Below are 72,089 nucleotides of genomic sequence, written 5' to 3'. Positions count from 1 at the left end.
TACGCTTGTGAAATCGCAATTTTGCACTCCATTTCTAATCTGGCCCTGTATCAGACCTATATTATGCAACAAAGTTTCACAGTTCAATCAATAGGATTTCAGAGAGAGAGAGAGATGATAAGTAAAATTTAAAATGTCATTTTATTGAATTCGTTAAAACAGACCTGGCACAGCACACAGAAATCCCCACTGCTGACGCGTTTCCTGCCTCACGCGCAGGAAACACGTCAGCAGTGGGGATTTCTGTGTGCTGTGCCAGGTCTGTTTTAACGAATTCAATAAAATGACATTTTAAATTTTACTTATCATCTCTCTCTCTCTCTGAAATCCTATTGATTGAACTGTGAAACTTTGTTGCATATTTGTTGATATTTAATACGAGTTCAGGAGAGCTCCAACAGTTCTAACATAGGACAGCGTACGTCACAGGTACTCACCTGTTGAAATTAACAGTGAAGTATATACAGCGTTCATGCCGGAGGGCAGGCGGTTTACTAACAAGTACTTCTGAGTCATTTGTATCCGCTACCAAGCTGAACTGTCTGAAATATACAGTTATCGATTGACACCGGAGTGGTAAGCACGCTGTTTATGCATATCATAAGTCTGAAGTGTATATTATAGGAACGGTTTTTTTTTTACCTGTAAACTCTGTGATTCCCGCACTTGTTGGGGCCTCTAATGAGGGGTTGTTCACAAGAGTCATATGGACACTATTATTGCACTGTACTAGTCGAACACAACACCTTGAAATATTGTTGCAAATCAGACCTATATTACACTGATGTCTTTCTCACAATGGTTAAAGGGTGATGATAAATTACTTTGTGTAAAATGTAAATTTAGATCTGCAGATAACTTTCATTACTTTTGGCATCGCCCAATAATTCAGAGGTTCTTGGGGAAACTCTCTTTTTGGGAAACTAAAATTGAGAAAAGATATATATACTTTTCTAAGCAAAGTGTTGTTTTTTTAACAACTTATAAGGAACGTGGAAATGTTACAGCTATTCTCCTCAGTAGGAAATTGATTCTAAAGAATTGGCAACCCTTCAGAGAACCTGAATTCTCTGAATTTAAACATCGTATATACTATATAAAATCACTAGATATTAATTCACAAAAGTCATTCATACTCCCTTTTAAAAACTCAGCCTTCATAATGGAAGCAAATTTAATTGGAGAATGGCTGTATACCAGGCCTGACCGTGAGCTATATAAATATTCTTTTTTTTCCCTGACTCTTCTACTTTAATTTTTAGTTTTTTTTATAAAAAAAACCATTGAAAGGTAAAAATAAGAAAAGTGAGAGACATAAGAAAAATATAATTATATAATATAATATGTATCTGATTGTTTGTGATAAATGATCTTGTCAATTAATGACTGCTAAACATGTTTGGAATTGATGTGTCTGTTATACTTGGATCTCTCTAATAAAAAATATATATTAAACACATAAACACATAATAATGCATGATACACTCAAGTAATAACCATACTAGTATTAGATCTGTAGTGCAAGAAACAGGTACAATGTTCTATTCAGCCCTCCAACAGTCAAAGGACTAAATTAGAAAAAAATTATAACCTGGCTTTGCTTACGATGATCTCTCAAATAAATCATTTTGTATTAGCTCCCAGGGCATGTCAGATAATAAAAAGCCTGTTTATCAGATTTCAGTATAATCCTAATTATGTCATTGAATATCTTTCTACACTAGATCTCAGTGTCATTGTCATTGTGACTGTCTGTCCAGTGGCACATTTATCCCCCACACAGACTGATCAATGATATCAGATTACTAGATATTTAGGTTAATATTATCCACACCTGTCACACACTTTGCACATTCATGTGTAAAGAGGTACCTCCTACCTTTAAACCACATGTTAGCCCTGTATTGAATATCCTACTGAGACACTGCATATGTTATATAACCCAGTCTCCAAACTCTAGAACTGGCAGCTGCCACTGTATGGGACTCTTTTGATCACCCTCACTCCTCTTGTGAGTATTTTACTTCATAGCAGATGCCTGCTAAATCTCTCTAAGCAGGAATGCCCAACACTCATTATAACTCACCACCAATGTGCCACCAAAAGCTCAATTAACCATATTAAATTGTCTCAGGGGGTTTGCCAACCATCTTCTCAGTTTTTGAGTCAGATGGCATCATACATAAGCCCCTTGATGTGTCCTTTATTCCTCCCTACCCACAGCAGAGGCATACGTCACATATTCAGCACTAAAGTTACAGCAGACCTAATACAGTGTACCCCTAAATAGCACCCATGCATTTACTGCTGCTAAATACTGTAATGTGTGTTGCTGCATATAAAAAAATAGTTTCCATAAGGCAGATAAGCACATCAGGGATAACAGCATACATTTAAAAATAAAAAATACATTTTTTGATACGTTATAAATCACTTAATTTTGCATATTAAATTATCTGATGAGACATTTACTTTGAACAACCACTAGCCTTCAACTGAGTGTGTCCTTTTATCTGAACATTGGCACTGAGTGAGGGCCTCTAATGCCAAAGTGTAACTCTTTATGATTATGTGTACCTCATATATTATCACCTGATGAGTGAAAGTCTTGTCACAGTATTACACTGTATATTTGTGTCCATCATGTCAAGGGGCAGATTTATCATGGCCCGAATGGGGCCAAATACATCTGTTTCCGCGCGAGCCTTAACTCGTCCGCCCCTCAACAATCGGGTTAATTGACACCCCCTTCTAGCGGCAGATTGGCTGCGAATCTGCAGGGGGTAGCATTACACAAGCAGTTCACCAGAACTGCTTATGCAATGATAAATGCCAACAGCGTATGCTGATCATGTCCGCCAGACTCATGATAAATCGGTCCCATAGTATCACCCTGCATTGGTTTGAGCCACCATGAAATAATATTACTCACTGGGTGACGTACCTCTCATGTTCACAATGTCAAATACAAATCAGCCTACTTTAATTCCGGGGATCAGTCCTGCTCTGATGTCTCCTTTTCAGCAGGCCATAGAAAACAGTGCAGCTTCACTTATCCTCTACAGGGCAGCGGAGTAGACAACCACCAATGCTGCTTCTTGCTCATCCGCCCTCTTGTCTGTCTCAGTAAAAGCCCAGGAGCAATATAGCTCTATAGACTGCATGCAGGTTTTTTTAATAAATAAAAAAAAAACCCCAGCATATAAATAAAAATGTTACCCCTGGGCAAGGCCCCCCAAACTGCAAGGCCAGATGTGATGCCTGGAGCCGATCCTGGCTCATACTATCAGCAGCACTAGTCGTACGATTCAGATGTGGAGCTAGCACTGCTTATTGGATCATTAGCGTTTTCTGCTTGGGAACAGCCTTCCAAAATGGATCATAATGAATGGTGCATTATTAATATTTGCTTTAGACTAAGAATGCGCCATAAGTTTTATTGTACTTTTGTTGATCAGAGTAAAATGTATGTGTAGTTCTGATTTATATTTTTTTTCTATGTCAATAAAATGCTGTTGTGGTAGTTCAATATATATATAATCTCCTACAATTATATTACAACCCCATAAAATAATATGAGTTTGCTCTTTCATTTTTAAAAAAAATTATATATGTTATACCTTTCACGTGCACACGTGCCCTTGTTATTAATTAATAATCTTCCTAGATACATTCATTTGCAGTTCAGCCAGATGGCACCATTGCACAACAATCAAAATAAATCTAATCATTCATTTATGGTGAACTCAGTGCTGACTGAGTTCTTGAAGCTATTATTTCTATTTTCACATGATTCATATGATCTTTTTATAGTTATTTTAAGCATTACACATTATTATTTGTTTATTTTCCTTTTATCTTGCGCATACTTTTACATCAGGGGTTATTAGGCTTTTTTTTCTTTTGCTTTATGTATATTTAATGCCATAAAAAAATATCAAATATTGTAACTGAGTATAATGTAGCCATTATTACACAATGGGCTAGATTACAAGTAGAGCATATAAATATTAGTGTTATTGTTTGTTAACAACAGCTTTATTTGTTAATAAAAGCTGTATTTTTGTGCTTGAGCGTTAGTCCAGGGAGTGCTAACATCCGAATGTTGGATTCAGTAACATCATCCGTATAATAGAATTCTATGCACTGAAAAAATAACGGGCGTGATTACAAGTGGTGTGCTGGATTGTTCTCCCCATTGACTTCTAAAGGGCGCGCTACAAAAAAATGTCAGTTATCGCTCACTCACTAACCCGACACTGCGCTAGATTAACGTTGCTAAGGTGTTAAGAATAAAGAAACATTCCTATGTTCTTCACATAGAAGAAAATTTTCTTTTATTTTAAAATAGATATTTCTATAAATACGATTATTTTTGTAAACTATCGGCTAGATTACGAGTCTTGCGTTAGCCTTAAAAAGCAGTGTTGAGAGGTCCCAACGCTGCTTTTGACCTAACGCTGGTATTACGATTCTGGCTGGTACAGGTGTACCGCTCACTTTTTTCTGCGACTCGAGCTTACCGCAAATCCCCTTACGTAAATTACGTATCCTATCTTTTCAATGGGATTTTCCTAATGCCGGTATTACGAGTCTTGGAGAAAGTGAGCGGTAGACCCTCTCCTGTCAAGACTCCTACCGCATTTAAAAGTCAGTAGTTAAGAGTTTTATGGGCTAACGCCGTAACATAAAACTCTTAACAAAAGCGATAATAAACTACCTATTAACCTCTAAACCGAGCCCCCCCCACATCGCAAACACTTAAATAAAAATTTTAACCCCTAATCTGCCGACCGGACATCGCCACAACTTGAATAAATATATTAACCCTTAAACCGCCGCACTCCCGCCTCACAAACACTAGTTAAATTTTATTAACCCCTAATCTGCCGTCCCTAACATCGCCGACACCTACCTACATTTATTAACCCCTAATCTGCCGCCCCCAACGTCGCCGCTACTATATTAAATTTATTAACTCCTAAACCTAAGTCTAACCCTAAGTCTAACCCCCCCAACTTAAATATAATTTAAATAAAACAAAATAAAATTACTACAATTAAATAAATGAATCCTATTTAAAACTAAATACTTACCTATAAAATAAACTATAAGCTATCTACAATATAACTAATAGTTACATTGTAGCTAGCTTAGGGTTTATTTTTATTTTACAGGCAACTTTGTATTTATTTTAACTAGGTACAATAGTTACTAAATAGTTATTAACTATTTAATAACTACCTAGCTAAAATAAATACAAAAGTACCTGTAAAATAAATCCTAACCTAAATTACAATTACACCTAACACTACACTATCATTAAATTAATTTACTAAATTACCTACAATTAACTACAATTAAATAAAATAAACTAAAGTACGAAACCCCCCCCACTAAATTACAGAGAAAAATAAAATAATTACAAGAATTTTAAACTAATTACACCTAATCTAATCCCCCCTAATAAAATAAAAAAGCCCCCCAAAATAATAAAAATCCCTACCCTATACTAAATTACAAATAGCCCTTAAAAGGGCCTTTTGCAGGGCTTTGCCCCAAAGTAATCAGCTCTTTTACCTGTAAAAAAAAATACAATGCCCCCCCAACATTAAAACCCACTACCCACACACCCAACCCTACTCTAAAACCCATGCAATCCCCCCTTAATAAAACCTAACACTAACCCCTTGAAGATCACCCTACCTATATATATATATAACTCCAATAGAACAAGGAGCAAGACCGGAGACAAAAACTTGAATATGAAGAGTTTATTCAGCAATGTTGCTTAAACATCTAGTAAACAGTCAAATAAACTCCTGACACGTTCATTGGAGGCTCCCACTAACAACGAACAAGCGTTTGCACACTGAGAACATTACCTGTATACGTGACCTGAGGACTTTCTCGCTCGATTGGAACAGACTGCAGAGGTTGTCTGTAATATATTCAACGTGGTACCAAGAACATAGAGGGAATAACGGCTTTCTTATCAGTGACTAGAGCTAAGCACCACGCTAAAGGGATAAAATAAGTACTCACGCTACCTGAATTGGAATTTTGCCTCAGCTTGTCTGATTTACATTTTCAGGCTATTATATAACTTTTTGCTAGACACTTATCGGATTGAGCCTGTCTAATAAGGACCTTGTTTCTCATTGGGAACTGTAAACAATAACTTTTGTACACCGTATTTATACTTTTTCTTGGTCCTACAGAGGCATAGGCACACGTGTGCATTTAACTTTCTTACCTTTGTCTTATCTTGGTCCAATTGCTAACCATAGATTATTATCATATATATATATATATATATATATATATATATATATATATATATATATATATATATATATATATATATATATTATTTTTAAAAATAAATAAAAATAAAAACATTTTCTAAGTGAAGAACAGAGGAATTTTAAGTATTTCTATTCAAAACACATTAAAATTAATACATATTTTATTGCATGTTTCAAGGTATTTGACCAGGGGGGGCTCAAAAGTGTGTGTGTATATATATATATATATATATATATATATATACAACAAGAGAACAAGAAGGAAGTGCTAAAACCCTAATTGGAGACACCTATACTATAAGATGTAGCTGTATTAGACAAACACCAGGGACAGAACTACCCACAGTGTAAAAGTAGAAAAGTGCAACAAGGAAAGAAGTCAAGCACAAAAAACGGTATAGTTGGAGCACCAATCACAATCACAATTCATTAAATAAAGAGCACTATAAATCAATACATAAATGGATCAGAAAGAAAATATATAAGAATGTCAAACAAATGGATTATTACCCAAGAGTTAAAACCTATGTAGAATTGATAAGTGGCAAATATAATGGAGGAAAAAAAGGAGTTCAAATGAGCATCAAATACATCAATGTGTCATCACAAGGACAGAGTTCAATAGATTCACAGTCCCAAAGAGTAGAACGGGTAATTCTGGAGGATAGTGTAGAAACACAAACCCTGTGATCCTCCCCCCGGTCAGTGGTAGATCTTACTTACAAACACGACCCTAAATCATATGAGGTAAGGTAAGGCCCATGGGAGAGGAACGATATCCACGTCTGCAAAGAATCCCAGTCAATCAGAAAGTACTCGATTCAGGCTGGTCCTCTGTAAATCTTACTTGACTTCCTGCCCACCAGTCAATACGGTTTGCAGATCCAGATGTTTGGATATAAAATCAATACAAGAATACACTAATAGTGCATTAACATTTTATAAACAGACCACACACAATAAAAGACATGTCCTTAACCGAAATAGCCCTGAATCTCCTATGTGGTAATGGTATCACTCGAATGTACAAATCACGCCTGAGGATCGCAAGATAGAACCAGGATGCCCACCACAAACCTTGTGCATTTCAACGTTCTAAAGATTACTTCCTCTGAGGTAATTGGTGATTAGATGGCATCCCGTTGTGCTTTAAATCTAGATTTTTATGGTTTTGGGGCTGCCCGGTTCGCCTCGCGATTGGTGAACGTCACTGATGACGTAAGCAGTTCTGGCTTAATGCCGTATCCCTATTTGGCATACCTCTTATGGGTGTAACCAATCCCCATGGTTAACATGTAAATGATGTCAGTGTAAACATGCTGCAGCATATATAATCAGGTGTTCTTATGAGTAATACACTTTGCATCTCATATAGCCCTACACAAATAAATATACTGAATATATAAACTTTTGAGGTACTGATGCTTATAAAGAAATATAACATAAAAACAAATCTACAAATATACAAATATAATGGTGATTCAAAATAGTGGCACTGAGACAAAGACAATATAGTCTTGATAGAAAAAAAGTCCTCATGAGTTCATATTCTGATCATCACATTATTAAAACATTAAGAGTTGTATAATACAGAAAGGTCACAAAATCAGTAGTAGTGGTAGTAATAGTAATGTCACCGTTTGTATATACATTTTAATTGTAGGTTATTTTAAAGAATAATAATAAATAAATAAATAAATTATATTGTAACCCTGGTATATACTGACATATTCTCTGGAGGCACTGCAGTAGATTTTATTATCTTTATCACATTGATATAATATATTTGTAGTAAATAGAGATTATTAAAAAAGAAAGAATTTTTTTATTTTATTAATATTTGAAGATTATTTTTTTTTTCTCGTTGGTCAAAACTGTTTTTGCGTTTTATTTGAACCAAATACTAAGCCAAAATAATAATGTCTATTACTAGAAGTGAATCAAATGAATATATACTCTTACCCCTTACTAAAGCTGATTCCCTTAAAATAGGCGCTATCACTCAGTCACATTAAAAATAGGTGTAATATTGCGGGAGATTTAAATGATTATATGGATATGCTTGCAATTAAGGCCAAAAATATTGCTATTGATAATGGAAGGTGGAACTAAAAAAGTTAATTGTTTCAAGAATTATTAAAAATTAATCAATGTAAAAATTTGAGAAAACGGGTTGAACTAATACTAAAATCCTGGCCCCTTGTAACATGCATTATGGACGAAATGTCCATCCACCTTATAGAAAAGGAATTGCAATTACAGGAGTTAGATGATAATATTCGCTCATCCTGCAAATGCGAAGAGAATTTAGAAATAGTAAAAAATTAAATTGTTACATTTAAAGAAGACATGGCCACCTTTCAAAAGTATAACCAAAATTTAGTAGCTAAAATAGAATATTTGAATAAACAACTCACAGAAAGCCAGAAAGAACTTAGTGAACTGAAAAGGCAGTATCGTAATAATAGCCCCCTTCTATTAATAATGAAAATAATGAGGATAATGCAGGTATTTTAAAAACCCTAAAAGAATTCATGAGAAATGAACTGCAGAACATTAGGGAATAGTTTAAACAAAGGACCCCTATCAGGTCAGAGGTAAACTTCCCACATAGACAGTCACCTCATGTTATAAATTCAGGGAACTGCTATACTTCACAGGGATGGGGCAGCTCTTGAAATGAGTCAGAGGGAGGAGCCAGCTGCCCACATAGCCCGTATAATACTAATGTGCATAAGGGGTCTCCCCATAGTAAATATAGGGCAGATAGCCCAGCCCAAAAACTAAGGTCCCTAGGAAGGTCCAAGATACATCTAACAAGGTATATGACACCCCTAAAATAATTAAATTCTTAAGTGGTGCAGTACCTAAGTTTTCTAACAAGGGAACCTATTCTATAATTGACTACTTGGCTTTTGAAAATGCTTTATTCATAATGAATGTTACTAGTGAGCAGTCAAAAATTTAATTTCTGCCCTGGGTATTTGAGGGTAAACATTACAAGTTCTTTCCTTCACTAAAGGATATGAATATTAATTCCTGGAGTGAAACAAACGGGCAAAATGGAATTCGGGCAATATAAAACAGCTGCGAAAATAGCTGTGTATGGTTTTAAATGTAGTGCCAATCAAAGCCCTATAGAATTCCTTTCTGTACTAAAAAGTGCGTACAGTATGGCCAAAGATTACCCCATATTTAAAAGCTCAGAATTTGTGAATTTATTTTACGAAGCATTGCCCGCACACATCAAACTAAATTTGGCTAGAGATTTTGATGAGAACTGCTCATTGGACTGGCTGATCAAAGAGAGTACAAAGTTATGCTCTTCAGCAGTCCGGTGAACAGGGGGTTAAAAGGGAACCAAGGCCCAGCCCCAAAATTGTGGCAGAATCTAGGGTGTCACCTAGCCCCCTTAATTTGGAGTCTAAAAAGGAAACCTATGCGGAGGTGGCCACGGAAAACAGGCCTTCCCCACAAAGTTTTAACTCTGCCCCTCCCCCATTATGGGCCGAGGCACAGAGAGAATATACTCAAAATGAGGGGGCATACCCAGACAAATAGTTATCCCTGTAAAAATAAATACCAAAAATGGCGGAAATACTCTCAAGGTAACCAGACACCCCAAGTAAATAGTGCTCCCCAAGATATTAACGCTGAACAAGTTGAACCCCAAAGACAACCACGTCAAAATAGAAACAATAGCTATGAATCTGACGGATCCCAAGGATCCAGGAATCAGTACCCTGGGATATCAAAAAATTGGTTCATGGGTAAAAAGAGCTTGTATAGTCAAGTGGGCCAACATAGTACACAGTTAGGTCAATTATGTACACTATTTACTAATATGAGTCAAGCTCTGATGGCTCAGAACCCTAATAATACTTTTTTAGGGGTACAGCCAGTGGCTAGCAGTGGGCCACAGGCACAGTCATAAATACTCCGGTATTACCTGAGAGAGAGGGGAGAGATATAACAAACAAAATGATAAATGTCAATAATGGTACTAATCATGTTCTCTCCCTACAGACCAGGAACGAACGATTTAGCTGTGATGACGAGCAACCTCAGCCTAGAAGCTCTAACAATCCTCTTCTTTTGCAGGTGTCCCCTAACCTTATTCCCACAGATGCAGTACACAGGAACCCTGTCAGTCCTATTATAGAGGAAAAGACTGGTAAGAATGAAAATTCTTCTGCATCAGGTAATGTGGCGGATTCAGGTAACTCGTGGAGAAGCCCACGATTGTGTAAGCATGCAAATTTTATGTGTGAAAAGGTAGAAACTGCAGGGAGATATTCACCTAGATTTAGAGTTTTGCGTTAGAAGGGGTGCGTTAGCTACGCGTGTCTTTTTTCCCCTGCACCTTTTAAATAACGCTGGTATTTAGAGTTCACAGAAGGGCTGCGTTAGGCTCTAAAAAGGGAGCGTAGAGCATAATTTACCGCCACTGCAACTCTAAATACCAGCGTTGCTTACGGACGCGGCCAGCTTAAAAAACGTGCTCGTGCACGATATCCCCATAGGAAACAATGGAGCAGTTTGAGCTGAAAAAAAACCTAACACCTGCAAAAAAGCCGCGTTCAGCTCCTAACGCAGCCCCATTGTTTCCTATGGGGAAACACTTCCTAAGTCTGCACCTAACACCCTAACATGTACCCCGACTCTAAACACCCCTAACCTTACACTTATTAACCCCTAATCTGCCGCCCCCACTATCGCTGACCCCTGCATATTATTATTAACCCCTAATCTGCCGCTCCGTACACCGCCGCAACCTACATTATAGCTATGTACCCCTAATCTGCTGCCCCTAACATCGCTGACCCCTATATTATATATATATTAACCCCTAATCTGCCCCCCCAACGTCGCCGCTACCTAACTACACTTATTAACCCCTAATCTGCCGACCGGACCACACCGCCACTATAATAAATGTATTAACCCCTAAAGCTAAGTCTAACCCTAACACTAACACCCCCCTAAGTTAAATATAATTTTTATCTAACTAAATAAATTAACTCTTATTAAATAAATTAATCCTATTTAAAGCTAAATACTTACCTGTAAAATAAACCCTAATATAGCTACAATATAACGAATAATTATATTGTAGCTATTTTAGGATTTATATTTATTTTACAGGCAACTTTGTATTTATTTTAACTAGGTACAATAGCTATTAAATAGTTAATAACTATTTAATAGCTACCTAGTTAAAATAATAACAAAATTACCTGTAAAATAAATCCTAACCTAAGTTACAATTAAACCTAACACTACACTATCAATAAATTAATTAACTAAACTATCTACAATTATCTACAATTAAATCAACTAAACTAAATTACAAAAAATAAAAAAAGATTGCAAGAATTTTAAACTAATTACACCTACTCTAAGCCTCCTAAAAAAATAACAAAGCCCCCCAAAATAAAAAAATGCCCTACCCTATTCTAAAATAAAAATTTAACAGCTCTTTAACCTTACCAGCCCTTAAAAGGGCCTTTTGCGGGGTATGCCCCAAAGAAAACAGCTCTTTTGCATTTAAATAAACATACAATACCCCCCCCAACATTACAACCCACCACCCACATACCCCTAATCTAACCCAAACACCCCTTAAAAAACCTAACACTAAGCCCCTGAAGATCTCCCTACCTTATCTTCACCACGCCGGGTATCACCGATACGTTCAGAAGAGGGTCCGAAGTCTTCATCCTATCCTGCAAGAAGAGGTCCAGAAGAGGGTCCAAAGTCTTCATCCTACCCGGAAAAAGAGGACATCCGGACCGGTAGACATGTTCATCCAGGCGGCGTCTTCTATCTTCTTCCATCCGGTGCGGAGCGGGACCATCTTGAAGCAACCAACCCGGATCCATCCTCTTCTTCCGGCGACTCCCGATGCATGAAGGTTCCTTTAAGTGACGTCATCCAAGATGGCATTTCTCGAATTCCGATTGACTGATAGGATTCTATCAGCCAATCGGAATTAAGGTAAGAAAAATCTGATTGGCTGATTGAATCAGCCAATCTGATTCAAGTTCAATCCAATTGGCTGATCCAATCAGCCAATCAGATTGAGATTGCATTCTATTGGCGGTTCCAATCAGCCAATAGAATGCGAGCTCAATCTGATTGGCTGATTAGATCAGCCAATTGGATTGAACTTGAATCTGATTGGCTGATTCAATCAGCCAATCAGATTTTTCCTACCTTAATTCCGATTGGCTGATAGAATCCTATCAGCCAATCGGAATTCGAAGGACGCCATCTTGGATGACGTCACTTAAAGGAACCTTCATTCGTTTGGAGTCGCCGGAAGAAGAGGTTGGATCCGCGTCAGCTGCTTCAAGATGGTCCCGCTCCACGCCGGATGGAAGAAGATAGAAGACGCCGCCTGGATGAACATGTCTACCGGTCTGGATGTCCTCTTCTTGCCGGATAGGATGAAGACTTTGGACCCTCTTCTGGACCGATTGGTGATACCCTGCGTGGTGAAGATAAGGTAGGGAGATCTTCAGGGGCTTAGTGTTAGGTTTTTTAAGGGGTGTTTGGGTTAGATTAGGGGTATGTGGGTGGTGGGTTGTAATGTTGGGGGGGTATTGTATGTTTATTTAAATGCAAAAGAGCTGTTTTCTTTGGGGCATGCCCCGCAAAAGGCCCTTTTAAGGGCTGGTAAGGTTAAAGAGCTGTTAAATTTTTATTTTAGAATAGGGTAGGGGATTTTTTTATTTTGGGGGGCTTTGTTATTTTTTTAGGGGGCTTAGAGTAGGTGTAATTAGTTTAAAATTCTTGTAATCTTTTTTTATTTTTTGTAATTTAGTGGGGTTTTTTTTGTAATTTAGTTTAGTTGATTTAATTGTAGATAATTGTAGATAGTTTAGTTAATTAATTTATTGATAGTGTAGTGTTAGGTTTAATTGTAACTTAGGTTAGGATTTATTTTACAGGTAATTTTGTAATTATTTTAACTAGGTAGCTATTAAATAGTTATTAACTATTTAATAGCTATTGTACCTAGTTAAAATAAATACAAAGTTGCCTGTAAAATAAATATAAATCCTAAAATAGCTACAATATAATTATTCGTTATATTGTAGCTATATTAGGGTTTATTTTACAGGTAAGTATTTAGCTTTAAATAGGATTAATTTATTTAATAAGAGTTAATTTATTTCGTTAGATAAAAATTATATTTAACTTAGGGGGGTGTTAGTGTTAGGGTTAGACTTAGCTTTAGGGGTTAATACATTTATTATAGTGGCGGCGAGGTCCGGTCAGCAGATTAGGGGTTAATACTTGAAGTTAGGTGTCGGCGATGTTAGGGAGGGCAGATTAGGGGTTAATAATATTTATTATAGGGTTTTTGAGGCGGGAGTGAGGCGGTTTAGGGGTTAATACATTTATTATAGTGGCGGCGAGGTCCGGTCGGCAGATTAGGGGTTAAGAAGTGTAGGTAGGTAGCGGCGATGTTGGGGGGGCAGATTAGGGGTTAATAAATATAATATAGGGGTCGGCGATGTTAGGGGCAGCATATTAGGGGTACATAGGGATAATGTAGGTTGCGGCGGTGTGCGTTCGGCAGATTAGGGGTTACATTTTTTTATTATAGTGGTGGCGATGTGGGGGGACCTCGGTTTCGGGGTACATAGGTAGTTTATGGGTCTTAGTGTACTTTAGAGCACAGTAGTTAAGAGCTTTATGAACCGGCGTTAGCCCATAAAGCTCTTAACTCCTGACTTTTTTCTGCGGCTGGAGTCTTGTCGTTAGAGTTCTAACGCTCACTTCAGCCAAGACTCTAAATACCAGCATTAGAAAGATCCCATTGAAAAGATAGGATACGCAATTAACATAAGGGGATCTGCAGTATGGAAAAGTCGCAGCTGGAAAGTGAGCGTTAGACCTTTACCTACACGATTCTAAATACCAGAGGGCGGCCAAAACCAGCGTTAGGACCCCCTAACGCTGGTTTGGACGGCTAACGCAGAACTCTAAATCTAGGTAATTATGTTTTAGCTGAGCTCCAGGATTCAGTCTCCAACCCTATCATGGGATTAATTGATACTGAGTCTTAGGCAACTATTTTATCCCACAGGTACTACACACAGCTAAATGAGCTGACACCCCACAAACCAAAACTAAAGTAATTTGATTGTTCACTAATAGGTGTTGGGGGCAATTCTCTCAAAGTTTGGGGTACGGCATGGTTAAAGCTAAAACTGGGGAACAGGGTAATAAAACACCCTGTCATTATAGTGGATCTGCCAACTGATCATTTAATAATTGGTAGTGATAATTGATTGCATAAGTAATGTAATTTGGTCACAAGTAAAAAGGCCTATTAATTATGAGCGGTCCGTCATATCTCACACCACATAACTGTCACATGGTGGAAGAGAAGCCAGATGCTGTGGAGATTCATTTCAGGAATGACTCTGTACCTGAAATCATTATTCTACAAATAGATGATCAGACTCCCTTAAGCGGCTCTGATGGTAATACTTTTAAAATTTTGCCTGGAAAGAAAGCCAATATTTCCTTAGATGGCGATGTATTAACCATATCTCTCCACAAGGGGGACCCTAAGTCCCATAAAGGGGGAGATCACTCTCAATTCCTCGCAGAAATTGAGAAAGTTAAAGATAATCAATTTATCCCTATGCAAGTGCATGACCTTGGGAAAACCAAGTATGCTAAATTAAACTTAAAACAGGATGCTAGCTACATAAGCAAATGTATATTAGCGCAGATCGCTGAACCTAAGGTGATTAAATATTTTTCTCCCCAAGACCACTGTGTCAATGGCCTGGATGACAGGTCTGAAAGCTATAATGTCACAGCTAAATGTTTATTATCTATCTCTATAGGTAATGAATCAGCAAAACACCTGTTTTTAGTTTTAAATAATCCCCATAATCAAATATACATTGGCAACGATCTCTTACATAGATATGCCATACAAATTGACTTGATTAACCTTTGCCTCTGGAGCAGGTTAAAAGGGGACCCATATGCTTTGAATCTGCAGGTGTCTACCGATGTTGTAATCCCTGCTGGGGCTGATAAATTCCTCTTATCCTTACAGTTAAAAAGGGGTCAGAAATTAAAAACTTCTAAAACACTAATTTGCATCTTTCATAGAATGCAAGGTCTGGATGTAACGATGACCCATACCCTATGGTAAATATTGGAACTGTTCCAATATATGTTATTGCGCATAACATGACCCCACAGGATATCACCTTGTCCAAGGGAACTACCATAGGATATGCTCTAGAATCCAGTTACTACACTTTTGGATTCCAGAATAATATAATTGGGCTAATACCTGAAGGATACTTAACTGAAGAACAGTTAATAGAACAATCTTTGCATCTATGCCAGAGGGATTGCTTACAATTCATTTTATTTATCCCTTCAGCTCAGAGGAAGGCATCTGTAAAATTGAAGAAGCCTCCCTAGTATCTGATCAGCCAATCAAAGAGCAAGAATACCCCAATACCCAGAACCATGGGGGCAATGTAAATTATAATCAAGGGCATCTCACCTCTAGGTTGGAAGAAGCCTATGAGATAGGACAGTCTGAAATCTTTCCAGGATTTCAGCAAATAATTTAAGAGCAAATCTCTTTAGCTAATGGCTGTTCCAGCGATGATAAACGACGACAGCTACAAGAACTCCTGATGAAGTACAAGGATATTTTTGCTAGGGATTCTTATGACTGTGGGACTACAGACTTGCACATTGCAAGAATCTTAATGCACCACCTGTCTTTGTTAAACAATACAGACTTCCTTTAGCCTCATATGATCATCTTGCAGAAATCATAAGGAACCTGGAAGAACGGGGTATCATCAGACAGATGCACAGCTCTTATAACAATCCTATTCTAGGTGTTATTAAGCCCAATGGACAATGTCATTTGTGTGCTGACTTAAGACAGATAAACAAACGAGTATACATGTCTGGCTTTCCTGTACCATACATTGACCAGTGCCTAGCGCAGATGCAGGGATCCAAAATATTCACTGCCATTGATTGTGCACAGGGATATTGGACCATAAAGGTACATGAGGAGGACCAGCTTGCCTTCTCATTCCAAAAGGTCCAGTATGCATTCCAAAGCCTCCCGTTTGGATACATAAATTCAGGACATGAATTTGCTGTATTCATGCATAAGGCTATGCCTGATGCACTGGAAAGGGGGACCTTACCTTATGTGGATGATGTTTTGATCAAAAGCACAGACTTTGAAAAACACATCACAGAACTTAAACACATCCTCAGCCAACTTCAAAGGGCAGGTGTCAAATTATCCCTACAAAAAGTTTAATGGTGCCGCACTTGTGTAAACTTCTTGGGACATGAAGTTACCTCTGAAGGGTTAAATCCTCAGAAGAAAAAGGTAAAAGCTATAATAAATTCTAAAAACCCAACTAACTTAAAGGAATTAAGATCATTCCTGAGAATGACAAATTATTCTCGCAAATTTATTGATAATTATGCAGAATTAGCTAAACCACTGCTACTTCTTCTAAAGAAGGATGTGAAATGACACTGGAGTGAGACTCAAGAGACAGCCATTAGAGAGCTGAAGAGAAAATTTACTCAAGCACCTTGCTTAACATACCCTGAAGGGGGTAAACATTTCTACTTAGAGACAGGTTATGTGGAATAGGGGCCGGGTCTGAATAAACGGTACACAACACTCTCTTATAAGAGGCAAACGAACTGTGTGTACAAAAGCTTATATGCAAATAGAAGATTCTGAATAAAGATTCAACACATATTAAATAGTACATTACGGACAAACCGAAAGTAGTTCCGGTTCACGATTTGACGATCGGCAGGAAGATTTATAGAATGCCAATACAATACGTATATAAGGAATATAGGTTACATATATGGAGTATGCTACATTCACATATATGGAATATGCACCATATTAGTTGAAAGTATTAAACAAAGAGATAGATACAATTTTTTTAAAAACCGGAAGTATCATACAAATACTTCCGGTTCAGATATGTTTAGACCGGTAAAGAGTCCAGTATAAAAGGCCACTATACACTATTGAAACCAGTCTTGATAAAGGTCTAGAAAAGACCGAAACGCGTCGACTGATAAGCCTAATTCCTACAATTATTTATTTTTTAAAACTCTCTGCACTATTGTATGTTTCTTTATTACGATAGGAGCACCCTGGGAATGTCTGTTATTTGAGAAGAGCACACCACTCCCTTGGTTTGGATGCTGACACCTCTAACCTTTGGCTAAGGAATTTTTACACCTTAGGAAGCAGCATCCACTGTTATTTTGACTTTCAGCAAACTGACCAATTTTAACACAGTGTTCATGGATTTATTGATTATATTGATTATATTGTTTGGATTATCACTTTATTTGGAAACTTTTGATTTATTTGGATCACTATTTTTTTATTTTGAATTATTAATTGTTATCACCTTACACATTGCCACTCACATGAATTGTCACCCTAATTGAATTGTTACTGATTTTATATTTGTATTTATTAATTGTTTCTTATCACCTCACACATTGCCAAACACACGAATTGTCATTTTAAATGGATTGTTAGTACACTACCCCACCCAATTATTGCAAATTCACCGGACTAGTTATTAATTACTTCTTCTTAAACACATAGTTGCAGCATCACACCTAGTTGCAGTTATTACATCGGAATTTTTCTTAACACCTAGGATCACCCACTATACTGGTCATCTGCCAAAGAGACCTCTATTGGTTTTTAACTGTATTGTTTTAATCCTTTGTAACGTTAAATATATTGTATTTTTTAACTGTTTTATGGTTTATGTTTGTATTTCACATTGATCCATGTCTATCTGTATGTATTAATACATTTTAATTGTAATTTATATATTGAGTAGTTCTAATTTATTCAGACCCAGCCTCTTTTGGCGCTCTGGTATCTATTCCACATTTCCATATTATCAGTTTTTGACTACTAGGAGTCAATTTTCCAGAGCCAAAGGTCCTTTCTTAGGCAGGCGCTCGGTGTACTTCCCTTTAGAGACAGGTTACACAGATATAAGCATGAGTGCTGTTTTATACCAAAAGCATGATAATTTAAGTGAAGTCATTGCTTATGCGAATAAAACTTTATCCCCAGTAGAAATAAAATTTAGTGATTGCGAAAAAGCCCTCTTATCTACTGTATAGGCTCTACAAAATTTCCGCAGCTATATACAGGGCAAGAAAATTATTGAAGAAACGGCCCACCAGTCTTTGCTATATCTGCAAAGTGAGAGAATAAGAGATGGGAACCTGTCTAATAGCTGCATAACAGCTTGAATTTTTTCCTTACAAGGCAGGCCTTTAGAAATTTGCTACAAGCAAAATAAAAATAATCCAGTCACACAAGGACTTACTGAGCTTCATGACTGTACTGCTAAGGATCATGGGGAAGAGTTATAAGAGTATGATTTCCTGGAGGAACAATTGTGTTATGGTATAACACTGATATCGAGGGTTAATACCAGATGAAAGATGCCCTGAATACGGGATCAGCAACACACGAACCCAGTTAATTCCCCCCAAACACGAGACCAAGCTCCATCTTGAGGGTAAAACAGAATGTGTTTTATTGAGGGCTATATGCCCAGTATTTATGCAGGTCTCCCACCTGGTTGACACTCCCTAGGAGACCAGATGGGGGATTGGAAGAGTATAGTACATTAGATAGAGGGAAGACACCCTTTTACAGGATATAATAGAATTACATTACTTAACCAAATAAACAATTAAACACAAGAAAACAATGGAGTCCTTCTTGGCACCTGGCAGTCTGATCTCTGGTGGTGATTAAACAAGGTAAACGCTTATCACCTAAACTTAATTACAGTAAACAATAGCTGATGCCAGGAAACCTGTCTTCAGAAAATAGTTTCTCAAAACTGAACAAAGTTAACCCTTCCAGTACTGACAGAGGGGTCTGTCACACGGCTCCCTCCTGGTGGGACACTCCGGCAGACCCTGCTTGACCCTTTGGCGGGTCAACTTGGGGATGACCGGACTAGGAGGTGGTAGGAATGTCAGTTTGCCGGGACAATTCATCTGCATTCCCGTTATGAGAAAGAATTCCTGTCCGTATAAATAAGGGTTCAACTTCTTCAGTGCCCAGACCAGGGCTAAACAGTCCTTCAAGTTTTTGTTTTCAGAGACGCTTCTTTCCAGTTGGAGACAAATCTCATCGGCTTCTTTACAAGTTTTTTGTACCTGCTCTTTATAGGTATCCACAAACCCTTCATACTGACATAGGGTGCCCTTGAGTTGCTGCACCTCACTATGAGCCAGCGTCAGCTTTTCCTCCAGTGTCACTAAGTTTGTCTTTACTGTTTCATGTTCCACTCTGAAGCTGGTGTTTTCTGCGGTCTGTCGGTGCAGCTTGTCTAGCAGAGATTCCCGTTCTAAACGCGCTTTTTCCTCTGCGCTCCTCTTCTCTCCCGCTAGCACTGTTACGTGATTGTTTAACGTGACCATTTCATCCTCTACTTGACTCTTCTCCTTCATCAGCGCGTTGTAATGGGACTTCCACGTATCAATAGCGGATAGAGATTTACTGAGCTCAGCGTCCTGGAGCTTAGCAGCTGGTGGGTCGGTCTCGGCGGCACGAATCTGGGCACGGGTAGTCACAGGGTTAACATCGGCGGGACCCATGGGAGCGTAGGCAGAAACAAGGGGGGCCAAGTCATTTCCAAGGAGAACATCAGCTGGTAAGTCCGTCATGACCCCCACATTCACATGTCTAGAGCCCACTCCCCAATCCAAATGTACCCGGGCAACAGGTAGGCAGAACACAGCGCCCCCTGCTACCCTCACAGCCACAGTGTCTCTGGTGTGCTGGTTCTCAGACACCAAGTTCTTTTGGAGCAAGATCATGGTAGCACCAGTATCCTGTAGACCACTGACCTCCTTCCCATTCACTTTAACCAGTTGCCGGTGCTGTTGCCGGTTATCCTGGTGGGTAGCTTGCGTGGGGTCTGCTTCATGTAGGATGCCCCAGCATTCTTCCTCCTCTACGCAGTGGGCAGCAGGCTGAGGGTTACGTGGGTTTCCGCCGGCGGGTCTCCTCCAGGACTGTGCTTGGTTTGCTGTGTTTAGGGGACACTCTGGTCTTTTGTGCCCTAATTGCTTACATCCAAAGCACCGAATAGGCTGTGAGTAGTCCCGTGAGTTGAACCGGCCTGTCTGAGGATAGTTCGTGACTGGAGGCGGTGTGGTAGAGCGGTGCGCCAGGGGTTGGTAACTGGTAGCTGCTGGGGTGACTGTGGGTCGGTACTCCACTCTGGCAGGGATCTTAGTGGTAGCAGTGTCCAGTTTGTGGGCCTCCGTATACTCATCTGCCAGGCGAGCAGCTTCATGCAGGGTGGAGGGTTTACGGTCCCGAACCCACTCTCTAACTCCTGCGGATAACTTGTCGAAGCAATGTTCCAACAGGAATAGTTGCAGCACCTCTTCCCCAGATACGGCTTGGCACCCCGCCATCCAGTGAGCTGCTGTGCGGTGCACCTTACATGCCCACTCAACGTAGGAATCTCCAGCTAGTTTAACAGTGTCTCTGAACCGTTTCCTGTATGCCTCCGGTGTAATCGCATACCTAGAGAGCAGAGCCTCTTTTACAGCATTATAATCCCCGACTTCCTCATCTGGAATGGCCCGAAAAGCCTTTCTGGCCCGGCCGGATAATTTTCCGGATAATATCATGACCCAGTCCTCCATGGGTACCTTGTGCAGGGCACATTGCCTCTCAAAATACGCAAGGTACCCATCAATCTCTCCTTCTGTTTCCAGGAAGTTTTTAAAAGCTGCAAAATGTACTTTTCTCTTTTCCACTGGGGTTGCTGTGGGCAGCTGCAGCTCCGCTTTGGCGAAGTAGGTTGGCCTCCACGGCTGCTATGACCCGGTCGATAATTTCGGCAGACTGGTTGGGGCCATAATGTGCCAGTCTTATTTTAACCGCCCGGTCAAAGCTTGCTTCTTTGGGGGTTCTGTCTGATATGCTGGGCTCATTGGTTCCTTCAGGCCCTGGTACTCCGTCCATCTCAGTCAGTATTGTAATAATCTCCCTCTTCCTGAGGTTACTGGCCTGTCGGCTCCGTTGTTCTAGCAGGTCTTTAAGGGTGGCTCTTTTCAGCCTTTCATACGGTATTCCCATTAGGTCCGGATGTGTAGTTGCTCTTCTGGGTGATGAGGACCATCCCGTCGCTTGCCACCAATTGTTATGGTATAACCCTGATATCGAGGGTTAATACCAGATGAAAGATGCCCTGAATACGGGATCAGCAACACACGAACCCAGTTAATTCCCCCCAAACACGAGACCAAGCTCCAACTTGAGGGTTAAACAGAATGTGTTTTATTGAGGGCTATATGCCCAGTATTTATGCAGGTCTCCCACCTGGTTGACACTCCCTAGGAGACCAGATGGGGAATTGGAAGAGTATAGTACATTAGATAGAGGGAAGACACCCTTTTACAGGATACAATAGAATTACATTACTTAACCAAATAAACAATTAAACACAAGAAAACAATGGAGTCCTTCTTGGCACCTGGCAGTCTGATCTCTGGAGGTGATTAAACAAGTGAATGCTTATCACCTAAACTTAATTACAGTAAACAATAGCTGATGCCAGGAAACCTGTCTTCAGAAAATAGTTTCTGAAAACTGAACAAACTTAACCCTTCCAGTACTGACAGAGGGGTCTGTCACAAATTGCTTTCCCCATATAAAATATACAATGAGGACCATTGTCAAACATTACCTTGGGTATATGTTGATGGTTTTTCTTACCATGCCACTATTGAAAATGAGTGCAGATTAGTTGCTGGCATTGGTATAACTTGGGCAAATGGATTCCCAAATAATTCTGTAGGTTTCAACATTGGACCAAGGTCCGGTCAAGTAGCAGATCTAACTGCTGTTCTAAAAACCATTGAAATGGCTATTGAACAAGGTTTTCACGAATGATCATTACTGACTCAAATAATGTGCGTGACAGTTTTGTTGACTACCTACCAACTTGGAAAAGAAGTGGCATGCAGAAAACTAAAAACAAACCAGTCAAAAATGGCAAGTTGTTCTGCGAGATTGATGATCTAGTGGTGTCCAATGGTTTAACCATACACTGGAAAAAGACCAAGGATCATTCCAGGATTCTAGGTTCTAATAAGAAAAGCAATGATCTTGTGGATTCATTAGCCAAACAAGGAGCCATAACTGGAGAACTCCTTAATATCAACCATTTAATGGGTGCAATTCAGGTAGAAGCCATTACCAGAAACCAGGCTAAATAACAAAATGAGCCTAACCTGGTAAAATGGAGTCAGGATTATCTTAGTGAGGACCTGATCACTAGTCAAAAGGATGAACCCATTATAGGTATCTTCTTTAAACAAATATAAGATCCTGAAAGCAACCCCACCTCAAAAGAGGACGGTATTGGTAAGGAAGATCTTAGAATCTTAATGAAATCCAAATCACAATTCAAGTCACAGGATGGTTTGTTAATTAGAACCTCCAAAACTGGCATCCAGCAATGGGTGGTACCTACCCAGTTCAGAGGTCTCATGCTTCAACATACCCATCATGCTTCGACATCTGGTCATCGCTGCGCCAAATCAACATATGAAATATTGCATGATTACGCCTTTTGGCTGCATATGTTGAAGGATGTTCAAACCTACTGTCAAGGTTGTTTAATCTGTCCACAGTTCCAACCCACTGCGCCAATGCATAGAGCGCCATTGCAGAAAAGGGGGATAGTAATGCCATGGTCAGATATACAAATTGATTTTATTGGTCCAGTAACTAAGTCATCTAGAGGTAACAGAAAAATGGTAACAGTGACATGCCTGTTCACTAAATGGGTAGAGCGCATCAGCGCACCTAATAATAGTGCTGAAACATGCTCAGCATTGCTCATCAACCACGTATTTTCCAGATTTGGTTTACCCCAGTGAATTGAATCCGATCGGGGAACCCACTTCACTAGTGAAGTGATGACCAAGATGTGGAAAATACTAGGGGTCAAAAGAAAGCTCCATATTGCATATAGAGCGGCCTCAAGTGGTGGTGTAGAGCATTACAACCAGTCCATTGTGAAAATCCTCAAAATGTTTGTGAGTGAAATAGGCAAAGACTGGGATGTAAAATTACCTCTAGTCCTAATGGCATTAAGAGCAACTTCAAGTAGTGCTACTAAGATAAGCTACTAACTACCTCAACATCTATTGTACCATACATCAAACCAGAACTTGATAAATGCTGCCAATATGCATCAATATGTGGAGAACCTAAGAAAGCATCTGCAATATGCCTTTACATTTGCTCAAAGGAACATAGAAAAGTCTGCAACTGCCGCTAAAACCTATTATGATCTCAAAACGTCCAAAAAAGAATATGAAATAAATGATAAGGTTTATCTTTATAACTTTGGAAGAGATCAGGTTAAGGAGAAGGAATTTCTTCCATCAGGGTCCATTTGTCATTACTGACAAAATATCTCCAGTTGCTTATCAAATTAGGATACCTAAAAATGATACTTTTATGGATAAATGGGTCCATATTAACCAGCTGCGAGCGTGCCATCCTAGATCCCAACTACAAGCCATAGATGGAGAATGAAGTGTCATATTCCCCAAATACACTAAAGAAATATTGTAGTTTAAAGATGCCTAGCCAATGAGCATGAGGACTAAAAAAAATAACGGAATCTCTTCATAATAAGATTGTCTATGATGCATACTGTTAGTACACTCACCAAGTACCACTGACTTTAAGACAATTCAAATAAATGTGTCCTACATATATTGAAATTGGAAGTGGGAATTATGTCAGGGTACCTGTGAAATAACATTAAATAAACTACAGATGTATCACATAATTTAATATTTTATTTTAGCTAATATCTAATTTGATATAAATTGGTCTCACTACAGCCCCTGCCCCCTCACTGTTTAAGACAAGTTGAAAACAAAAGGGATGATACAATTGTACAATTAGTGAAGACAGATCACTAATTAAACCTTTGAAGCCAAGGGAACATTTGTCCCAACAGTGAAGGCTGAGAGATTTTTATCACATGGCTTTCTCAAGTTTGAACGCCCATATATGGAATTTCCTGCCCAAGATCTATAATAAAATTACAGAAAACCCCTAGGATGACATAGACCCACCTGTGAACAACAGACATCCAGTCTGAACTGATATTTGAATATACAGAAGTTTTCAGGGAATGTGACTCTTGTCATCTAAGTGTAAATTGCCCCATGCTGAGCTCCCAGACAAGCTGGCATTTTAAGTCTCTGTATGACATGGGAAACTAGATCTGAGATAAAGGAATACTTGGATCATATTAACAACACGCACACACACACATATATATATATATATATATATATATTTTGATCTGAAACTTATACTGTATTGGATAAATGTCCTATATTAAATGAAAGGTTGTATTGTTGTATTGATTAATTCAAAATGTTTTGCAAACCTTCAGGATAAAAATAAATAATGCTTTTCTTTGTTTTTCAGAACTTGGTCTGACCGGGAAATTCCAAATAAGACTGATACATAATAAATATGGGCCTAGATTACGAGTTGTGTGTTGGGGTTAAAAAGCAGTGTTAAGAGGTCCTAACGCTGCTTTTTAACACCCGCTGGTATTACGAGTCTTGAAAGTACAGGTGTATCGCTCACTTTTTTGGCCAGACTCGGAAATACCGCAAATCCACTTACGTCAATTGCATATCCTATATTTTCAATGGGACTTGCATAGCGCCGGTATTACAAGTCTGACAGAAAGTGAGTGGTAGACCCTCTCCTGTCAAGCCTGGCACCGCTTGTTAAGAGTTTTACACTAGAACGCCGTAGCATAAAACTCTTAACTAAAGTGCTAAAAAGTACACTAACACCCATAAACTACCTATTAACCCCTAAACCAAAGCCCACCCACATTGCAAACACTAAAATAAATATTTTAACCCATAATCTGCTGAACCAGACATCGCCGCCACTATAATAAATATATTAACCACTAAACCGCCACACTCCCGCATCGCAAACACTATTTAAATATTATTAACCCCTAATCTGCCGGCCCTAACATCACCGACACCTACCTACATTTATTAACCCCTAATCCACCGCCCCCAACGTCGCCGCCACTATAATAAAGTTATTAACCCCTAAACCTAAGTCTAACCATAACCCTAACACCCTCTAACTTAAATATAATTTAAATAAATCTAAATAAAATTACTACAATTCACTAAGGCCTAGATTTGGAGTTCGGCGGTAAAAGGGCTGTTAACGCTCCGCGGGCTTTTTTCTGGCCGCACCATAAAATTAACTCTGGTATCGAGAGTTCAAACAAATGCTGCGTTAGGCTCCAAAAAAGGAGCGTAGAGCATTTTTACCGCAAAAGCAACTCTCGATACCAGAGTTGCTTACGGACGCGGCCGGCCTCAAAAACGTGCTCGTGCACGATTCCCCCATAGGAAACAATGGGGCTGTTTGAGCTGAAAAAAACCTAACACCTGCAAAAAAGCAGCGTTCAGCTCCTAACGCAGCCCCATTGTTTGCTATGGGGAAACACTTCCTACGTCTGCACCTAACACTCTAACATGTACCCCGAGTCTAAACACCCCTAGCCTTACACTTATTAACCCCTAATCTGCCGCCCCCGCTATCGCTGACCCCTGCATATTTTTTTAAACCCCTAATCTGCCGCTCCGTAAACCGCCGCCACCTACGTTATCCCTATGTACCCCTAATCTGCTACCCCTAACACCGCCGACCCCTATATTATATTTATTAACCCCTAACCTGCCCCCCACAACGTCGCCGACACCTGCCTACACTTATTAACCCCTAATCTGCCGAGCGGACCTGAGCGCTACTATAATAAAGTTATTAACCCCTAATCCGCCTCACTAACCCTATCATAAATAGTATTAACCCCTAATCTGCCCTCCCTAACATCGCCGACACCTAACTTCAATTATTAACCCCTAATCTTCCGATCGGAGCTCACCGCTATTCTAATAAATGGATTAACCCCTAAAGCTAAGTCTAACCCTAACACTAACACCCCCCTAAGTTAAATATAATATTTATCTAACGAAATAAATTAACTCTTATTAAATAACTTATTCCTATTTAAAGCTAAATACTTACCTGTAAAATAAACCCTAATATAGCTACAATATAAATTATAATTATATTATAGCTATTTTAGGATTAATATTTATTTTACAGGCAACTTTGTAATTATTTTAACCAGGTACAATAGCTATTAAATAGTTAAGAACTATTTAATAGTTACCTAGTTAAAATAATAACAAATTTACCTGTAAAATAAATCCTAACCTAAGTTATAATTAAACCTAACACTACCCTATCAATAAAATAATTAAATAAACTACCTACAATTACCTACAATTAACCTAACACTACACTATCAATAAATAAATTAAATACAATTCCTACAAATAAATACAATTAAATAAACTAGCTAAAGTACAAAAAATAAAAAAGAACTAAGTTACAGAAAATAAAAAAATATTTACAAACATAAGAAAAATATTACAACAATTTTAAACTAATTACACCTACTCTAAGCCCCCTAATAAAATAACAAAGCCCCCCAAAATAAAAAATTCCCTACCCTATTCTAAATTAAAAAAGTTACAAGCTCTTTTACCTTACCAGCCCTGAACAGGGCCCTTTGCGGGGCATGCCCCAAGAATTTCAGCTCTTTTGCCTGTAAAAAAAAAAAATACAATACCCCCCCCCCAACATTACAACCCACCACCCACATACCCCTAATCTAACCCAAACCCCCCTTAAATAAACCTAACACTAAGCCCCTGAAGATCTTCCTACCTTGTCTTCACCATCCAGGTATCACCGATCCATCCTGGCTCCAAGATCTTCATCCAACCCAAGCGGGGGTTGGCGATCCATAATCCGGTCCAGAAGAGGCTCCAAAGTCTGCCTCCTATCCGGCAAGAAGAGGACATCCGGACCGGCAAACATCTTCTCCAAGCGGCATCTTCGATCTTCTTCCATCCGGAGCGAAGCGGCAGGATCCTGAAGACCTCCAGCGCGGAACATCCATCCGGACCGACGACTGAACGACGAATGACTGTTCCTTTAAGGGACGTCATCCAAGATGGCGTCCCTCGAATTCTGATTGGCTGATAGGATTCTATCAGCCAATCGGAATTAAGGTAGGAATTTTCTGATTGGCTGATGGAATCAGCCAATCAGAATCAAGTTCAATCCGATTGGCTGATCCAATCAGCCAATCAGATTGAGCTCGCATTCTATTGGCTGTTCCGATCAGCCAATAGAATGCGAGCTCAATCTGATTGGCTGATTGGATCGGCCAATCGGATTGAACTAGATTCTGATTGGCTGATTCCATCAGCCAATCAGAAAATTCCTACCTTAATTCCGATTGGCTGATAGAATCCTATCAGCCAATCGGAATTCGAGGGACGCCATCTTGGATGACGTCCCTTAAAGGAACAGTCATTCGTCGTTCAGTCGTCGGTCCGGATGGATGTTCCGCGCTGGAGGTCTTCAGGATCCTGCCGCTTCGCTCCGGATGGAAGAAGATCGAAGATGCCGCTTGGAGAAGATGTTTGCCGGTCCGGATGTCCTCTTCTTGCCGGATAGGAGGAAGACTTTGGAGCCTCTTCTGGACCGGATTATGGATCGCCAACCCCCGCTTGGGTTGGATGAAGATCTTGGAGCCAGGACGGATCGGTGATACCTGGATGGTGAAGACAAGGTAGGAAGATCTTCAGGGGCTTAGTGTTAGGTTTATTTAAGGGGGGTTTGGGTTAGATTAGGGGTATGTGGGTGGTGGGTTGTAATGTTGGGGGGGGGTATTGTATGTTTTTTTTTACAGGCAAAAGAGATGAAATTCTTGGGGCATGCCCCGCAAAGGGCCCTGTTCAGGGCTGGTAAGGTAAAAGAGCTTGTAACTTTTTTAATTTAGAATAGGGTAGGGAATTTTTTATTTTGGGGGGCTTTGTTATTTTATTAGGGGGCTTAGAGTAGGTGTAATTAGTTTAAAATTGTTGTAATATTTTTCTTATGTTTGTAAATATTTTTTTATTTTCTGTAACTTAGTTCTTTTTTATTTTTTGTACTTTAGCTAGTTTATTTAATTGTATTTATTTGTAGGAATTGTGTTTAATTAATTTATTGATAGTGTAGTGTTAGGTTAATTGTAGGTAATTGTAGGTAGTTTATTTAATTATTTTATTGATAGGGTAGTGTTAGGTTTAATTATAACTTAGGTTAGGATTTATTTTACAGGTAAATTTGTTATTATTTTAACTAGGTAACTATTAAATAGTTCTTAACTATTTAATAGCTATTGTACCTGGTTAAAATAATTACAAAGTTGCCTGTAAAATAAATATTAATCCTAAAATAGCTATAATATAATTATAATTTATATTGTAGCTATATTAGGATTTATTTTACAGGTAAGTATTTAGCTTTAAATAGGAATAATTTATTTAATAAGAGTTAATTTATTTCGTTAGATAAAAATTATATTTAACTTAGGGGGGTGTTAGTGTTAGGGTTAGACTTAGCTTTAGGGGTTAATACATTTATTAGAATAGCGGTGAGCTCCGGTCGGCAGATTAGGGGTTAATAATTGAAGTTAGGTGTCGGCGATGTTAGGGAGGGCAGATTAGGGGTTAATACTATTTATGATAGGGTTAGTGAGGCGGATTAGGGGTTAATACATTTATTATAGTAGCGCTCAGGTCCGCTCGGCAGATTAGGGGTTAATAAGTGTAGGCAGGTGTCGGCGACGTTGAGGGGGGCAGATTAGGGGTTAATAAATATAATATAGGGGTCGGCGATGTTAGGGCAGCAGATTAGGGGTACATAGGGATAACGTAGGTGGCGGCGATTTGTGGTCGGAAGATTAGGGGTTAATTATTTTAAGTAGCTGGCGGCGACGTTGTGGGGGGCAAGTTAGGGGTTAATAAATGTAATACAGGGGTCGGCGGGGTTAGGGGCAGCAGATTAGGGGTACATAAGTATAATGTAGGTGGCGGTCGGCAGATTAGGGGTTAAAAATTTTAATCGAGTGGCGGCGGTGTGGGGGGACCTCGGTTTAGGGGTACATAGGTAGTTTATGGGTGTTAGTGTACTTTAGGGTACAGTAGTTAAGAGCTTTATAAACCGGCGTTAGCCAGAAAGCTCTTAACTCCTGCTATTTTCAGGCGGCTGGAATCTTGTCGTTAGAGCTCTAACGCTCACTTCAGAAACGACTCTAAATACCAGCGTTAGAAAGATCCCATTGAAAATATAGGCTACGCAAATGGCGTAGGGGGATCTGCGGTATGGAAAAGTCGCGGCTGAAAAGTGAGCGTTAGACCCTTTAATCACTGACTCCAAATACCAGCGGGCGGCCAAAACCAGCGTTAGGAGCCTCTAACGCTGGTTTTGACGGCTACCGCCGAACTCCAAATCTGGGCCTAAATTATTCCTATTTAAAACTAAATACTTACCTATAAAATAAACCCTAATCTAGCTACAATATAACTAATAGTTACATTGTATCTAGCTTAGGGTTTATTTTTATTTTACAGGCAACTTTGTATTTATTTTAACTAGGTAGAATAGTTATTAAATAGTTATTAACTATTTAATAACTACCTAGTTAAAATAAAGACAAATTTACCTGTAAAATAAAACCTAACCTAAGTTACAATTACATCTAACACTACACTACAATTAAATTAATTACCTATATTAAATACAATTAATTACAATTACAAAAAATTATCTAAAGTACAAAAAAACAAACATTAAATTACAGAAAATAATAAAGAAATTACAAGATTTTTAAACTAATTACACCTAATCTAATCTCCCTAACAAAATAAAAAAGCCTCCCCAAAATAAAAAAAGCTCTACCCTACACTAAATTACAAATAGCCCTTAAAAGGGCCTTTTGCGGGGCATTGCCCCAAAGTAATAAGCTCTCTTACAAACAAAGGAAGTAGGTTGGCGCTTACCAAATCCAGGGATCCGTGCTGTCAGGTAGCCTTTTTCTTCAGCGTAGGCACTTGTCCTCCGTCCGGTCGTAACTCCTGGAGCCCAGATCAACGCGCCTCCGCTTCTGGCGCACTCTGCAAACAGTGAGAATCCAATGTAGATCCGGGCTAACAGGAGAAAAAACTCCAAATCAAATAGCTACCTCCAAACCGATAAACATCCAAAGGTGCAAGAAAACCGGCAAATATGATAAAAAGCAGAGCCTTTATTTGGGTACAGATAAAATCAAATATAGAGTCAAACCTCCATTAGCAGAAGGTAAGGGCTACAGCTTATGCAGTCTGATAAGCTGTAGCCCTTACCTTCTGCTAATGGAGCTTTGGCTCCATATTTGATTTTATCTGTACCCAAATAAAGATTCTGCTTTTTATCATATTTGCCGATTTTCTTGCACCTTACCCTTTGGATGTTTATCGGTTTGGAGGTAGCTATTCGATTTGTTTTTTTTTCTCCTGTTAGCCCGGATCTACATTGGATTCTCACTAATCAGCTCTCTTACCTGTAAAAAAAAAGTACAATTCCCCCCAGCATTAAAACCCACCACCCACACAACCAACCCTACTCTAAAACCCACCCAATCCCCCCGTAAAAAAACTTAACACTAACCCCCTGAAGATCACCCTACCGGGAGACGTCTTCACCCAACCAGGCAGAAGTGGACCTCCAATCAGCCAATAGGATTGAGCTGGCATTCTATTGGCTGTTCCAATCACCCAATAGAATGCCAGTTCAATCCTATTGGCTGATTGCATCAGCCAATAAGATTTTTTCTACCTTAATTACGATTGGCTGATAGAATTCTATCAGCCAATCGGAATTAAAGGGACGCCATCTTGGATGACGTAATTTAAAGGAACCTTCATTCAGTCGTCGGCCGTGGAAAGAAGAGGATGCTCCGTGTCGGATGTCTTGAAGATGGACTCGCTCCGCACCGGATGGATGAAGATAGAAGATGCCATCTGGATGAAGACTTCTGCCGTCTGGAGGACCACTTCTGCCCAATTGGATGAAGACTTCTGCCCGTCTGGAGGACCTCTTCTGCCCGGTTGGGTGAAGACGTCTCCTGGTAAGGTGATTTTCAAGGGGTTAGTTTTAGGTTTTTTAAGGGGGTATTGGGTGGGTTTTAGAGTAGCGTTGGTTGTGTGGGTGGTGGGTTTTAATGTTGGGGGGGAATTGTAATTTTTTTCAGGTTAAACAGTTGGGGCAATGCCCAGCAAAAGGTCCTTTTAAGGGCTATTTGTAATTTAGTGTAGGGTAGGGTTTTTTTTATTTTGGGGGAGCTTTTTATTTTGTTAGGGAGATTAGATTAGGTGTAATTTGCTTAAAAATCTTGTAATTTCTTTATTATTTTCTGTAATTTAGTGTTTGTTTTTTTTGTACTTTAGATAATTTTATTTAATTGAAATTAATTGTATTTAATTTAGGTAATTAATTTAATTGTAGTGTAGTGTTATGTGTAATTGTAAATTAGGTTAGGTTTTATTTTACAGGTATATTTGTCTTTATTTTAACTAGGTAGCTATTAAATAGTTAATTTAGTGGGGGGGGGGTTTTGTACTTTAGATAATTGTATTTAATTGTAATTAATTATATTTAATTTAGGTAATTAATTTAATTGTAGTGTAGTGTTAGGTGTAATTGTAACTTAGGTTAGGTTTTATTTTATAGGTATACTTGTCTTTATTTTAACTAGGTAAATATTAAATAGTTAATAACTATTTAATAACTATTCTACCTAGTTAAAATAAATATAAACTTGCCTGTAAAATAAAAATAAACCCTAAGCTAGCTACAATGTAACTATTAGTTATATTGTAGCTAGCTTAGGTTTTATTTTATAGGTAAGTATTATAGGAATAATTTAGTGAATTGTAGTAAGTTTATTTAGATTTATTTTAATTATATTTAAGTTAGGGGGTGTTAGGGTTAGGGTTAGACTTAAGTTTAGGGGTTAATAACTTTATTATAGTGGCGGCGACATTGTGGACGGAAAATTAGGGGTTACTAAATGTAGGTAGGTGGCAGCGACATTGGGGGCGGCAGTGTAGGGGTTAATAAATAAAATGTAGGTGTCGGCGATGTTGGGGGCAGCAGATTAGGGGTTCATAAGTATAATATAGGTGGCGGCGGTGTCCGGAGCAGCAGATTAGGGGTTAATAATATAATGCAGGTGTCGGCGATGTCGGGGGCAGCAGATTAGGGGTTAATAAGTGTAAGATTAGGGGTGTTTAGACTCGGGGTTCATGTTAGGGTGTTAGGTGTAGACATAAATTTTATTTCCCCATTGGAATCAATGGGCTGCGTTAGGAGCTTTGCACTGCTTTTTTGCAGGTGTTAGTTTTTTTTTCAGCCGGCTCTCAACCATTGATTCCTATGGGGAAATTGTGCATAAGCACGTTTTACCAGCTCACCGCTAACGTAAGCAGCGCTGGTTTTGAGGTGAGATGTGGAGCTAAATTTTGCTCTATGCTCACTTTTTTGCGGCTGACGCCGGGTTTGTAAAATCCCGTAATACCAGCATTGTCTGTAAGTGAGCGGTGAGCAACCAGCATTGTCTGTAAGTGAGCGGTGAGCATAAACTGCTCGTTAGCACCGCACAGCCTCTAACGCAAAACTCATAATCTAGGCGATGCTGTCCTATGAATATTTGTCCTAAACATAAGTCCAGACACTGGATATTAAAATGATATCCACAAGCATACTGTATTTATATTAATATAGGATAACAATAGAAAAGTAACTTTTAAACACATCTTTTAAAATATCTTAAATAGTATATTGGTATGAAAATGCTCAGGGTAAATAGTGTAAATATATATATTGGACACATTCAGCGAGATTTTTTTGCGTTAGAGGCTATGCGGTGCTAACGAGCAATTTTTTCTCACCGCTCACTTAAGACAACGCTGGTATTACAGGTTTCTGTAAACCCGGCGTTAGCCGCAAAAAGGTGAGCGTAGAGCAAAATTTAGCTCCACATCTCACCTCAATACCAGCGCTGCTTAAGTCAGCGGTGAGCTGGCTGAACGTGCTCATGCACAATTTCCCCATAGGGATCAATGGGGGAGAGCCGGCTGAAAAAAAACTAACACCTGCAAAAAAGCAGTATTCAGCTTCTAACACAGCCCCATTGATTCCTATTGGGAAATACTTTTTATGTCTACACCTAACACCCTAACATGAACCCTGAGTCTAAACACCCCTAATCTTACACTTATTAACCCCTAATCTGCTGCCCCCAACATCACTGACACCTGCATTATATTATTAACCCCTAATCTGCCACTCCGGATACCACCACCACCTACATTATCCCTATGAACCCCTAATCTGCTGCCCCCAACATCGCCGACACCTACATTTTATTTATTAACCCCTAATCTGCCGCCACCAACGTCGCCACAACTATATGTATTAACCCCTAAACCTAAGTCTAACCCTAACCCTAACACCCCCCTAACTTAAATATAATTTAATTAAAACGAAATTAAATTTCTACAATTAAATAAATTATTCCTATTTAAAACTAAATACTTACCGATAAAATATACCCTAAGATAGCTACAATATAACTAATAATTACATTGTAGCTAGCTTAGGTTTTATTTTTATTTTACATGCAACTTTGTATTTATTTTAACTAGGTACAATAGTTATTAAATAGTTATTAACTATTTAATAACTACCTAGTTAAAATAAAGACAAATTTACCTGTAAAATAAATCCTAACCTAAATTACAATTACACCTAACACTACACTATAATTAAAATAATTTCCTAAATTAACTACAATTAAATACAATTAAATTAAATAAACTAAAGTACGAACCCCCCCCCAACTAAATTACAGAAAAAAATAAAATAATTACAAGAATTTTAAACTAATTACACCTACTCTAATCCCCCTAAAAAATAAAAAAGCCCCCCCCCCCCCAAAAAAAAAAATACCTACCCTATACTAAATTACAAATAGCCCTTAAAAGGGCTTTTTGAGGGGCATTGCCCCAAAGTAATCAGCTCTTTTACCTGTAAAAAAAATACAATACCCCCCAACATTAAAACCCACTACCCACACACCCAACCCTACTCTAAAACCCACCCAATCCCACCTTTATAAAACCTTACACTACCCCCTTGCAGATCACCCTACCTTGAGACGTCTTCACCCAACCGGGCAGAAGTGGTCCTCCAGAGGGGCAGAAGTCTTCATCCGATCCGGGAAGAAGAGAACCTCCAGACGGGCAGAAGTCTTCATCCAGGCGGCATCTTCTATCTTCATCCATCCGACGAGGAGTGGCTCCATCTTGAAGGCATCCGACGCGGAGCATCCATCCAGACCGACGACTACCCGATGAATGAAGGTTCCTTTAAATGATGTCATCCAAAATGGCGTCCCTTGAATTCTGATTGGCTGATAGGATTCTATCAGCCAATCGGAATTAAGTTAGGAAAAATCCTATTGACTGATGCAATCAGCCAATAGGATTGAAGTTCAATCCTATTGGCTGATCTAATCAGCCAATAGGATTAAGCTCGCATTCTATTGTCTGTTCCAATCAGCCAATAGAATGCGAGCTCAATCCTATTGGCTGATTGCATCAGCCAATAGGATTTTTTCCTGCCTTAATTCTGATTGGCTCATAGAATCCTATCAGCCAATTGGAATTCAATGGATGCCATCTTGGATGATGTCATTTAAAGGAACCGTCATTCGTTGGGGAGTCGTCGGTCTGGATGGATGCTCCGCGTCAGATGTCTTCAAGATGGAGCCGCTCCTCTCAGATGGATGAAGGTAGAAGATGTCGCCTGGATGAAGACTTCTGCCTGTCTGGAGGTCCTCTTCTGCCTGGATCGGATGAAGACTTCTGCCCCTCTGGAGGACCACTTGTGCCCGGTTGGGTGAAGATGTCTCAAGGTAGGGTGATCTTCAAGGGGGTAGTGTTAGGTTTTATTAAGGGGGGATTGGGTGGATTTTAGAGTAGGGTTGGGTGTGTGGGTGGTGGGTTTGAATGTTGGGGGGGGGTTTGTATTTTTTTTCCAGGTAAAAGAGCTGATTACTTTGGGGCAATGCTCTGCAAAAAGCCCTTTTAAGGGCTATTTGTAATTTAGTATAGGGTAGGGATTTTTTTTTTATTTTGGGGGCTTTTTTATTTTATTAGGGGGATTAGATTAGGTGTAATTAGTTTAAAATTCTTGTAATTTATTTTTTTCTGTAATTTAGTGGGGGGTTTTTGTACTTTAGTTTATTTAATTGTAGTTAATTGTAGTTAATTTAGGAAATTATTTTAATTATAGTGTAGTGTTAGGTGTAATTGTAATTTAGGTTAGGATTTATTTTACAGGTAAATTTGTATTTATTTTAACTAGGTAGTTATTAAATAGTTAATAACTATTTAATAACTATTGTACCTAGTTAAAATAAATACAAAGTTGCCTGCAAAATAAAAATAAATAAAAAAATTTTTTAGAGAGAGAACAGGGGCATTAATATGGCACACTTAAAGGGATTGTCCTCTATTACATAAAGGGTAGGTGATTATGTAGTGTGATATAGTGTATTGATTAAAACTTAACGTTTATTAAGAAGTAGATAAAATATTATCAATATTGTGGACCATGCCACTTTTAAATAAAAACAGATTTTATCACTAATCTTAAACCAAAAAATAATAAATAAAAAATAATTGTATTACAAAAACAAAAAATAATAGCTCTGTTATAAGAGTAACCTCCTATCATACCAAAATTAACTTAGTATATATTGAACCAGGGTAGATACGTATAAATAGGCTATACTAATTGTTATAAACCACAGCAAGCTTAGAGGGAAGTGTGGGAAACGTTACTATTATCCAAATTGATTCTATTGCCTTAAGCGGTAGTCACACTATTCTCAGTTTCCACACTTTCCTTATAGTAAGCTAAGCTGTGTAATTACACCTAAGTAGGTGCCCTAAAAGAGGGCCAACGTTTAGCCAATATTTAAATAATTAAACCAGTACCCGGTAAACTATTTTTTAACAAAACAATTATGACAGAGAGCGCAGTGCGAACGGCCTAACGCGCGTTTCGCATACGCTTTTTCAAAGGCTAACCCGATCACCACCCGGGGTTTCCTTTTAAAGATTGTTGGATCCTCCAGAAAGTATAACTAGGAATAAGAGGGAGGAATATTGAAAACGCACTCCTCAAAGCAGAGACGAAATGGATTTTTAGATTACAAAGTATGAGTCCCAAGGGGCTCAATGAAACATTAACTTTCAGTGCATTTTTGGAGTAAAAACAAATAAATATGATGAATAATGAGAAATGAACATATCAACTACAATTAACATCTCTCAATAGCCTACACATGATTTTTATTCTATACAAAAGGTCTAAACAAATACCACTTATTATCCTAGTGATCTCAGGATAATAGTGAGACCTGCAGAATGTACAAGTAATATATGAAAATTTGAGGGGCTACAAATTATGAAATATAATCCTTCTCTCATAACTAGACAAATAGGATGAGGTGTTCAATTTAGACTACTATTAAAGTTTGTAATTGATTTTGTGGTTATAGTTGGGAAATTCCCAATATATATATGAATGCTAATAACATCTAGAGCTCTTGGAACGTTCTGTTCAATTGTATAAACAATCACTGACGTTACATTATGGCTTGCAAACTTAGGCTTACTGTAACAAATTACCTCAGATGAGGACCAGCAGTATGTGGATATAATATACTGTAGGTTAATCTGTTTTCCCTGACAGCCACGCGAGATTGATGAACATAAAACCAGGCATAGGAAAAATAATAAACCGGTCACATATGTAAAAACCCATTGAAACAAAGGAAAAGATGTTATTCATCATAAACTTTACATGTATAGTTCTTGACAGTTTGAATACAAGAATGGTACTCTTATGTGATGTGTATTAGTAAGCCAATGCATACACAATAATTAGTTGTGAATTAGCCCAAAATCTATATACATATGAAATTAATGAGCGAAGTAACACATAATGTAACAAATGAATAAATGCACATTTATAAATTGTGGCAAAGAGGATCGTATGTGCGGCCTCTATATTGATATAACTGAATAAGGATTGCAGACATGTTTTAAAGACTTGTCAATCTATTTCTATTACTGGCACACAGTGCCTGTTTTTAAACATCTCCCTCTTTCAAGACAGGCCATTCGTAGTCAGCACCGGAACGTAGTGATGTGACAGGGGGCATAGTCACGCCCACATCAGTTCCTCACTGCACACTATTGGACGACCGGTACACACCCTCTGCTTAAGCCAATCGCGCATGACCTCATGCGATTGGACTATCACATCTGTCAGTGAAATTAGTGGACCAGGATTGGTCAGTGGATCTTTAAAAGGAAACCCCGGGTGGTGATCGGGTTAGCCTTTGAAAAAGCGTATGTGAAACGCGCGTTAGGCCGTTCGCACTGCGCTCTCTGTCATAATTGTTTTGTTAAAAAATAGTTTACCGGGTACTGGTTTAATTATTTAAATATTGGCTAAACGTTGGCCCTCTTTTAGGGCACCTACTTAGGTGTAATTACACAGCTTAGCTTACTATAAGGAAAGTGTGGAAACTGAGAATAGTGTGACTACCGCTTAAGGCAATAGAATCAATTTGGATAATAGTAACGTTTCCTACACTTCCCTCTAAGCTTGCTGTGGTTTATAACAATTAGTATAGCCTATTTATACGTATCTACCCTGGTTCAATATATACTAAGTTAATTTTGGTATGATAGGAGGTTGCTCCTATAACAGAGAGCTCACAGTGCTTTTATTTTTTGTTTTTGTAATACAATTATTTTTGATTTATTATTTTTGGTTTAAGATTAGTGATAAAATCTGTTTTTATTTAAAAGTGGCATGGTCCACAATATTGATAATATTTTATCTACTTCTTAATAAACGTTACGTTTTAATCAATACACTATATCACACTACATAATCACCTACCCTTTATGTAATAGAGGACAATCCCTTTAAGTGTGCCATATTAATGCCCCTGTTCTCTCTCTAAAAAATGTTTTTATTACATTATATTTGGCATTAGGCACTACCTTATCCAATACATAGGCTTATTTGGACTTAGGTTTGTGATTGTCACCTCGAGTTCTTTCCCACCTTTCCCTTTAGGTTAAAAGGGTATCTCTTACAAAAATAAAAATAAAACCTAAGCTAGCTACAATGTAATTATTAGTTATATTGTAGCTATCTTAGGGTTTATTTTATCTGTAAATATTTAGTTTTAAATAGGAATAATTTATTTAATTGTAGAAATTTTATTTAGTTTTATTTAAATTATATTTAAGTTAGGGGGGTGTTAGGGTAAGGGTTAGACTTAGATTCAGGGGTTAATACATTTAATATAGTTGTGGCAACGTTGTGGACGGCAGATTAGGGGTTAATAAATGTAGGTAGGTGTCGGCGATGTTAGGGACAGCAGATTAGGAGTTAATAAAATTTAACTAGTGTTTGCGAGGCGGGAAAGCGGCGGTTTAGGGGTTAATATATTTATTGAAGTGGCGGTGATGTCCGGTCGGCAGATTAGGGGTTAAAAACTTTATTTAAGTGTTTGCGATGTGGGGGGTGGGCTCAGTTTAGGGGTTAATAGGTAGTTTATGGGTGTTAGTGTACTTTGTAGCACTTTAGTTAAGAGTTTTATGTTACGGCATTAGCCCATAAAACTCTTAACTACTGACTTTTAAATGCGGTAGGAGTCTTGACAGGAGATGGTGTACCGCTCACTTCTTCCAAGACTCGTAATACCGGCATTAGGAAAATCCCATTGAAAAGATATGATACGCAATTTACGTAAGGGGATTTGCGGTATGCTCGAGTCGCGGAAGAAAAGTGAGCGGGACACCTATACCTGCCAGACTTGTAATACCAGCGGGTGTTAAAAAGCAGCGTTGGGACCTTACAACGCTGCTTTTTAAGGCTAACACAAGACTCGTAATCTAGCTGATTGTTTGTTGACACTGGAAATTAAACTATATTTTATAATAAACATTTTAAAGGTTAGATACTAGACTATTAGCAATATTGATAATGAGACTGCATTTCTAGGCGTCTGCTGCCCCCTAGTGAACTAAAACTGGTATGACAGCCAAACTAATTGACTGTTAGAACCCATACCTTCCCAGTAAGCCAATTAAATGTTCAGCTCCGAGGGCCAATGGAGAGACAAGCACCATGGTTCGTATCCAAAAGGTTCACCAATAATTAGAATAAAAAACATGTGATCTATCACATGATATATTCTCTTGCACAGAGGAAAAACGTTCATGCTGCTGAGTTTTAACTCTCTGACTTATCTTGCTGCCTTGGTTTACAGAAAGCAACGTTGGTCCTAATCATTTTAGTCTCTAAATTGCAAATACCTTTCTTATTTATGAGTTAAACTGGATTTATCTAAAAAGCTGAAACCATCAAATTGATTTTCTCTTAACGTATAAAGGGTTGTTTCATACTTTTTTATTTAAATCAAGGTATTCACCATTGCTGCAGTTCAATTGAAGCTGCTGATTTAAAAGAATATTTGGTATTTTAAGTCTATATTCATAGTCCTGTGTAGTTTAGAACTAGTCACATTAATGCTAAATAATTTCATTTGTAAGAAAATAACTTATAGTTTATATTTATAAATCAGTTTTACTATTGTGAAATTTCATATAAATTGGCTATTGTAGTTAAATTTCTCTGGTGTGTTAAATTATTTGCAGCTATTGTGATATATTTTAAAATTTGCTTTATTGTGGCTAAATAAGAGGTTATTTCAGCTCAGATTAATTGGCATATAAATTAGCTGTTAAAGTATCTTGTTATATTGTTTAACTAAGCACTGTTAAGTTAGCGGTCCATATTTTATTGTGATATTTTAATGCGATTGATTGTGTGTAACGTTAATTTTAAAGATTTTTTTTTATGATCTGTTGTATAAAATATAGTAACGGAATAAGCGTGTATAATTGATTCATAATCTAGTTTCTATATAAATATTTCTAGAACAAAGGAATAAATATTTATTTTTAATTTTTACGTATATACATTTTATTGATTGGCAACTGCTGAAATAGGTACACCAACATTTTCTTGGAGGCTATTGCTAAGATAATAATAAACAATAATTTTGTAACCTCGTATATACCGACACCACCTTCAGAGATTGAAAGACCCCTGGGAATATTTTACTATAAAATATACCCTTATATTTTCATAATTCCAATAAAGGGCAAAGGGATTCTTAGATAACAAGCCCCAAATGACTGACACAAGGGGTATATTCCCCAGGTGTTCAAACTAACCAGAATAAAATTAAATATAAATTTAAAATTTATATTAATAAAATTATTTAAAATTATTAGTAATAAAAAATCTCTTAATAATTTTTTTCCTATCATTAATAGTAATAAAAAACAAGTGAGATTTCTCCAAAGTTTTTTCTGTTTACCTTAATTGTACTATCAGCATTATTATTTAATATAAATTAATATTAATATTATTGTCAGGTTAGGAAATGTCCAGAAGAAGACCCAAATGCTAGGGCGAACTTAAACAACACCCTTGCACTCTGAGTTTAATCCAGGACGTGACCCCACGACAACCTCCAAAAAACGAAGTACTCACGATATGGAGCAGGGTTAGCCTGTGCCAAAGTAATTCATTATATCAGCCAGATAGACTTCTGAATAAGGAACTGGTTTCAGGAAATGTCTTCCACAGGATCAGGAGAGCAGGGATAGTCCACTTATACTCAGACAGAAGAAGGGTAAAACAGGAAACAGTTTATAATGCAGGAGTAGGTCATTTGTTATCAGGCAGTCTGAAGGTTAACACTGTGTAGACAGTCTTTGCAGAGTATGCAACAGGTAATCAGGCAGTTTGAGGGTTAACACTGAGTAGACAGTCTTTGCAGAGTATGCAACAGGTAATCAGGCAGTTTGAGAGTTAACACTGTGTAGACAGTATTTGCAGAGTATGCAACAGGTAATCAGGCAGTTTGAAGGTAAACACTGTGTAGTCAGAACTTGCAGAATTAACAACATGTAATCAGGTAGTTTGAAGGTTAACACTGTGTTGTCAGAACTTGCAGAGATAGCAACAGGTAAGCTGATAGTTTGAAGGTTAACACAGATTAATCAGTACTTGTTGAGATTGGCAACAGGATATCAAGCAGTTTGAAGGTTTACACTGAATAATTGTATTTGCAGAGTTTGGAAACAGGTAAACATGCAGATTGAAGGTTTCACAGAAATAACAGTATTTGAATAGTGTGGCAGTGCACAGAGTAGTCTGAATATGCAGGGTTTGAAGCAGGTAAACAGGAAGTTTGAAAGTTTCACAAAACAAACAGTACTTTCATTGTTTGGAGACAGGTAATCAGGAGGTTGAAGGTTAATCCAGCATAGTAAATCCTTGAAGAGATTAGCAACAGAAAAGCAGCAGTTAGAGAGATTCCTCAGCGAAATCCTATCAGAAGCCACAAAGTTAACAAACAAACTGGCACTGGAGAAACAGGAAGCCAAGAATAAAAAGCCTGGTTGTGACATCATCAGGAAGGGGTGGCTCAGACACCTGTCAATCAAGCACACAGAGAGGACTGCAGAGCTTCCCAGCAGCTGAGTGTGACAATTATTATTATTATTATTATTACGTAGTCTGTCCAGGGTATAATTTACAGTCAATATTAAAGTAAAAAGTGTATTTTCAAATCAATACAATTATATCTACACTGAAGCCCTATAAAAAGAAAAAAGTGCTGAATTGTGAACATTAAACACCCCAATTATTAAAATACATATTGTAGTTATAGAAATGCTGCAATTTCAATGTCTTTATTGAGACCTTGTGGGATGAGTGTGTTAAAGTAGTGTATCCAGAACATTTCTTTTTTCTTTGTTGGAGATTGATTAACCTATCACCTCCTTGTTTTAGTGGGGGGATATATTCCAAGATAGAACCCCTTAGACATTTTGGATCACTATTATGTTCTATAGTGTTTGGGCAGGCTATGGTCCTTAAAGGACATCTCAATATTTGTAATGTGTTCTGCTAGTCTTTTATTTGTATGGGCATTTGGTATGCCCTATATATTGCAGGTGGCAACTGCATTCCAAAATGTAGACCACAAAGGTGGTCTTACAATTGGTGAGATGTTTTAATGTGCATGTTTTCTTGTTAGCAGTAGCTGATATGATTTTGGTCGGTTTCTTTTCTCCACAAGCATGGGGGCCGTTTCCTTGATTATTAGCTGTCCTTAGCATACTTGGGGGCCAATATATTTTTAAAATTTTTGTTTTTTTTCTGATGGTTTTTCACCTATAATATTTGTTAAGAACGTGTCTTGTTTAAGGACAGGCCAATGTTTTTGTAATATTCTCTTAATGTCTGGTGCTGCCTCATTGTACATTGTAATAATGCCTAACTTATATTTGGGCTGAGTTACTTTTGTATATCCACTTCTTTTGTGTTTGATTTTACCAGAAGAGAATTTTGGTCAAGATCTCTAACTTTTTTTTACCAATTTATCTAGTAATTTTTTTGAATATTATTTAGTCACAAATTTCTCTTTCAGTAGTTTTAAATCTTTATCAAAATCATCCAGTTTCGCACAGTTTCAGGGTAACTGTTGAAACTGGCCGTAAGGAATATTATTTTATCCATGGAGGATAATGGCCACTGTCTGCTGAGAGATAACTATTGCTTACGGAAGATCTTGGTCAAGACCATGTCCCCCTTGGAGAACAGGGTTAGATCTAGGAATTCTATACTAGATTTTTCAACTCTATATGTAAACTGAAGATTCATGTCGTTGATATTGACGTATGTTAAAAAAACGGGATTTGATCTACACTTCCATCCCAAATTAATATTATATCATCAATGAAACGTCCCCACCAAATAATATTATTTATATAGGGATTGTTCTCATAGATGTATTTTTGCTCCCAATGTCCCATATATAAATTGGTGCAGCTGGGCGCAATAATGGTGCCCATCGCCGTACCACTTGTCTGGAGGTAAAATTGATGATTAAATTGGAAATAGTTTTTTCCAGTACAAATCTGATAGCTTCTAAAAGGAATTGTTGTGATTCTCTGATAATGATAATTTGTACTTCCAAACATTTACCAATTGATAGAATACCTTGCTCGTGGGGAATACTTGTGTAGAGTGCTCCTACATCTAGAGAAATCCAATTTAATTTATTTTTCCACTTAATCCTTTCTACTAGTTGTATGGTGTGAGTAGAATCCCGAAGACAGGATTTTAGATGGGGGACCAATGGTTTCAAAAAGAAATCCACATACTCGGATAAACGAGATGTCAGTGAATTAATTCCGGAGACAATCGGTCTTCCCAGAGGTACCTTGTTATCCTTGTGGTTTTCGGTAGATGATAAAAGGTTGCAATATGTGGATATTGGTTATTCAGATATTTAAACTCCATATTGTTAAGAATCATTTTTTCCTTAGCCTCATCTAAAAGTCTATTATATTCTTTAATAATATGAATATTTTTGTAAAATATATATCTATACCTATATATCTATATGAATATATATATATAAATATATATATCTTTCTTCAATCAAGGACTGCACTCACTGGATTCAGATAAAATATAAGTTATTTAATAAGTGGTAACGTTTTGGGGTTCCCAGACCCCTTCCTCAGACCCAACACAGTGCAAATGTAATATGGTGACTTTAAACATAATAAGCCCCTCCCACCTCACAGTACAAAAAAAATGCACCAAAAAGTGTAGCCATGGCAACCAAATGGTTGTCTGGTTACCATTATAAACAAATCTATACAGTCAATAAACTAAAATGAAACCAAACAGTGAAGCAAGTGTAAAATACAATCTCACATGATATCATTAAATCAAGATCGCTGTCATAGTATAGTAGCAAATCCTAGCTCACAGCAGTGATTAAAGTAGTAACAGACTAGACCACCTATACTCAGATTCATGTTATACAATTCAGGATATAACCTCCTAGATCAAAGACAGTGGGTATAATTGCTGGGGTCCAAGGTACTACATACATGAGTGTATGTACGGTTTCACATATAACGTGCACTACATAACAAGTGATCATTATTTACACATCTATAGTTGTCATAGTTTGACACATAGAGAGTTGTGCGTGTCAAATATATATATATATATATATATATATATGGATGCAGAGCTTAAATAGTCTAAGAATGGGTAGCGCAATATAGCATAATAGTTCATCGGATTATGTCTGGACTCATTTGTGCAAAGATACCATGTATAATACTATAGCCACTTACTTGATGGCTTCAAAGTGATCCAGTCAGTTGCAGAGAACAGTGCAGTTATCATTATGCAAACCCCACAGTCACTAGTTTGGGCGCAATTACGGAGCCAGCCAGTCAGTAGCTCTGTTCAAAGAGCGCATGGCTAATTTGCATATTCCCAATGCGTATATGACGTTAGTCTAGTTGTATTGTAAGAAATGAGGCTGCTCAGGAAAATAGACAATGATGTTAGTTAATAACACTTGCTACATCGTGTAGGGGCCCAGCCAACAATGGTACTAGAACAGTACATAAAGTGAGGGTACCGTATAGTGTCACATATTCTATTATCGATCATCATGTTGGATAATCGAATTGAATTAAAGTGTGGCCAGTCAGAAGCTCTGTTCAAGGAGCGCGTGGCTAATTTGCATATTCACAATGTTAATATGACTTTAGTCAAGTTGTATTGTGAAAAAACGAAGCTACTCAGGAAAATAGACAATTATGTCTCCAAAATGCTCCTTCAGTTTCAGATTTCTCGGAAATCTATTGATATCCAAAAAGGTGTCAAAGTTGTCATCCTTAAATGTGGGGATAAACATGAGTACTTTGTTAAGTAAGTTGATCTCGTCTTTACTTAGTGTTCTATTGCTAATATTGATGACTATATCTGGGTTTATTGTCTTGGCGGTAGGGGTGGTCTCCCGCCCGCAGTAGTTCCCCCTCCTCGGGTGCGGTCTCGGCCTCTTGTGTTTCCTGACCTGGTGGTTACCCCTAAAAAAGATGCATTAGGTGTTGTTCGTCCTATAGATGTGTAAATAATTATCACTTGTTATGTAGTGCACGTTATATGTAAAACCGTACATACACTAATGTATGTAGTACCTTGGACCCCAGCAATAATATCCACTGTCTATGATGTAGGAGGTTATATCCTGAAATGTATAACATGAATCTGAGTATAGGTGGTCTAGTCTGTTACTAATTTATTCACTGCTGTGAGCTAGGATTTGCTGCTATACTATGACAGTGATCTTGATTGAATGATATCATGTGAGATTGGATTTTACACTTGCTTCACTGTTTGGTTTCATTTTAGTTTATATTCCTTTTCTGTGTGGCTATTACAGCTAGGATGGGGAAATATGTTGTTTATGTTGTGCTTTATTGACTGTATAGCTTTGTTTATAATGGTATCCTGGCAACCATTTGGTTGCCATGGCTATGCTTTTTTGGCGCAATTTTTTTGTACTGTGAGGTGGGAGGGGCTTATTCTGTTTAAAGTCACCATGTTACATTTGCACTGTGTTGGGTCTGAGGAAGGGGTCTCCGAACCCCGAAACTTTACCACTTATTAAATAACTTATATTTTATCTGAATCCAGTGAGTGCAGTCCTTGATTGAAGAAACCTACTGATATATTGACTGTGGCACCCTGGTTGCTGACCATATTGTATTGGGAGTGCAGGTACTTACGGGAAATTTGGATATACAGTATATATATATGTGTGTGTGTGTATACATGTGTATAAATGTGTTTATATGTATGTATGTGTACACACATACGCATATTTAGATACATATATATATATATATATATATATATATATATATATATACACACATTGGAGGCCATTCCAGTGAAACACCTTGACATATATCATATCCCTTTAAACCTTTTTAAAAACGTTTTATTAATATTTAAATGATATATTTTTATTAAAAAAGTTTATGAGTGTAATAGTTTATTTTAATGTTTTTTTTTTAAACCCTTACACTTTACTTCACGTCTCAAGTTGCACTAAATATTCTTTGTCTCCGTTTCTTCTTTTGCTTGAACACAAACTATAATTTTCAATTTGTAATATGCGTGCAAGTTAGCACATTTGCAATCTCCATTGAAAGTATAGGCTTTGCTAGAGCGATGTCGGCCACATTAACCTATTTGTGGTAAACTTGGTTTACCATGGACTTGTAAAATCAAGTTGTGTGGTAATGGTAGCATGGTCAACCGATATCGCTATTCTAACCGGAGCTATAATTAGAGTGCCACTAAGATGACGGTGCGCACCTCTCAAGTAGTAGACTTCTTCACTTAGATATGTGCAATATACAAGGTTAAACAAAAGTTAAAGTGGATAGAAAAGTAAAAGTTGAAAAGTGTGTGAATGCCTTACAGTTTTAAATAGAAGCATTTTTTGAATTATACTTCCATTAGAAAAAATGCTTCTAGTAAAAGTAACTGTTCTTCAGTGGCATATGCATATGAGGGCCTGTGCACCAGCATTCATTTTCAGAGAACTGAAGATTGCCTGTATTTTATTAGTAAAGACCTTATTTGTGTCATCGCCAGAAATAGAAGTATATTGCAAAAATGCACATTTTACTTTTGACCTTTATATCCCTTTAAATATAAAACATTTTACCCATACATAAACACACACACACATATATATTTACATATATATATATATATATATATATATATATATATATATATATATATATATATATATATATATATATATATATATGTATATATATATATATATATATATTTATAGCAGAATTTTTTGTTGCTATTCAAATAAATGATGATAATGATGGTAAATATACTCTATGGGCTAAATTACAAATGAAGCTAAAAACTATCAGCATTATTGAGCACTAACACTGTTCAATGGAGCGCCTATTTTTGTTCTCATATTACAATGTTGAAAATTAAAAGATTTCCCCCAAGTGAAAGCCTCAGGCACGGTAACATCTGGAGGTCAGATAGCATGGGCACACTAACTCCCTCTTCCTATAGGAATGCTACAAACCCTGAAATAAATCTCAATCTCTCTCTCTCTCTCTCTCTCTCTCTCTCTCTCTCTCTCTCAATACAACACATAGAAACACCCAGCACTCACCAGCTAGCTCACAGCTAAGATAAAATCACAACTGGAAAGGTTGGTTACCGCATCTGGCCAAATGGGAAAGCTCAGGCACTGGGTCAAGGAAGGGAAGGGAACTGCACTCCAAGACCGGACCAGGTACACATCCTGTGACTCAGCAAAATCCAGCCCTGGGTGCTAAATAGCACTCCAAAAAAGCTGTGATGTCACCAGAGCCACAGGCAGTTAACCCCAGTCCGGAATGGGTGCAAGAAACAAGGGGGATTACAAGCAAAAAGTAATACAACACATAGAAACACCCAGCACTCACCAGCTAGCTCACAGCTAAGATAAAATCACAACTGCAAAGGTTCGTTACCGCATCGGGCCAAATGGGAAAGCTCAGGCACCACGTCAAGGTCCTTTCCACTGCCTTAGTCCCTAACACAGCCACACCATCATGCGAGCTCACAAAGCCAAACAGACTGAGAACAAAGAAGGGGTGCACAGGTGGATGTAATCACCCAGAGAAAATACAAAACATGGAAGGGAACTGCACTCCAAGACCGGACCAGGTACACATCCTGTGACTCAGCAACATCCAGCCCTGGGTGCTAAATAGCACTCCAAAAAAGCTGTTATGTCACCAGAGCCACAGGCAGTTAACCCTAGTCCGGAATGGGTGCAAGAAACAAGGGGAATTACAAACAAAAAGTAATACAACACATAGAAACACCCAGCACTCACCAGCTAGCTCACAGCTAAGATAAAATCACAACTGGAAAGGTTAGTTACCGCATCTGGCCAAATGGGAAAGCTCAGGCACCACGTCAAGGTCCTTTCCACTGCCTGAGTCCCTAACACAGCCACACCATCATGCGAGCTCACAAAGCCAAACAGACTGAGAACAAAGAAGGGGTGCACAGGTGGATGTAATCACCCAGAGAAAATACAAAACATGGAAGAGAACTGCACTCCAAGACCGGACCAGGTACACATCCTGTGACTCAGCAACATCCAGCCCTGGGTGCTAAATAGCACTCCAAAAAAGCTGTAATGTCACCAGAGCCACAGGCAGTTAACCCCAGTCCGGAATGGGTGCAAGAAACAAGGGGGATTACAAACAAAAAGTAATACAACACATAGAAACACCCAGTACTCACCAGTTAGCTCACAGCTAAGATAAAATCACAACTGGAAAGGTTAGTTATTGCATCTGGCCAAATGGGAAAGCTCAGGCACCACATCAAGGTCCTTTCCACTGCCTGAGTCCCTAACACAGCCACACCATCATGCGAGCTCACAAAGCCAAACAGACTGAGAACAAAGAAGGGGTGCACAGGTGGATGTAATCACCCAGCGAAAATACAAAACATGGAAGGGAACTGCACTCCAAGACCGTACCAGTTAAAACCAGTCCGGAATGGGTGCAAGAAACAAGGGGGATTACAAACAAAAAGTAATACAACACATAGAAACACCCAGCACTCACCAGCTAGCTCACAGCTAAGATAAAATCACAACTGCAAAGGTTCGTTACCGCATCGGGCCAAATGGGAAAGCTCAGGCACCACGTCAAGGTCCTTTCCACTGCCTTAGTCCCTAACACAGCCACACCATCATGCGAGCTCACAAAGCCAAACAGACTGAGAACAAAGAAGGGGTGCACAGGTGGATGTAATCACCCAGAGAAAATACAAAACATGGAAGGGAACTGCACTCCAAGACCGGACCAGGTACACATCCTGTGACTCAGCAACATCCAGCCTTGGGTGCTAAATAGCACTCCAAAAAAGCTGTTATGTCACCAGAGCCACAGGCAGTTAACCCCAGTCCGGAATGGGTGCAAGAAACAAGTGTGATTACAAACAAAAAGTAATACAACACATAGAAAAACCCAGCACTCACCAGCTAGCTCACAGCTAAGATAAAATCACAACTGGAAAGGTTAGTTACCGCATCTGGCCAAATGGGAAAGCTCAGGCACCACGTCAAGGTCCTTTCCACTGCCTGAGTCCCTAACACAGCCACACCATCATGCGAGCTCACAAAGCCAAACAGACTGAGAACAAAGAAAGGGTGCACAGGTGGATGTAATCACCCAGAGAAAATACAAAACATGGAAGGGAACTGCACTCCAAGACCGGACCAGGTACACATCCTGTGACTCAGCAAAATCCAGCCCTGGGTGCTAAATAGCACTCCAAAAATTCTGTTATGTCACCAGAGCCACAGGCAGTTAACCCCAGTCCGGAATGGGTGCAAGAAACAAGGGGGATTACAAACAAAAAGTAATACAACACATAGAAACACCCAGCACTCACCAGCTAGCTCACAGCTAAGATAAAATCACAACTGGAAAGGTTAGTTACCGCATCTGGCCAAATGGGAAAGCTCAGGCACCACGTCAAGGTCCTTTCCACTGCCTGAGTCCCTAACACAGCCACACCATCATGCGAGCTCACAAAGCCATACAGATTGAGAACAAAGAAGGGGTGCACAGGTGGATGTAATCACCCAGAGAAAATACAAAACATGGAAGGGAACTGCACTCCAAGACCGGACCAGGTACACATCCTGTGACTCAGCAACATCCAGCCCTGGGTGCTAAATAGCACTCCAAAAAAGCTGTGATGTCACCAGAGCCACAGGCAGTTAACCCCAGTCCGGAATGGGTGCAAGAAACAAGGGGGATTACAAGCAAAAAGTAATACAACACATAGAAACACCCAGCACTCACCAGCTAGCTCACAGCTAAGATAAAATCACAACTGCAAAGGTTCGTTACCGCATCGGGCCAAATGGGAAAGCTCAGGCACCACGTCAAGGTCCTTTCCACTGCCTTAGTCCCTAACACAGCCACACCATCATGCGAGCTCACAAAGCCAAACAGACTGAGAACAAAGAAGGGGTGCACAGGTGTATGTAATCACCCAGAGAAAATACAAAACATGGAAGGGAACTGCACTCCAAGACCGGACCAGGTACACATCCTGTGACTCAGCAACATCCAGCCCTGGGTGCTAAATAGCACTCCAAAAAAGCTGTTATGTCACCAGAGCCACAGGCAGTTAACCCCAGTCCGGAATGGGTGCAAGAAACAAGGGGGATTACAAACAAAAAGTAATACAACACATAGAAACACCCAGCACTCACCAGCTAGCTCCCAGCTAAGATAAAATCACAACTGGAAAGGTTAGTTACCGCATCTGGCCAAATGGGAAAGCTCAGGCACCACGTCAAGGTCCTTTCCACTGCCTGAGTCCCTAACACAGCCACACCATCATGCGAGCTCACAAAGCCAAACAGACTGAGAACAAAAAAGGGGTACACAGGTGGATGTAATCACCCAGAGAAAATACAAAACATGGAAGGGAACTGCACTCCAAGACCGGACCAGGTACACATCCTGTGACTCAGCAACATCCAGCCCTGGGTGCTAAATAGCACTCCAAAAAAGCTGTGATGTCACCAGAGCCACTGGCAGTTAACCCCAGTCCGGAATGGGTGCAAGAAACAAGGGGGATTACAAGCAAAAAGTAATACAACACATAGAAACACCCAGCACTCACCAGCTAGCTCACAGCTAAGATAAAATCATAACTGGAAAGGTTAGTTACCGCATCTGGCCAAATGGGAAAGCTCAGGCACCACGTCAAGGTCCTTTCCACTGTCTGAGTCCCTAATACAGCCACACCATCATGCGAGCTCACAAAGCCAAACAGACTGAGAACAAAGAAGGGGTGCACAGGTGGATGTAATCACCCAGAGAAAATACAAAACATGGAAGGGAACTGCACTCCAAGACCGGACCAGGTACACATCCTGTGACTCAGCAACATCCAGCCCTGGGTGCTAAATAGCACTCCAAAAAAGATGTGATGTCGCCAGAGCCTCAGGCAGTTAACCCCAGTCCGGAATGGGTGCAAGAAACAAGGGAGATTACAAACAAAAAGTAATACAACACATAGAAACACCCAGCACTCACCAGTTAGCTCACAGCTAAGATAAAATCACAACTGGAAAGGTTAGTTACCGCATCTGGCCAAATGGGAAAGCTCAGGCACCACGTCAAGTTCCTTTCCACTGCCTGAGTCCCTAACACAGCCACACCATCATGCGAGCTCACAAAGCCAATAGCTAAATAGCACCCATTCCGGACTGGGGTTAACTGCCTGTGGCTCTGGTGACATCACAGCTTCTTTTGGAGTGCTATTTAGCACCCAGGGCTGGATGTTGCTGAGTCACAGGATGTGTACCTGGTCCGGTCTTGGAGTGCAGTTCCCTTCCATGTTTTATATATATATATATATATATATATATATAAAAAAAAAGAAAGGGTTGTTGTCAGCACTATCAGTTTTACCAATAAAAGGGGTACTATACAAAGGTCCAAATATTTAGTACTTATCAGACCTTTGGTGCAAGGGGAAAGTAAAGAATTTTATTCACAATTATAGAGATAATGAGCCTCTTCTGTCCAGCACTAACCAATCCCTAAAAAATGTAATGGAATAAGCAATTCTAAAGTGATAAACCCTATAGAGGCATAAAGAAGTGGTAAATATCAAAAACATCAATCAATTGCTGCAACCAGGGAGCATTAAAAGGAGTGATTTATTGGAGAAAACCATGAGAGTAATATTAAGCAACCTAAAGGGTACTCAAAACAATTCCGATCATAGTGCACTATGAAATATCCTACCAGCTGGATGCAAAAACATAAAATTAAAAATAATAAAGCTGAAACAATATGGAACTAAGTACTTGAAATAACCAAAAAGAAAAAACCTGTTTGGAACCACAGGTGATAAAGCCCCAGTAGGTAGTATAAAGAGAGTTCCCAGCAGATCAATCATAAGTATTGTATCAACCTGCAAAAATGGTTACATTATCTTCCTTGTTATGCAGAGATTCATGAAAGGGATATTCTAGTGTGATGCAAGATATAATCCACACTTCACTTCCAGACACTATTTAAACTAACAATTCCACCTTTGCGGTAAGTATTAACCAGTTCTTGGCTGTCAGCAATACTTCATATTGTTAGAAAAACAGACTCCGCTGTAGCGGTAATGATGTTTACCAGTGTTGGTACAAATGGCAGATACTGTGTCTGAAAATATCTACCGCCGTAGCGGTTATACTTGCGTTGTTTGAGAGTCCCACTATCGCGGTGCCACACCTCCAGGGGTGCTCCTCTCGCACTTCTTAGTAACCTTTAGTTTGCAGTTGTTCACAGTCTCCAAAGTTGCTACTATCTTGAACAATTCCGCCAGAATTCTTTGTCTCATGGAGTTCCCAACAAACACTCCAGCCAGCTACGCGCGTTTCACCCCTAAGGCTGTGGGGCTTCTTCCGGCTCCAAATTCAATCAATACCTTGCAGGTGTATTAGGTGTACCTTTAACAGAAACATCACGGAGGAAAACTCCTCCCTTCCTTGAAGCCTTTAACAATTCAATGTTGTTCTTGGGGTAAAATGGTAACTATTGTTTGAACTAAAAATAAAAATTGTATCAACATTTTTTATACATATTTATGTGTCAAACAAAAAATTATATTATACATAAAAAGTACAACTACGGAATTGTAAAAAGTACCGTAGTAAAATAATAATGACAAAATAAATATGCTTCCCTGTGATGCAGCACCGGTTGATGCTAATATGTGGAAATCCACTCTATAAATAACAATAACAATATTATTTTATCATAAGTGGAACATGCTTTCATAACTTACTAAATAACTATATTGCTTTCAAATATAGCAAGTTTTATCCAATAACCATTGGTTTTCCTGTTTTTCTAAATAAGAGTCAAAGTTATATAATAGTTTAATACTAATGAATAAATTTATCTTATAGGGTCTTGACATGATGTTTCTGTTAAAGGTACACCTAATACACCTGCAAGGTATTGATTGAATTTTGAGCTGGAAGAAGCCCCACAGCCTTAGGGGTGAAACGCGCGTAGCTGGCTGGAGTGTTTGTTGGGAACTCCATGAGAAAAAGAATTCTGGCGGAATTGTTCGAGATAGTAGCAACTTTGGAGTCTGTGAACAACTGCAAACTAAAGGTTACTAAGAAGTGCGAGAGGAGCACCCCTGGAGGTGTGGTACCGCGATAGTGGGACTCTCAAACAACGCAAGTATAACCACTACGGCGGTAGATATTTTCAGACACAATATCTGCCATTTGTACCAACACTGGTAAACATCATTACCGCTACAGCGGAGTCTGTTTTTCTAACAATATGAAGTATTGCTGACAGCCAAGAACTGGTTAATACTTACCGCGAAGGTGGAATTGTTAGTTTAAATAGTGTCTGGAAGTGAAGTGTGGATTATATCTTGCATCACACTAGAATATCCCTTTCATGAATCTCTGCATAACAAGGAAGATAATGTAACCATTTTTGCAGGTTGCTACAATACTTATGATTGATCTGCTGGGAACTCTCTTTATACTACCTACTAGGACTTTATCACCTGTGGTTCCAAACAGGTTTTTTCTTTTTGGGTATTTCAAGTACTTAGTTCCATATTGTTTCAGCTTTATTATTTTTAATTTTATGTTTTTGCATCCAGCTGGTAGGATAGTGCACTATGATCGGAATTGTTTTGAGTACCCTTCCGGTTGCTTAATATTACTCTCATGGTTTTCTCCAATAAATCACTCCTTTTAATGCTCCCTGATTGCAGCAATTGATTGATGTTTCTGATATTTACCACTTCTTTATGCCTCTATAGGGTTTATCACTTTAGAATTGCTTATTCCATTACATTTTTTAGGGATTGGTTAGTGCTGGACAGGAGAGGCTTATTATCTCTATAGTTGTGAATATATATATATATATATATATATATATATATATACACACATACATACATACAGTGCCCTCCACTAATATTTGCACCTTTTTTTATCTTTTGTTAAAAAAAAATACACAAACATACTGTGATCTCATGGATATGAAACAATTGCAAACACAACACAGGTTTATCAAAAAAATAAAAATAATTATTTGTTAAATATATGTGTGCCACAATTATTAGCACCCTTTTAGTCAATACTTTGAAATTCCTCCCTTTGCCAAGATAAAAGCTCTGAGTCTTCTTCTATAATGCATGATCAGGTTGGAGAATATATGGCACGGTATCTGAGACCATTTCTCCTTACAGAATTTCCCCAGATCTTTAAAATTTTGAGGTCAACGCTGGTGGACTCTCTTACTCAGTTCACCCCACAGGTTTTTTATGGGGTTCAAGTAAGGGGACTGGGATGACCATGACAGGATCTTGATTTTGTGGTCTGTAGTGAGTTGATTTTGATGTATGTTTTTGATCATTGACCTACTGAAAGATTGAACCACGGCCTATTTTAAGCTTTTTAGCAGAGGCAGTCAGGTGTTCATTTAATATATGTTGATATTTGATAGAGTCCATGATGCCATGTATCTTAACAAAATGTCCAGGTCCTCTTACAGAAAAACAGCCCCAAAACATTAGAGATATGAAACACATTTTTTTTCTTTTATGATTCAGATAGAGCATGCACCCTGGGTAGCACATGCTGATTGGTGGCTAAATGTAGCCACCAATCAGCAAGCTCTACCTAGGTGATGAACAAAAATGGGCCGGCTCCTAAGCATAAATTCCTGCTTTTTCAAATAAAGATACCAAGAGAATGAAGAAAAAATAGGAGTAAATTAGAAAGTTCCTCAAAATTGCATGCTGTATCTAAATCATGAAAGAAAAAATTGGGTTTCATATCCCTTTAAAGAGCCACTATATATTTATCTGTGGGCATGAGGTACTTTTCCATATGGCTACCTCCCTGTGTGCGCCAAACCCACCTGCAGTGTTTATTGCCAATAAGCTCTATTTTGGTTTCATCTGACCATCAAACCCAATCCTATTTGAAGTTCCAATAGTGTCTGGCAAACTGAAGACACTTGAGTTTTTTTTTGGATGAAAGAAGAGGCATTTTTCTTAAAACCCTTCCAAACAACTTGTGGTGATGTAGGTGACGTTGAATTGTAGTTTTGAATACTTTCTGACCCCAAAACACTAATTTCTGGAATTCTCCAGCTGTGATCCTTAGAGATATTTTGACCACCAGAACCATCCTCTTCACAGTGTGTTGAGACAATATAGACACACATCCTCTTTCAGGTTGCTTCATAACATTTCCAGTTGACTTCTTAATTATTGCTCTCATGGTGGAAATTGGCATTTTCAATGCTTTTGCTATTTTCTTATAGCCACTTACCATTTTGTGAAGCTCAACAACCTTTTACCGCACATCACAGCTATATTCCTTGGTCTTATCCATTGTGGTGAATGGCTATATATATATATATATATATATATATATGTATATATATATATATATATATATATATACAGTGCCCTCCAATAATATTTTTGGCCTATATGTTACCTCGTATTTATACCTCTGTAAAACAGGAAGTCATGGTTGAACAATTTCCTGTTCCTAGTCACCCAGGTGTACTAATAATTGTAAAATATCAATGGTGGGAATATACTTCAAATATATTTTTCTCATCTGAATTCATAGGGGTGCCAATAATTGTGCCACACATATATTTAGCAAAGAGTTTTTATTTTGATAAACCTGTGTTGTGTTTGCAATTGCTTGATATCCATGAGAACAGAGTATTTTTGTGTATTTTTTTTTAAAAAGACATTTTTTTCACAACCTTCTTTGCTCATATTTACTGAGTGCCAATATTAGTGGAGGGTACTGTATATATATCTTGTCATACATATTCCTGTCATGTCCTTCTAGATTGTGTGTCTTAATACATCTCTGCAGTTATGAGTTTTTTTTCCTCTTGTCTACAGTTCTCCAGTGTTTCTAGTACATAATTCTCCCATTTCTAGACTTCCAGTGTTTCATCAGTTTTAGTCTCCCCTTTTCAATCCTTCAGTCTCACAAATCACTAGTCCTTCCATATAACTTTACCCTTTCCAGTCCTCCTGGCTATCCTGCTAGTATTCTCCACTTATGATTACCAAGTCTTCATGGGCCTCTCCTCTCTACTGCTTAAATTTCTCTTGGAAGAGGCATATATATGTCTGTATTACTCATTGGTGATATTCCCCATTGTTCCCATCCTGAAGTTTGTGCAAACTGTGAACTAAACCTCATTAACTGACTCATATTTTTATCACAATAACAGCTCACGCTTTCACATGAGAAATTCCATTTTTTAGTTGTTCAATTGATTACCGAATTCTGTATATTTTTCCAGTGTCTAACACACTCTGTGGTGGCAGATCTAGAAATTCAAATTGTTCACCCAAGTCCTGAGAACTTCCCAGAGTCAAGTATAAAGTTTTGTGCAACACAGTAATGACAAAAAATCAACAGTAGCTAAAATGATGGAACTTGAAATCTTTTAGAAGACCTGGTGTAAATGTTGTAGCTACTTTTTCTATCAAAAATCTGTAAGTGAGCCCAAGAAGAGGCAGCGTGAATCAGTCTTCTGCTTACAGCATATTTAGAGCAGTTTCAACACATTTCTCATACTAGCCAACAACATGTCATTAACTCTTTCATCACTACACTATATTACTACCAAATTAAATGCAAAACAACTCAATTGTTTGGCTTATGGTCTTGATACAATGTTCTCATTGATGTAGAGTCCTGTTCTAAAATATGACTTCTCAGGCTTATAATGTAATGTTAATTTTTATTTAAAGTAGGGCAGCGCTACTGTGCAACCGTTTTATCAAAACTAGTCCTCCGCAATGTACTGAGATGCTGGTATTATATGCCTAAATGGAATATAGTTTGTTGCTTAGTTCTGAAACTCACAGGAAGAAGGATATTTTTTTCTCAACCCCATTCTCAGAAGATAGCTTAGTATTTTTTTATGTAAATGATAGAATTTAAAGGGGCATTCCAGTCAAAATGGAAATGCATATAGATGAATTACATCTTTGAATGGAAACATATTTACAATATACACTTACCGGCCACTTTATTAGGTACACCTTGCTAGTACTGGGTTCAACCCCTTTTTGCCTTCAGAACTGCCTTAATTTTCTATGACATAGATTCAACAAGGTGTTAAAAACATTCCTCAGACATTTTGGTCCATATTGACATGATAGCATCACACAGTTGCTACAGATTTGTCGGCTGCACATTCATGATGCAAATCTCCCGTTCCACCACATCCCAAAGGTGCTCTATTGGATTGAGATCTGGTGACTGTGGAGGCCATTGGAGTACAGTGAACTCATTGTCATGTTCAAGAAACCAGTTTGAGATGATTTGAGCTTTGTGACATGGTGCATTATCCTGCTGGAAGTAGCCATCAGAAGATGGGTACACTGTAGTCATAAAGGGATGTACATGGTCAGCAACAATATTCAGGTAGGCTGTGGTGTTTAAACGATGCTCATTTGATACAAAGGGGCCCAAATTGTGTCAAGAACCATTGATACAAGGAAGGATGTATCCATGCTTTCATGTTGTTTACGCCAAATTCTGACCCTACAATCTGAATGTCGCAGCTGAAATTGAGACTCATCAGACCAGGAAATGTTTTTCCAATCTTCTATTGTCCAATTTTGGTGAGCCTGTGCAAATTGTAGCCTCAGTTTCCTGTCCTTAGCTGACAGGAGTGGCACCCAGTGTGGTCTTCTGCTGCTGTAGCCCATCTGCTTCAAGGTTCGACGTGTTCTGTGTTCTGAGATAGTATTCTGCATACCTTGGTTGTAACGAGTGGTTATTTGAGTTACTGTTGCCTTTCTATCATCTTGAACCAGTCTGCCCATTCTCCTCTGACCTCTGACATCAGCAAAGCATTGTCGTCCACACAACTACCGCTCACTGGATATTTTCTTTTTTTTCAGACCATTCTCTGTAAACCCTTGAGATGGTTGTGCGTGAAAATCCCAGTAGATCAGTAGTTTTTGAAATACTCAGACCAGCCTGTCTGGCACCAACAACCATGCCACGTCCAAAGTCACTTAAATCCCCTTCCCCATTCTGATGCTCAGTTTGAACTTCAGCAACTCATCTTTAACATGTCTAGATGCCTTAATGCATTGGGTGGCTGCCATGTGATTGGCTGATTAGCAATCTGTGTTACCAAGCAATTGAACTGGTGTACCTAATAAAGTGGCTAGTGAGTGTACATACAGTATATTGTCAAAAATGCTTCTAGTAAAAGTTTTCACGGTTTTAGTTTTACTGTTTTTCTCTGCACATGCATGTGAAGCATAGCTAGATATTCTCTGTGCACCAGCATTTATACTGCAGCTGATCATAGAGCTTCAGTGGGAGCTTCTATCATGTCAGCAATAATGTAAATGGAGTCATTGCCAGATAATACAAACACCTTAGGCTCTCTGAGTGAGTGCTGTGTGCACAAAGCATACTGAAGTACACTCTTGAAACAGCTATAGCATTTTTGACAATGATTCTATTCAAAACTGAAATGCAACCTGTGCATTCAAGTATTGGCTGGTGACCAGAATTAAGGTCACCTCAGACCCAAATTCAGGACAACTCCAAAATGTTGATGAGGTGTTAAAAAAACTTTTGAAAAGGTTTCATTTAAACAGGCAAGTAAAAATAGTCCATGATGCCATGTATCTTAACAAAATGTCCAGGTCCTCTTACAGAAAAACAGCCCCAAAACAATAAAGAGATATGAAACCCAATTTTTTTTCTTTTATGATTCAGATAGAGCATGCACCCTGGGTAGCACATGCTGATTGGTGGCTAAATGTAGCCACCAATCAGCAAGCTCTACCCAGGTGATGAACCAAAAATGGGCCGGCTCCTAAGCATACATTCCTGCTTTTTCAAATAAAGATACCAAGAGAATGAAGAAAAATTGATAATAGGAGTAAATTTGAAAGTTGCTCAAAATTGCATGCTGTTTCTAAATCACGAAAGATAAAATTGGGTTTCATATGATCCCTTTAAAGAGCCACTATATATTTATCCGTGGGCATGAGGTACTTTTCCATATGACTACCTCTCTGTGGCCTAGATTTGGAGTTTGGCGGTAGCCGTGAAAACCAGCGTTAGAGGCTCCTAACGCTGGTTTTAGGCTACCTCCGGTATTTGGAGTCACTCAAAATAGGGTCTAACGCTCACTTTTCAGCCGCGACTTTTCCATACCGCAGATCCCCTTACGTATATTGCGTATCCTATCTTTTCAATGGGATTTTTCTAACTCCGGTATTTAGAGTCGTGTCTGAAGTGAGCGTTAGAATTCTAACGACAAAACTCCAGCCGCAGAAAAAAGTCAGTAGTTAAGAGCTTTCTGGGCTAACGCCGGTTCATAAAGCTCTTAACTACTGTGCTCTAAAGTACACTAACACCCATAAACTACCTATGTACCCCTAAACCGAGGTCCCCCCACATCGCCGCCACTCGATTACATTTTTTAACACCTAATCTGCCGACCGCCACCTACGTTATACTTATGTACCCCTAATCTGCTGCCCCTAACACCGCCGACCCCTATATTATATTTATTAACCCCTAACCTGCCCCCCACAACGTCGCAGCCAGCTACCTACAATAATTAACCCCTAATCTGCCGACCGCAAAGCGCCGCCACCTACGTTATACTTATGTACCCCTAATCTGCTGCCCCTAACACCGCCGACCCCTATATTATATTTATTAACCCCTAACCTGCCCTCCCTAACATCGCAGACACCTAACTTCAATTATTAACCCCTAATCTGCCGACCGAATCTCTCCGCTATTCTAATAAATGGATTAACCCCTAAAGCTAAATCTAACCCTAACACTAACACCCCCCTAAATTAAATATAATTTTAATCTAACGAAATTAATTAACTCTTATTAAATAAATTATTCCTATTTAAAGCTAAATACTTACCTGTAAAATAAATCCTAATATAGCTACAACATAAATTATAATTATATTATAGCTATTTTAGGATTAATATTTATTTTACAGGTAACTTTGTATTTATTTTAACCAGGTACAATAGCTATTAAATAGTTAAGAACTATTTAATAGCTAAAATAGTTAAAATAATTACAAATTTACCTGTAAAATAAATCCTAACCTAAGTTCCAATTAAACCTAACACTACACTATCAATAAATAAATTAAATACAATACCTACAAATAACTACAATGAAATAAACTAACTAAAGTACAAAAAATAAAAAAGAACTAAGTTACAAAAAATAAAAAAATATTTACAAACATAAGAAAAATATTACAACAATTTTAAACTAATTACACCTACTCTAAGCCCCCTAATAAAATAACAAAGCCCCCAAAATAAAAAAAATGCCCTACCCTATTCTAAATTACTAAAGTTCAAAGCTCTTTTACCTTACCAGCCCTGAACAGGGCCCTTTGCGGGGCATGCCCCAAGAAGTTCAGCTCTTTTGCCTGTAAAAAAAAACATACAATACCCCCCCCCCAACATTACAACCCACCACCCACATACCCCTAATCTAACCCAAACCCCCCTTAAATAAACCTAACACTAAGCCCCTGAAGATCATCCTACAGGGGCTTAGTGGATGATTCCATCAGCCAATCAGAATATTCCTTCCTTAATTCCGATTGGCTGATAGAATCCTATCAGCCAATCGGAATTCGAGGGACGCCATCTTGGATGACATCCCTTAAAGGAACCGTCATTCTTCAGTTGGACGTCGCCAGATGAAGATGGGTCCGCGGTGGAGGTCTTCAGGATGGAGCCGGTCCTCATCCGATGAAGATAGAAGATGCCGCTTGGAAGATGATGGTTGCCGGTCCGGATCTACTCTTCTTCCCGGATAGGATGAAGACTTTGGAGCCTCTTCTGGACCTCTTCAGCCGCCGGAAGATGGATGTCTAGCCCCCGCTTGGGTTGGATGAAGATTTTGGAGCCAGGACGGATCGGTGAACCTGGTATGGTGAAGACAAGGTAGGAGGATCTTCAGGGGCTTAGTGTTAGGTTTATTTAAGGGGGGTTTGGGTTAGATTAGGGGTATGTGGGTGGTGGGTTGTAATGTTGGGGGGGGGGTATTGTATGTTTTTTTTTACAGGCAAAAGAGCTGAACTTCTTGGGGCATGCCCCGCAAAGGGCCCTGTTCAGGGCTGGTAAGGTAAAAGAGCTTTGAACTTTAGTAATTTAGAATAGGGTAGGGCATTTTTTATTTTGGGGGGCTTTGTTATTTTATTAGGGGGCTTAGAGTAGGTGTAATTAGTTTAAAATTGTTGTAAGATTTTCCTTATGTTTGTAAATATTTTTTTATTTTTTGTAACTTAGTTCTTTTTTATTTTTTGTACTTTAGTTAGTTTATTTCATTGTAGTTATTTGTAGATATTGTATTTAATTAATGTATTGATAGTGTAGTGTTAGGTTTAATTGTAGGTAATTGTAGATATTTTATTTAATTAATTTAATGATAGTGTAGTGTTAGGTTTAATTGTAACTTAGGTTTGGATTTATTTTACAGGTAATTTTGTTATTATTTTAACTAGGTAACTATTAAATAGTTATTAACTATTTAATAGCTATTGTACCTGGTTAAAATAATTACAAAGTTACCTGTAAAATAAATATTAATCCTAAAATAGCTATAATATAATTATAATTTATAGTGTAGCTATATTAGGATTTATTTTACAGGTAAGTATTTAGCTTTAAATAGGATTAATTTATTTAATAAGAGTTAATTTATTTCGTTAGATTTAAATTATATTTAACTTAGGGGGGTGTTAGTGTTAGGGTTAGACTTAGCTTTAGGGGTTAATACATTTATTAGAATTGCGGTGAGCTCCAGTCGGCAGATTAGGGGTTAATAATTGAAGTTAGGTGTCGGCGATGTTAGGGAGGGCAGATTAGGGGTTAATACTATTTATTATAGGGTTAGTGAGGCGGATTAGGGGTTAATAACTTTATTATAGTATCGCTCAGGTCCGGTCGGCAGATTAGGGGTTAATAAGTGTAGGCAGGTGGAGGCGACGTTGTGGGGGGCAGATTAGGGGTTAATAAATATAATATAGGGGTCGGCGATGTTAGGGCAGCAGATTAGGGGTACATAGGGATAATGTAAGTAGCGGCGGTTTACGGAGCGGCAAATTAGGGGTTAATAATAATATGCAGGGGTTAGCGATAGCGGGGGCGGCAGATTAGGGGTTTATAAGTGTAAGGTTAGGGGTGTTTAGACTCGGGGTACATGTTAGAGTGTCAGGTGCAGACGTAGGAAGTGTTTCCGCATAGCAAATAATGGGGCTGCGTTAGGAGCTGAACGCGGGTTTTTTGCAGGTGTTAGGTTTTTTTTCAGCTCAAACAGCCCCATTGTTTTCTATGGGGGAATCGTGCACGAGCACGTTTTTGAGGCTGGCCGCGTCCGTAAGCAACTCTGGTATTGAGAGTTGAAGCTGCGTTAAATATGCTCTACGCTCCTTTTTTGGAGCCTAACGCAGCCTTTATGTGGACTCTCAATACCAGAGTTATTTTTATGGTGCGGCCAGAAAAAAGCCGGCGTTAGCTTTTCGGGTCCTTACCGACAAAACTCTAAATCTAGTCGTGTGTGCGCCAAACCCACCTGTGGTGTTTATTGCCAATAAGCTCTATTTTGGTTTCATCTGACCATCAAACCCAATCCTATTTGAAGTTCCAATAGTGTCTGGCAAACTGAAGACACTTGAGTTTTTTTTTGGATGAAAGAAGAGGCTTTTTTCTTAAAACCCTTCCAAACAACTTGTGGTGATGTAGGTGACTTTGAATTGTAGTTTTGAAGACTTTCTGACCCCAAAACACTAATTTCTGGAATTCTCCAGCTGTGATCCTTAGAGATATTTTGGCCACCAGAACCATCCTCTTCACAGTGTGTTGAGACAATATAGACACACATCCTCTTTCAGGTTGCTTCATAACATTTCCAGTTGACTTCTTCATTATTGCTCTCATGGAGGAAATTGGCATTTTCAATGCTTTTGCTATTTTCTTACAGGGAGTGCAGAATTATTAGGCAAGTTATATTTTTGAGGATTAATTTTATTATTGAACAACAACCATGTTCTCAATGAACCCAAAAAACTCATTAATATCAAAGCTGAATAGTTTTGGAAGTAGTTTTTAGTTTGTTTTTAGTTATAGCTATTTTAGGGGGATATCTGTGTGTGCAGGTGACTATTACTATGCATAATTATTAGGCAACTTAACAAAAAACAAATATATACCCATTTCAATTATTTATTTTTACCAGTGAAATCAATATAACATCTCAACATTCACAAATATACATTTCTGACATTCAAAAACAAAAGAAAAACAAATCAGTGACCAATATAGCCACCTTTCTTTGCAAGGACACTCAAAAGCCTGCCATCCATGGATTCTGTCAGTGTTTTGATCTGTTCACCATCAACATTGCGTGCAGCAGCAACCACAGCCTCCCAGACACTGTTCAGAGAGGTGTACTGTTTTCCCTCCTTGTAAATCTCACATTTGATGATGGACCACAGGTTCTCAATGGGGTTCAGATCAGGTGAACAAGGAGGCCATGTCATTAGATTTTCTTCTTTTATACCCTTTCTTGCCAGCCACGCTGTGGAGTACTTGGACGCGTGTGATGGAGCATTGTCCTGCATGAAAATCATGTTTTTCTTGAAGGATGCAGACTTCTTCCTGTACCACTGCTTGAAGAAGGTGTCTTCCAGAAACTGGCAGTAGGACTGGGAGTTGAGCTTGACTCCATCCTCAACCCGAAAAGGCCCCACAAGCTCATCTTTGATGATACCAGCCCAAACCAGTACTCCACCTCCACCTTGCTGGCGTCTGAGTCGGACTGGAGCTCTCTGCCCTTTACCAATCCAGCCACGGGCCCATCCATCTGGCCCATCAAGACTCACTCTCATTTCATCAGTCCATAAAACCTTAGAAAAATCAGTCTTGAGATATTTCTTGGCCCAGTCTTGATGTTTCAGCTTGTGTGTCTTGTTCAGTGGTGGTCATCTTTCAGCCTTTCTTACCTTGGCCATGTCTCTGAGTATTGCACACCTTGTGCTTTTGGGCACTCCTGTGATGTTGCAGCTATGAAATATGGCCAAACTGGTGGCAAGTGGCATCTTGGCAGCTGCACGCTTGACTTTTCTCAGTTCATGGGCAGTAATTTTGCGCCTTGGTTTTTCCACACGCTTCTTGCGACCCTGTTGACTATTTTGAATGAAACGCTTGATTGTTCGATGATCACGCTTCAGAAGCTTTGCAATTTTAAGAGTGCTGCATCCCTCTGCAAGATATCTCACTATTTTTGACTTTTCTGAGCCTGTCAAGTCCTTCTTTTGACCCATTTTGCCAAAGGAAAGGAAGTTGCCTAATAATTATGCACACCTGATATAGGGTGTTGATGTCATTAGACCACACCCCTTCTCATTACAGAGATGCACATCACCTAATATGCTTAATTGGTAGTAGGCTTTTGAGCCTATACAGCTTGGAGTAAGACAACATGCATAAAGAGGATGATGTGGTCAAAATACTCATTTGCCTAATAATTCTGCACTCCCTGTATAGCCACTTACCATTTTGTGAAGCTCAACAACCTTTTACCGCACATCACAGCTATATTCCTTGATATTATCCATTGTGGTGAATGACTATATATATATATATATATATATATATATATATATATACAGTGCCCTCCACTAATATTTTTGGCCTATATGCTACCTCATATTTATACCTCTGTAAAACAGGAAGTCATGGTTGAACAATTTCCTGTTTCTAGTCACCCAGGTGTACTAATAATTGTAAAATATCAATGGTGGGAATATACTTCAAATACATTTTTCTCCTCTGAATTCATAGGGGTGCCAATAATTGTGCCACACATATATTTAACAAAGAGTTTTTATTTTGATAAACCTGTGTTGTGTTTGCAATTGCTTGATATCCATGAGAACAGAGTATTTTTGTGTATTATTTTTAAAAAAAGACATTTTTTTCACAACCTTCTTTGCTCATATTTACCAAGAGTGCCAATATTAGTGGAGGGTACTGTATATATATCTTGTCATACATATTCCTGCCACGTCTTTCTAGATTGTGTGTCTTAATACATCTCTGCAGTTATGAGTTTTTTTTTCTCTTGTCTACAGTTCTCCAGTGTTTCTAGTACATAATTCTCCCATTTCTAGACTTCCAGTGTTTCATCAGTTTTAATCTCCCCTTTTCAATCCTTCAGTCTCACAAATCACTAGTCCTTCCATATAACTTTACCCTTTCCAGTCCTCCATGCTATCCTGCTAGCATTCTCCACTTATGATTACCAAGTATTCATGGGCCTCCCCTCTCTACTGCTTAAATCTCCCTTGGAAGAGGCATATATATGTCTGTATGTCAGGGTTTTTCCCTGTTTTGTTTGCCATGTGCTGCTGGCAGCCATTTTACTCACCTCTCTTCCTGACTATGGTGCATTGTGGGAAATGCTGCTCATTTCCTACACTTCCTTTTATGGATAGACTGGTGTGCATCATCCATGTGAGACAAGATGCAGTCTCAGAATTGTGATGTCATCACTTATTATTTAAAGGGCCTCTGTTAAGTATGCTTTGCCTTTGCGTTGTCTCAGACCTGTTTGTGAGAGTTCCTGTGTATTACCTGGCTGCCTGACGTCCTTCCTGGTTCCTGATCCCTGGCTTGTTCCTGACTCTGCTGTTTTCCTTGTTCCTGATTCCGGCTCGTCTGACTATTTGCTTTGGCTCCTGACTCGGCTCGTCTGACTACTAGCTCTGGTTTTGACTCCTGGCTTGTTATTTGACTTGTGGACTTTTTATTATTTTTTGCTATTAATAAAGGTGTGATTATTTTTGCACTTCTCGTCTCAGTCTGATTTCTGGCACCCTGACACTGTATTACTCATTGATGATATTCCCCATTGCTCCCATCCTGAAGTTTGTGCAAACTGTGAACTAAACCTCATTAACTGACTCGTATTTGTGTCACAATAACAGCTAACGCTTTCACATGAGAAAATCCATTTTTTAGTTGTTCAATTGATTACCGAATTCTGTATATCTTTCCAGTGTCTAACACACTCTGTGGTGGCAGATCTAGAAATTCAAATTGTTCACCCCAAGTCCTGAGAACTTCCCAGAGTCTTTGCCCATGGTTCCAAGGTTCTTAGTCAAGTATAAAGTTTTGTGCAACATAGTAATGACAAGAAATCAACAGTAGCTAAAATGATGGAACTTGAAGTCTTTTAGAAGACTTGGTGTAAATGTTGTACCTAATTTTGCTATCAAAAATCTGTAAGTGAGCCCAATAAGAGGCAGCGTGTATCAGTCTTCTGCTTACAACATATTTAGAGCAGTTTCAACACATTTCTCATACTAGCCAACAACATGTCATTAACTCTTTCATCACTACACTATATTACTACCGAATTAAATGCAAAACAACGCAATTGTTTGGTTTATGGCTTTGATACAATGTTCTCATTGATGTAGAGTCCTGCTCTAAAATATGACTTTTCAGGCTTATAATGGAATGTTAATTTTTATTTAAAGTAGGGCAGCGCTACTGTGCAACCGTTTTATCAAAACTAGTCCTCCATAATGTACTGAGATGCTGGTATGTTATGCCTAAATGGAATATAGTTTGTTGCTTAGTTCTGAAACTCACAGGAAGAAGGATATTTTTTTATCAACCCCATTCTTAAAAGATAGCTTAGTATTTTTTTTAATGTAAATGATAGAATTTAAAGGGGCATTCCAGTCAAAATGGAAATGCATATAGATGAATTACATCTTTGAATGGAAACATATTATTTACAATATACACTCACCGGCCACTTTATTAGGTACACCTTGCTAGTACTGGGCTCAACCCCTTTTTGCCTTCAGAACTGCCTTAATTTTCTGTGGCATAGATTCAACAAGTTGTTAAAAACATTCCTCAGACATTTTGGTCCATATTGACATGATAGCATCACACAGTTGCTACAAATTTGTCGGCTGTACATCCATGACGCAAATCTCCCGTTCCACCACATCCCAAAGGTGCTCTATTGGATTGAAATCTGGTGACTGTGGAGGCCATTGGAGCACAGTGAACTCATAGTCATGTTCAAGAAACCAGTTTGAGATGATTTGAGCTTTGTGACATGGTGCATTATCCTGCTGGAAGTAGCCATCAGAAGATGGGTACACTGTAGTCATAAAGGGATGTACATGGTCAGCAACAATACTTAGGTAGGCTGTGGTGTTTAAACGATGCTCATTTGATACAAAGGGGCCCAAATTGTGTCAAGAACCATTGATACAAGGAAGGATGTATCCATGCTTTCATGTTGTTTACGCCAAATTCTGACCCTACCATCTGAATGTCGCAGCTGAAATTGAGACTCATCAGACCAGGCAATGTTTTTCCAATCTGCTATTGTCCAATTTTGGTGAGCCTGTGCAAATTGTAGCCTCAGTTTCCTTTCCTTAGCTGACAGGAGTGGCACCCAGTGTGGTTTTCTGCTGCTGTAGCCCATCTGCTTCAACGTTCGACGTGTTGTGTGTTCCGAGATATTATTATGCATACCTTGGTTGTAAGTGGTTATTTGAGTTACTGTTGCCTTTCTATCATCTTGAACCAGTCTGCCCATTCTCCTCTGACCTCTGACATCAACAAAGCATTGTCATCCACACAACTGCCGCTCATTGGATATTTTCTTTTTTTCGGACCATTCTCTGTAAACCCTTGAGATGGTTGTGCGTGAAAATCCCAGTAGATCAGTAGTTTTTGAAATACTCAGACCAGCCTGTCTGGCACCAACAACCATGCCACATTCAAAGTCACTTAAATCCCCTTTCTTCCCCATTCTGATGCTCGGCTTGAACTTCAGCAAATCATCTTTAACATGTCTAGAGGCCTAAATACATTGGGTAGCTTCTGATGCTCAGTTTGAACTTCAGCAACTCATCTTTAACATGTCTAGATGCCTAAATGCATTGGGTGGCTGCCATGTGATTGGCTGATTAGCAATCTGTGTTGTAGAAAAGAGCAGCAGCACCACACTTTATGAACTTTTAACTGCTTTTAATGATGAAACATACAGAAAAACAACTCGGTCATCAACTGACCTTAATCGAGTTGTTTTTCTGTATGTTTCATCATTAAAAGCAGTTAAAAGTTCATAAAGTGTGGTGCTGCTGCTCTTTTCTACAATTTGTCTACTTTGAGGGTTAGTGCAGAAACCCCTGTAGCGTGCACCCGAAATTGGATGGTGAGTGCTGGGCCCATCTCTATCTTTCTAGCAATCTGTGTTACCAAGCAATTGAACAGGTGTACCTAATAAAGTGGCCGGTGAGTGTACATACAGTATATTGTCAAAAATGCTTCTAGTAAAAGTTTTCACTGTTTTAGTTTTACTGTTTTTCTCTGCACATGCATGTGAAGCATAGCTAGATATTCTCTGTGCACCAGCATTTTAAATACTGCATCTGATCAGAGAGCTTCAGTGGGAGCAATAATGTAAATGGAGTCATTACCAGATAATACAAACACCTTAGGCTCTCTTGAAACAGATATAGCATTTTTAACAATGATTCTATTCAAAACTGAAATGCAACCTGTGCATTCAAGTTTTGGCTGGAATGTAAGGTGACCAGATTTAAAGACACCTCAGACCCAAATTCAGGACAACTCCAAAATGTTGATGAAGTGCTAAAAAAATCTTTTGAAAATGTTTAATTTAAACAGGCAAGTAAAAATAGTTTATCTACAATAAAAGCCAATAGCAAAAGATAAAAACTGTAAGGGCTCCAGCCCCATATCACCTGCCTCTGTGTACCTGCACATGCAAGTGTACCTACATAATTTGATTTAGGTTACAGGATACTGAGATAGTAACACAAGGAGCTTTATCAGACCTTAAAATTACAGTGCAGCGAAGGTATGAAATTTATCTCACGAATGGATGGATGCCATAATAATATGTAATGTGTTTTGATTATGACATGTGAGATTAAGCTTGACATACGATATTTTCAGATGTTGTTTTATGTCTTTAAATGAAATAATATTTTTTGTCTTAGGAATCTGAATTTATTGCCACTGACACAGAATAACACAGCAGATGCACGTTATGTGGAGCAGTATGACCTGCTGTTACAGCAATTTCATGAGGCTTCGGATAATTATATAAAAGCAAAAGACATTTTGGAGTCAGTGAGTCAGCGTGATATTAAATGTCAAGCTTAATCTCACATGTCATAATCAAAACACATTACATGTCATTATGGCATCCATCCATTCGTGAGATAAATTTCATTCCTTCGCTGCACTGTAATTTTAAGGTCTGATAAAGCTCCTTGCCGGCCATTATTGGCAAATAGAGCTTATAACAGCAGCCATTGTGGTCCTCATTCTCACCTAGATTACGAGTTTTGCTCTAAACAGGGTGCGAAACGAACACAACAAAAGTTGCGTTATTTCACCCCCATAGCACTGTCATTACAAGTTTATGAAAAGCCTCCTTGTGCGTGCGATATGGTGGCATTAAGCTCCATACCGCACAAAAGCCAAGGGCTGCTTTGACATGCTCGTGCATGCTTCCCCCCATAGACAAACACCCTAAGTGTGGAATGGCAATCGCCGTAACACAACCCCATTGATGTCTATGGGGGAAAAAAAGTTATGTTTAAACCTAACGCCCTAACATAAACCCCAAGTCTAAACACCCCTAATCCATCGCCCCCGACATCGCCACCACCTAAATAAAGTTATTAACCCCTAATCTGCCGCCCCAACATCGCCGCCACCTAAATAAAGTTATTAACCCCTAATCTGCTGCTCCCGACATCGCCGCCACTATAATAAAGTGATTAACCCCTAATTCTGCCACTCTCTGACATCGCCGCTACTATAATAAAGTTATTAACCCCTGATCTGCCGCCCCCAACATCGCCAACACTAATTAAAGCTATTAACCCCTATTCTGTCGCTCCCCGACATTGCCGCCACTAAATAAAGTTATTAACCCCTAAACCTCTGGCCACCCACATTTCCGCCACGAAATAAACCTATTAACCCCTAAACCGCCAGCCCCCCCACATCGCGAAACACTAAATAAAACTATTAACCCCTAATCCTAATACCCCCCTAACTTTAAATTAAAATTACAATATAACTCTAGTTAAACAAATAAAAACTTACCAGTGAAATAAAAATAAACCTAACATTAAACTATAAATTAACCTAACATAACTATTCTAATAAAATAAAAAAAACTACCAATTAAAAATACTAAATTACAAAATTAAATAAACCTAACACTACGAGCAAATAAAAAAATCTAACTTACAACAAAAAAAACCCTGAAAAAACAAACAAACTAACGGCCAGATTACGAGTTTTGCGTTATGAGCGGCTTGGTAATTAGTCTTGAGAAAGGCCCTTTTTTAGGGCAGAAACGCGTTGACATATTGGTAAGCATTATTTTAATCTTTACTTCATTCTCATATTGGATACACTATGTTGTGAATTTCTTTTTTTCAGGGACACTTTTTAGGATACAGTACCATAGGAGCAGCTGACAGGTGCTAGGATCCAATCAGCTACTTCAGCTACCACACTCAGGAATTTAGATCTGTTAAAGTAACTAATATTGAAGGAACCAATTTCCTCACTTTCACCTTGTTTTTCATCACCCATTTTTTTCATTTTTTTGGTTTTGATTGACTTATTGTTGTTCTTCACTAACTTTTGTTGATCAACTTTTTGGAACACTTTTTTGGGAATATATTTTTTATGTTATTGCATATTGTGTATTTTATTTAATTATATCTTTACCTCACTGGATTAGTAGCTAGCATTTGTTATATCCATTTGCACTCACTTACTATTTGACCCTCTTTTGCACTGCAGTGCATTTTTCTATTTTTTTTCTATTTTTTTTAAAAAAAATTTTGACACACTATTTTTTGAACATTATTGTTTGTACTATTGTTTATTAATTTCTTGCTTGATGTACTTGTTACAGTTGTACTTAGGCTTATTCTGTTTCACTAGTTTACACTCTTAATCTGGTGTACCACTCACACTGATCACCTGTGATTATCTCTGTTTTTATTGTAATTATCAGCTTTAGCCGCTCTTGCAAGATATTCCTGTTTTTGTAATTTTATCTATATGTGTTTTTTACATTTTTTACTGATGCTTTTTAACATGGTTCATTAAATAATCTTCTTTTATCTCTCTGTGAGTATTTTTATCCCTTGGCCTCTTGTTGGCGCTGTATTCACTTCTTACTATTTGTGCATATTTTTTGGAGGTTGGTTAGGATCTCTGTTTGGATACAGTTTGGGGATTACCTTAGCGCTTGTACACTACCCCCCTTTTTCACTATTGGCTTGGTAATTACTTGCAAGTTATTTCCACCGCTCACCTTTAATAACGCTGCTATTACAGGTTTGCAA

The sequence above is a fragment of the Bombina bombina genome, chromosome 2 (genome assembly GCF_027579735.1).
Source record: "Bombina bombina isolate aBomBom1 chromosome 2, aBomBom1.pri, whole genome shotgun sequence".
Classification (NCBI taxonomy): domain Eukaryota; kingdom Metazoa; phylum Chordata; class Amphibia; order Anura; family Bombinatoridae; genus Bombina; species Bombina bombina.
The sequence above is the reverse complement of the archived record's forward strand: the minus strand, read 5'-3'. Positions refer to the sequence as shown.